This window comes from Acomys russatus, chromosome 1, assembly GCF_903995435.1.
Source record: "Acomys russatus chromosome 1, mAcoRus1.1, whole genome shotgun sequence".
Lineage (NCBI taxonomy): Eukaryota > Metazoa > Chordata > Mammalia > Rodentia > Muridae > Acomys > Acomys russatus.
Window position 1 is genome coordinate 96592609 of NC_067137.1, and position 70930 is coordinate 96663538.

General features: G+C 49.6%; 1 protein-coding gene across 1 annotated transcript; it reads left to right on the forward strand.

Moving 5' to 3' along the window:
- The first annotated feature begins 2949 nt into the window (after positions 1 to 2949).
- Lrrc74a (leucine rich repeat containing 74A) lies at positions 2950 to 34488 on the forward strand. The gene is made up of 14 exons (XM_051148654.1): positions 2950 to 2992; positions 4888 to 5016; positions 8850 to 9022; positions 12679 to 12786; positions 13651 to 13747; positions 16229 to 16278; positions 16919 to 17000; positions 19695 to 19780; positions 20411 to 20605; positions 23780 to 23875; positions 26654 to 26800; positions 29765 to 29872; positions 30630 to 30712; positions 34407 to 34488. Exons 1-14 carry the CDS (start codon positions 2950 to 2952, stop codon positions 34486 to 34488), a joined length of 1479 nt encoding a protein of 492 aa, XP_051004611.1.
- The last annotated feature ends 36442 nt before the right edge of the window (positions 34489 to 70930 follow it).

Below are 70930 nucleotides of genomic sequence, written 5' to 3' on the forward strand. Positions count from 1 at the left end.
TGCTCCCCTTACTAAAGGACCCACATGAAGCCTGAGCTGCCCATGGGCTACATCTGTGTAGAGGGCCTAGGTCCAGTCTATGCATGGTCCTTGGTTGGTGCTTCAGTCCCCGCGAGCCCTTGTGGGCCCTGATTAGTTGGCTTTTTGGCCTTTTTGTGGAGTTCCTGTCACCTCTGGGCTACTCTTGGTTGTCAACTTGACTACATCGGAATTAATTACAAATCTATCACAGGTATACGCATTGCCTTGTGTTTTTAGTACCTATCATGGATGGCTATTCCAGATGTGGTCAGAGTTCTAATCCCTAACACCTATATGAAAACCAGGCAAGGTCTCCAAACCTGTGACCCCAGGGTTGGGAGCCTGCTGGCCAGCCAAACAAACCCCAAAGAAAACAAACCATCAAGCCTTAGACTCAGGGGGCAGAAAACCCACATCAAATAAAGGGGAGGGCTGAGGTGGGGCTGGTGCTCAGTAGTTAAGAGCACTGGGCTCTTTTTCAGAAGACTCAGGTTCTATTCTCAGCATCCATAAGGTAGCGACTTGTAACTCGAGTTGCGGAAGACACACAAGTGGTGCACAGATATACATGCAGGCAAAACACCCATAACACACAAAATTAAATAAAACTGAGAGCAGTGAAGAAGAGTCCTGGAGTCCCCACTCTGTTCCCTGCATGCATATGTAAGGGTGTACACACCCCACCACAAAAAGAGAAAGCTGTCCTCTTTTCTTCTTCTTAAAGATACAGTTATGTATAAGAATGTTCTGCCTGCATGTATGTATGTATGTGCTGCATGTGTGTGCCTGGTGCCTACAGTAGTCAGAAGAGGGTATCAGATCCTTGTGAGCTGCCATATGGGTGCTGGGAATAAACCCTGGGTCCTCTGGAAGAGCAGTCAGTGCACTTGGCCACTGAACCATCTCTCCAACACCCCCCCATTTCTTCTTTTTAAAACTTTTGTTATTTCTTGTGGTGAGGATAGTGCCACAGCACACATGTGGGAATCAGAAGACAGATTTTAATGTTCCATTCTCTTTTCTACCATGTGGGTTCCAAGGATCCAATTTTTGGGTCCAGTGAGGCTTGGTGGCTAGAGGCTTTAACCACTGAGTCACCTCGATGGCCCAATTATCATTCTTGTAGTATCTGACTTCCAAACTGTGCCCCAGAACACAATTCTCTTTGATTTATCCCAAGCCAAAATCATAGCACCCTGCTCTTTGAATTACTTGCAGCATCAGTTCATCTCCCAAGTGCCCTCAGCCTCCCCCACCCCACCCCACCCCCAGCATTGCAGAGGTATATCTCTCAAACTAGTCATTTTAAAAGTACAATGCTTTTATTACATGTTACAGGTTTGGTTTTGTTTGAAACTTCCTAGTCTGAGCTGGTCTTGAACTTGTGACCCTCCCAGCTCTGCCTCCTGAATGTTGGGATTACAGGCAAGTGCCACCAGGCCTGGCTGGTTATGACACGGAACAGAAAGGGCACAATCTCAACAATGAGTGAAAATGACAAAAAGGCTTAAATGGAGAGAGAAGAGTCCTTTCGATGACTGTGCTGAAATAATTGAACGTGCACATGCGCAAATGACTCTCCAGCTCATGTACCTTTAAGCCAGATGACCTGAGTTCAATCCCCAGAACCTATGTAAAAAAAAAAAATGCAAGTGTGGTGCTGTGCATCTGTCACCTCAGCACTCCTGTGGTGGTGAGCTGAGAGGTAGAGACAGGTGAACTGGCCTGCCTCGTGAACCAGTCATCCTGGAGTACAGCATAGGACACAACACAACACAGAAGCAAAAGACTTTGCTTCACAAACAAGAAGGAGAACACTGACTCCCAAAAGGTGTCCTCTTGACTACACACACACATAACTGTATTTTCCCAAGCCAGATTTCTAGATCTTCTTCTTCTTGTGAATGACAAAAGGGGGATTTTCCCCTTTGCCACCCCCCAAATCTTCCAGTCACTGACCTGACAGTTGACGCCCTGAAGCCTCAATTAGGGAGCAATGGACAAGCCTCTCTGGTTCTCTTGACACCACAAGTGCAAGTGAGCTTCAACTCCACATGGGAGCACGGCTGAGCCTGCGGATGCTGGCCTCCAGTCAAACAGCCTAGGAGTCTGGTTTAAGCAGTGCTGCGGCAGCAATGAATCATGGTGATAAAACATATGCTTGTGGTCCTTTGCTTTCTGATCTCCTGCTCCAAGGCTGAGGATGCTCCCCGCAAGGGTTCGAGAAAAAAGGAAGAACTGGGTGGAAGAAACCTGACTTCACCCATCACTGAAATACTTAGTACCTGAAGCGCAGCCACCTTGAGAGAAAAACATGGTGGCGGCGCTTCACGGTCACCTGACTAAGAGCCTTGGGTTTGATGCTAACTCAGAAGGAAATGGGCTGTCACTAAGAGGCCCCTCTACAGCACCCAAGCACTCACAGCCAAGTCTGGGCTCAGACCCAGTGAACATATGAGAAAAGTTCACCACCAGAGCCACCAAAAGGGTGGGAGGCCTGCTGTTGCCAGGTCCACCCTCATGGATCACAATGACTGCATGAGATCACGGAATATTGAGGAAAAAAGGAAAGCGCCTCTTATGTCACAAAGTCATAAGTGGGTGGGCATCCTTTTTGACCCAGGTCCAGGGAATAGAGCTCTACCATTATCCCCGATGAGCCCCAGGCCTAGCTACCTCTCCCAGACAGAATTTGTGCCAAACCCATGCATGCCGGATTCCCACCAAAGCCGGCTCTCCTTCGAGCTTTCAGGGACTGAAAAAATAGCTATATATAGGTTCTCTTGGGATTTGCCCTTGAGAGAGAAAGAGAGAGAGAGAGCAGTGCAAATAGTTTGAAACAGAGCTGAATGGACAAGTGTGCATCTTAGGGAAGCAGCCACCAGGGGACAAGAGCCTGTCACCAGCCCCCAAGAGAGTCCTGGCAGCATGGAAGATGACGATGATGAGCCTCTTGAGTCCGAGGCCAAAGGTGAAAGGGTCTCCCATCTCTCATCTCCCCAGGGTAGTGTCCAGTGATCAGGAAGACCCCAAGCACCCTCCTTTCTCTATCTGAGTCTCTGCGATGGATCTGGTGTGTGTTGCATTAGGGACAGGGTTTAGAAACCCTGTGAGTTGTGAGGCTAGATTTGGCTCTTATAAGCTCTGGCCAATCTTAATTTTCATTTGTAGGCTGGTTTCTATCACATTGATAGTTAGAAATCAGCCATGTTTACACCACATGAATCGGCTTCCAGTTAATTTGCTAGTCTGCCTCTGGTTGAGTGGAATTCTAAAACTGTTTGAGGGGCTGGAGAGAGGGGCCAGTGCTTGGATCTTTTTGCTCTTCCTGAGGACCATAGTTCAGTTCCCAGCTACTCACAATAACCTGTAACAACAATTCCACAGGACTTGGCACCCTCTTCTGGCCTCTACATGCACTGCACATGCGCGCGCGCGCGTGCGCGCGCGCGCGCGCGCGCACACACACACACACACACACACACACTGAGCCCATTTTGTTCCTTCTTTCTCCCTTTCTCTTTCTTTTTTCTTTCTCTCTCTCTCTCTCTCTCTCTCTCTCTTTTTTTTTTTTTTTTTTTTTTTTTTTTTTAGGGTTTCTCTATATAGCCCTGGCTGTCCTGAACTCATTTTGTAGACCAGGCTGGCCTCGAACTCACAGAGATCCACCTGCCACTGCCTCCCAAGTGCTGGAATTAAAGACATGCACCACAACACGTGACCTCTTGTTAAAAAAAAAAAAGTGAGTCTCAGAAACTCACCTCTTTTCTCAGAGCACAGAGCAGCAGGCTGAGCAGCTCAGCAGCTGCGCTCTTCCTGACCAATGAACCAGTACTACTTACATGTCGCAAGGAAGCTGTCACAGAGGCTTGGGAGTAAATATCGGGGCCTGACTCTGTGAGCAAAAGCTAAGACATACATCTACTTGGGATCATTAGGAGGACCACAGTCCTAGAATCTGAATTGTGAGGGGGTGTGTGTGTATTGTCAGCCAGTATACGTGTATGAAATTGTCAAAGAATAAAAGTAAATAAAGCCAACAGGCAAAAAAGAAAAAGAAAAAGGAAGAGAGAAAGAGAGTAGGCTGGGCCTGTCTGCTAGGCCTTTGGGAAGCACAAATATGGTTTCCTGGACCACCTGGGCCTGCTGATGGTGGAGGATTCAACTCAGAATCTTGTGTGTGGCTTTCAGGAGCCGATCACTCAGTGGCCCACTGAACAGACCACATTCAGGAAGGGCAGGGACCAGTGTGGAGGAGATACCGCTGCTCTCAGCAGAGCCTCGCCCAGTAAAGACAAGGTGCTCAATCATAGCACTGAACTTGAGCTCAGGAGACATCTTTAAGCCTCTCCCTATAGCCCGGAAACAGTGCTGGGCTCTGGGAAGAGGCTCCCTAGAGATCCAATTGTCCCCGTTGCTCTCTGGAACAGATCCCCGTCTGCTGTCCTTTGCATCCAATCCCAGTCCCCACCTGTGCTGCCCTTCGCCAACCTCCCAGTGGCATAGTGTGTGACCATGAAGAAGTCCACGCTTTGGGACACATCCTTGCACCTGAAAGAGCAACAGAGTCAACAGCAGACTCCCAAATCCTTCCATGCAGATGATGAGGGAGGAGTGTGAGCAAGGACCCAGGGACTGGAGCAGCAAGTTGGCAAAGGACATAGAACTCCACCACTTCAGCCACAGGGGTCTTATAGAAGGGAGTTTTCCTGGCAGGGCTACACTGGGAGGCTATGGGACAAAGGTCGCAGGCAGCACCTGGGAGGCAAAGGACAAGGGGAGGCAGCGGTGGGGCGTGAGGTGGGGGAGGGGCCACCCAATGGGCTGTAGGTTTAATTCCCAGAGTGGGACGGGGTTTTCTTCCAGATGACCCTGAAGCCTCACTGGCGCTTCAGAACAGCGACGACACCCTCTACTGCGAAGCCGAAGCCCCTCCGAGTGTTGAGAAGGAGAAACCCACCAGAGAGGATTCAGAAACTGACCTGGAAATTGAAGGTGAGGTGGCATCTGAGGAGAGGGTGGGTGGCCAAGTGGCTTCCTCAGGAACTAGAGAGGTTGCGCTCCACCTGAACAGTCCTCTCTGTCCCATGGGAAGATGAGAGCAGGAAGGCTGTGCTCAATTCTAGACCACTTTGTCCTCTTGAATGGGACAACAGGACCTTCTTTCTGAGCGGGCCCCACATCAGGGTGTTCTTAAGTTTTAAACTGACACACGAAAGTTTGTGGTCTTTAAATCTCTATGTGATTTTCTTTTAAAGTAAGTGTGTGTGTTTGTGTCTGTGCATGCTTGTGTGTGTATGTGTCTGTGTGTGTCTGTGGCTGTGTGTGTGTGTGTGTGTCTGTGTGTGTTTGTCTGTGTGTTGTGTGTGTTTATATGTTGTGTGTCTGTGTCCTGTGTGTGTGTGCGCGCGCGCGCACTCACGCATGAATCCAGGTGCTTTCAGAGGCCAGAGGCCTCAGATTCCCTCCTGGAGCTGGAGTTACATGCAGTTACAAGCCTCTTGACATGGTTTCTGACATTTAAATCCAGGTCTTCTGGAAGAACAGCATGTGCTTTTAACCTCTGAGCTATCTCTACAGCCCACCCCACCCTGCCTCTCTGACATGATTTCTCCAGAAGGCAGACTTTATTACATTTTTTCTAGAAAGGAACAGAGCCTTAAAGATGGTGAGAGTCACCCAAAGCGCCCAAGAGCTAGCCAGGTCTACATTAGCGGATACCACATTCAACCTGTCTTCGGCACTCAATACTCAATGCAGAGTGTCTCTGCAGCCCTGACTGACTCTGTGGTCCCCTGAGAGTTCTTGTTTCTCCTGCATCAGAGTCACAGGTTTTGCCTAGTCGCCCCAGCTTACGGAGCTCAAGCAGACACTCTGTTCTTACAAACATCACCTTCAGCTTCCCTTTCTCCCTGTGTTATCCCTAAGGGGAGAGATGCCAAAGAGATCCTTGTGAGCATCTGTGAAGCGAGGAGAGAGTGAAGCTGGTCCCGCTGGATGGGAGCAGCCTCCAGCTTGGCAAGCTTAGGCTAGCCCAAGTCACCCTCCTTCTCTTGTTGGTTCGGTTTTATTGAGAAAGGGTTTCATGTACTCCAGAGCAGCCTTGAACTCACCTCATTTCCAAAGATGACCTTGAATTCTTGATTCCGCCCCCCCCCATCTCCAAGTGCTGAGATACCTTCTATGCATCATTTTCCCCACCCTCTCATGTGTTCTTGAGCAGGGGTGGCATGCCATGATTCCCAGGCCACAGATGGGGGTGGGAGTGAGGCAAAGTGAACCTTACCCACAATATCAGCTTATAAGGCCTTCCCCCACCCCAGTCAACATGCAAATTCCCTCTTCTACTCAGACATCCTCCCCACTTGTGGTGGTTTGAATAAAAAACGGCCCCCATAGGCCCATAAGGAGGGGCACTATTAGGAGGTGTGGCCTTGTTGGAGTAGGCGTGGCCTTGTTGGAGGAAATGGTCACTGAAGGCAGGCTTTGAGTTTTCAGACACTCAAGCCAGGCTCAGTGTGTCTCAGTCTCTTCCTTCTGCCTGCTGATCCAGGTGTAGAACACTCAGCTCCTTCTCCAGCACCATGTCTGTCTGCACACCGCCATGCTTCCCGCCATGATGATTATGGACTAAACCTCTGAACTGTAAACCAGCCCCAGTTAAATGTTCTCCTTTATAAGAGTTGCCTTGGCCAAAGTGTCTCTTCACAGCAATGAAACCCTAACACGCCACTGTACTCCCCAGACATCCCATCTCTCTCTCTCTCTCTCTCTTTCTCTCTCTCCCTCTCTTCTTCTTCTTCTTCTTCTTCTTCTTCTTCTTCTTCTTCTTCTTCTGCACTTCTGAAGGCTGTTGTTAATTTTGCTTTCAACACTTCATTTTACCTAGTTGGAGGATGTGACGAGAGTAGCCCTGGCTGTTTTGCCTGAGGTTCCTAGTTCTCTTACTCCCCCACATCCAGAAAGGCTTGATGCCCATTGACCATGGGCCAGGTTGGTCTGAGCGCTAAGGAGCAAGGAGCCCAAGGGCTTGCAATAGAGAGATGGTTTCTCGTTCTGTTAGTACTGATCAGCTGTGTGACATCTGTGTCTACATTTGTCATTGGGGAAATACAGGATAGGGAAGCCCACTAAGGTGCAAGCTTGCTTGTTCTCGACTGATTTCCATTTTCTTCCTTGGCCTAATTTGTTGTCTTGGGACTGTTCCCGGAGTGTTTTAGGCTCAGGACCCTGGTTGTGGATTGACCAAACCTGACAACCTTAACAACTGTGCTTAGCCGCCCATCCGAAGTAGGTCAATTAAAGACACAATCAGTAATGAAAAGCAGAAAAAGGAGATTTACTCAGTGTGGCCACATTATGAAGAGGAATAAATAAGGAAATCCAAAGGCCCATACCTGCCAAGGCCGTTTTCAGCATCCTGGCATCCGGATTGGGTTGAAATAGAGGGCAAGAGGTAAGCGTAGCTTAGGCAACCCAAGGCCAGGCATGGTCCAGCTCTCCATTAGGGTCTCTGCTCCTCTCTCCTTTAAGGTGGTCTGACTACTTGTCAGAACTGTGTGAACTCTCTTTGCAGAAGATAAGCTCCTACTCCAGCTGGCCCAGGCTTCACCCCTTTCCTGCTCCCTGCATGAGACTCCGGGAGCATTCTAATTTCTTGGGGCTCATTGTTTGAATGATCTTGTGGCCAAAGGAAAGCATACAAGTGTCTCTTTCTTTAAAAAAAAAAAAAAAAAAAAAAAAAGTAGCTTTCTGTTTAAGCAGATCTTTGGCCAAGCTTTTTATTATTTATTTATGGCTCATGCTTTTTTGTAGTGCTGGGCAATCAAGGACTCACTTAGCCGTGACCTCACTCTACTGCAGAACTGCACCACCAGCCACGGCTTAAGCTCTAACAGTCCTAGCTGCGGCTGGAGAGATGGCTCAGCGGTTGAGAATACTGATTGCTTTTCTAGGGGACCCAGGTTCAGTTCCCAGCACCCACATGGTGGCTCACAACTATATGTAACACTAATACAATAGGAGCCAACACCCTCTTCTGGCCTCTATGAGCACCAGCACACACACAGTGCATAGACATACATGCAGGCAAAACACCTATACACATAAATTAAATAATAATAGTAATGTAAAAAAAAAAAAACAGTGCTATCTGAGTTTGGTGGTGCATACCTGTAATTCCAGCACTCAGGAGGCAGAGGCCAGCAGATCTCTGTGAGTTCAAGGCCAGTCTGGTCTATAAAGCAAGTCCAGGGCAGCCAAAACTACACAGAGAAACCCTGTCTCAAAATAAACAAACAAACAAACAAAAACAATGCTAAGCAAGGCTGTGGTGGTATACACCTTTAATCCCAGCACTTGGGAGACAGAAGCAAATGGATCTCTGTGAGTTCAAGGCCACCCTGGAATACAGATCAAGGTCCAGGACAGCCAGGGTTACACAGAGAAACTCTATTTAAACAAACAAACAAACCAAAGAACAGAACTAGTGAAACTAACATTGAAATAGAGATTCCTTCAACAATCAAAAGCCAACAACTCTGGGCCTATGACTCTGCCCTTCCGTGTTGTCTCAAGTGGATTCATCACATGCATGGTTGTAAATTAGTTAGTGATCAGTTTCTTGTGACCTCCAACATGTGGTCACACTCTCCTGTAGACACATTGTCACCCACAATTAGAAAAGCTGGGTTCTAGAACACACATCCACAAGGGCACGCCCCAGGCAGAGGAAAGTCCATTAGGCAGAAAAGCATGTACCCTGGAACTAGGGGTGAGCTAAGGCAGACCAGGAAAGAAACCTTATTTCATTCTGACTTTCTATACAGACATAGAGAAATTCTTCACCATCGGACAGAAGGACCTGTACCTGGAAGCCTGCAAACTGATGGGCGTAGTGCCTGCCTCCTACTTCATTCGCAACATGGAGGAGTCCTGCGTGAACCTAAACCACCATGGCCTGGGCCCCAAGGGTACCAAGGCCATTGCTATAACTCTAGTGGTGAGCACAACGGCCACCGTAACACAGCGCACCTGATAGACGACGATTGACAGAGTGGCTGGTTTGAGATTCAGAGGGCACCCTCCTTGGTGTCTAAAGAGCAATCTACCCTGAGCCTTTCTCAGTCATTGGCCATTGTTTTCCTTGTTAGGTCATGGAAGAAGCCGTGCTTTGAAGGTTGTGGCCTTTCCTAGTTGAGAATCTAGGCATCAGCCTGCTTCCTAGGAAATGTATGGGCTAGAAACCAGGCCCAAAAGTTACCGTAATTACCAAACGTAGGCCTGTGTCTCCATTCCAAAGCCAATGTCGGCCATGCACGCACGGAGCCACGATGCTCAGTGTGAGCCTTTCACATTGTCCTTTTTTAGAGATCCCAATGCAGAGGAAGTCACATTCTTCCTCATGAATAACATTCTCTCTTGGCTTGTCATGACCAAACAAGGACCTGACCTGATTTCCTCATATTTATATCACTGGTTACATAGAAAACTAGCTACGTCATGGAGACTTTGACAACTGTAAGTTCTTCTGTGACTGTTCACTTAGGAGGGTGAAAAGGAAAGTTGACTTCAAAGAAGCTCAGCAAAGTAAATAGGCAAATGTTCTTAGGAGGGAGCAATGAAAAACCAGTAATAGGCAGATGGCTCAGTTGGTAGAGTGCCGCCACACAAGCCCGGGGAATGCAGCTCAGGTCCCTGGTACTCATGTAAAAGCCAGGCTTGCTGATGTACACCTGTAACCCTGACCCAGGTCAGGCAGAGACCTACAGATCCCTGGGTCTCACTGTACGGCCCCCCAAGTCTAGCCAGTCAGTGAGCTCTGTGAGAGACTATGTCGGGAATAAGGTGGTGGCTTTACATGGTAACAAACGCCTTTAAGCCCAGCACTTGGAAAGCAGAGGTAGACAGAGCTCCTTGAGTTTAAGGCCAGCCTGGTATACACGGTAAGTGCCAAGCCAGCCAGGGATATACAGTGAGACTGTGTCTCAACAAAACAAAACAAAACAAAACAAAACAAAAGCAAAAAAAAAAAAAGGTGAAGAGCAACAGAGGAAAACAGAGGAAGACTCCCTGATGACAACTTCTAGCTTCCTCATGCTGTGCACACACAGGAACACCTTCACAACATGTGTGTTAGCACACATACACATACACACACAAACACACATACACACCAGGCAGTGGTGGCACACACCTTTAATCCCAGCACTCAGGAGGCAGAGGCAGAGGCAGGTGGATCTCTGTGAGTTCGAGGCCAGCCTGGTCTACAGAGTGGGTTCCAGGACAGCCAGGTTGCACAGAGAAACCCTACCCCGAGACACCCCCACCCCCGTGCCCCAACACACACACAAATCACACATGAACACTTTTTACATTAGTTATAACACGGGATATGATGGCACATCCTGATAATCTGAGCCCTTGGGAGGCTGAAACAGAGGCCTCAGGACTAAAAGGTCAATTTGGCCTAATAGTTCAGGGCAAGCCTGAGCCTATATGAGACCCTGCCATAAAATAAAAATCAGTACTATTTCAGTTGTCCATAGAAAGAACAAAAACAAAAAAGCAAAAGGGATTGAGAAGGAATCCTTAAAACATCCCGTTTATAAAGATCTGAAAAGAGAAATAAATCAAGTCCACAAGCAGAAAACTGTGGGGCAGTGGGAAGAAGGTGGAGCTGAGCTGGTTCAGTGACGCAGTCTAAGAGGATGATGGGTAAGGAAGGTGACTCTGGGCTTCCTCAATGTCTATCACGCTACAAAACACATGGCAAGGTTCAAAGCTTTGCAATGCACCATCCTTGTTCACTAGGGAAACAGCCGCGCTGTCAAAAGCTACTGGAGAGAACACTGCTATAGCAAAGTATGAAGGGGTGGCGCATGCTCTGTACGGCTCTCCTCGCCCTCTGCACCCCTTCAGATCCCTAGTCTGCGTCCCCATGCCCTTTATATTAGTCCTTACCCATGACTATAAGACCTGAGGCTTGATACTTTGGAAAGAAAGGAGGTTTAGGCCGAGGCATGGTGGCACACTTGCAAGGCAGAGGCAGGTGGTCTCTGCAAGTTCGAGACCAGTTTGGCCTATAGAGCAAGTTCCAGGAAAGGCAGGACTTCACAGAGAAACCCTGTCTAAAAAAAAAAAAAAAAAAAAAAGAGGGGCTAGAGGTTAAGAACACTGACTGCTCTTCCAAAGGTCCTGAGTTCAATTCCCAGCAAGCACATGATGGCTCACAGCCATCTATAATGAGATCTGATGCCCTCTCCTGGCCTACAGGTGTACATGCAGGCAGAGTACTATATACATAATAGATAAATCTTTTAAAAAAAAAAAAAAAAGAAAGAAAAGAGGTTTATTTAGCTAACTGAGTTTGAGGGCTGGTGTCAGCTCTGTTCTGCTGATGACCTCGTGGCTTCACAGTGTAGGAAATGAACTTGAGAGAGATGAGAGGATGAGACAGGAAGAGGCACGAACAGGAAGAGAAGGTCGCCGCCTTCACCTGGGCTCCACTTCCTTCCTGGAGATTTATTTTCATTTTTGATGGTGGGTACATGGAGGGGCAAGGAGCACGTGAGTGCACATGCCTGCGGAGGGCAGAGGAGTCAGACCCTCTTGAAGCTGCAGCCACAGACAACTGTGAGCCCAGCCAGTATGCACTCCTAACATAAGCCATCTCTCGGTGCCCTGAGCCCCACTTCTTACAGTTCTTACTAAGTGATGTGGTGTGATGTGTGTGTGTGTGTGAGTGTGTGTGTCTGTGAATGTGTGTGAGTGAGTGTGTGTGTGGTGTGTGATGTGTGTGAGTGTGTGTGTGAGTGTGTGTGTGAGTGTGTGTGTGGTGTGTGATGTGTGTGAGTGTGTGTGTGAGTGTGTGTGTGTGTGTGAGTGTGTGTGTGAGTGTGTGTGTGTGTGTGAGTGTGTGTGTGGTGTGTGATGTGTGTGAGTGTGTATGTGGTGTGTGTGTGTATGGTGTGTGAGTGTGTGTGTGTTATGTATGAGACTGGGTGTGTGAGTGTGTGTGTGTGTGTGTGTGTGTGTGTGTGTGTGTGTGTGTGTGTGCGTGCATTCAGAGGTTGATGTCAGACGTCTTCCTGTATTGCCTTCTATCTTATGCAGGATCACTCACCAAACATAAAACTCACTGACTCAACTAAGCTCACTGGCCTCAGGGACCCTCCAGTCTCAACCTTCTCCATGCTAGGATCATAGGCAGGCACCAGCACGTGATGTTGGTGTGGAGGGTCTGAACTCAGGTTTGCCTGGCAAGCACGTTATCAACAGAGCCACCTCTTACAGACAGCACGGTCTCGCCAACTCTTAAACATTGCCATGCTGAGCTGGGTGTGGTGGTGCACACCTTTGATCCCAGCACGGGGTAGGCAGAGGCAGGCGGATCATTGTGAGTTCAAGGCCAGCCTGGTCTACAAAGTGAGTCTAGGACAGCCAAGGCTACACAGAGAAACCCTGTCTCAGAAAAAAACATTAAAAAAAAAAAAAAAATTGCCACACTGGGGAGCAGCCCTCCAACCAGCACCCTCCTCACGTGGCTAGGATATTCTAGAGAGAAGCCACACTCTGGACCAGAGTGGGCGGAGAACCAGCTTAGTCACTAACAACCACTTCCTTGTCTTTCTTCCTCTCTCATTATGACGGCCAAAGTCCAACACGACCATCCTCAGACTGGAGCTGGAGGACAACAGCATCATGGAGGAGGGCGTCAGGAGTCTGACGGAGATGCTGCATGAAAACTACTACCTACAGGAGCTGGTAGGGCCCTCCTCCAGCTCCTCCTGGCCCCCCTGGGCACCCGGAACCACTCAAGCCAAGCCAGAGCCCCGCCCCCCCCCGCCTACTGCCCCGCCCCCATCCCACCCTCGCTCCCAGGCCCAGGAAAGCTTTGGGCTATCTCTATCCAGGGCCGTGCATCAGAGGCTGGCTCGGGCACTGTACTCTGCTACTGTTGGAAAGCCTGAGGAGCCATTTCTGGCTGTACCTTAAAGTCCTCATGCTAACAGAAGTGAGCTTTCTTCTTTGGAAAGCAGGGACCTGGTGGGGTAGCTCATTTTCTTTCTTTCTTTCTTTCTTTTTCTTTTCTTTTTTTTCCTGAGACAGGGTTTCTCTGTGTAGCCTTGGCTGTCCTGGACTCACTTGGTAGACCAGGCTGACCTCAAACTCACAGCGACCCACCTGCCTCTGCCTCCCAAGTGCTGGGATTATTGGCCTGCACTACCACCACCCAGCTCGTTTTCAAATCCTCCAAATGAGAGTTTCAAAACAAACAAGCAATATGTTTATCTGAAGTGCCAGGGCTAGACTGAGGGAAGAGGGGTGCCATTAAAGACAGTACTGGAAAAAAAAAAAAAAAAAAACAGAACAAACAACAAAAAAAACCCAAGATCTTGTGACAGACATTAGAGAGCCAGTTTGGGACCAAGCTTTCTTGTCTTTCTTCTCTCTGTCCTTTGCATTACCCTAATCCTAAGCCTTCCACCCCAGTCCTACTCTCTCACCATCCCCTGACCACTACCACCCCGACTTGTTTTCGAGGACTTTCTTTGTGATTCCTTCGTGTGTGTGTGTGTGTGTGTGTGTGTGTGTGTGTGTGTGTGTGTGTGTGTTCTTACCTCTCAGAATATTTCTGACAATGACCTTGGTCTGGAGGGAGCCAGGATCATCTCAGACTTCCTCCAGGAAAACAACTCTTCGCTTTGGAAACTGAAACTCTCAGGTGAGCCCAAGGAAGGGGGCGAGAGGGTGCTGGGGAAAAAGGAGGATACCTGGGCCCAGCTCCTTTTGGTCTCAGGACAGATCTCACTGTATCTTCTCTTTGCTGGACCAGGCAGCCTTCCCCTTCTAGGGCCACACCTGCTTCCTGCCTTCCTTAACAAGCCTCTCTCTGCAGCATTCTTCCCTTTCCTGGGGTCTGCCTGGCATGGATGCCTTACTCTTTTACTTTATTCATGTCTTCATAGTCATGTCTTTTGTTTGTCTTGTTGTATTTTGGTTTTTGTTGGGTTTTTTTGTTTGTTTGTTTGTTTTGTTTTTTAAACAGGGTCTCTCTCTGTGTAGCCCTGGCTGTCCCAGAACTAGAGATATGACTGCCTCTACCTCCCGAGTGCTGGGACTAATGGTGTGCTGTGTGCCACCACCGCCCAGCTCACGTCATCTTTTAAAGGGACTTCTCTGATGTCTATCACAACGGCAACGTTCTATCACCATTATTGTGTCCTGTTTCTCCAGTTGTCTTAATGTTTATTAAACAACTGATTATTGAGTGTCTACATTGAAATGAGTGATAACCTACCTGTTATTGAGGGAACAGGGCCACTTGGAAATTCTAGTACTCAGACACACCCTCGCTTGGGTTTGCATGTTTATGGTATCTTCAGGGCTCTGGAACGTCCGTCTATGGCAAGAAATGAGTATCAAGTGTGATCCTATGCTGAACAGTGGGGCCTCTTTGGAGGACCAGCCTTTACCCAGTTGGTTTGGGATTCCAAGAGATAAGTCCCAGTCCTTCAAAACTTCAAAACTGACAAGGAAAAACTTTATAAATGGACGCTTGAGTCAGGCAGTGGTGGTGCACACCTTTAATCCCAGCACTCGGGAGGCAGAGGCAGGCGATCGCTGTGAGTTCAAGGCCAGCCTGGTCTACAAAGTGAGTCCAGGACAGCCAGGCTACACAGAGAAACCCTGTCTTGAAAAAACAAAAACAAAAACAAAAAATCCATAACTTAAAATTATCCAGAAAAAAAAAAGGATGCTTACTTTTAATACAAATTCTACCATTTATCCAGTATTCGTTTGCAGTTTCAACGTGTTTCCCTCTAAATGCGTTTTTTCCTGTGACAGAGCAAGTAGACTTAGCTCAGTCTCTGAATAGGACACCATGTTATAGATAGAGCATGTGTTATTAGCGTCTCTGTACTGAAAGGGACAGTGTTAGGTCCCATCCAGGTTTTCAAGCTCTCCATTAATGTTTCAAGGATTTTCGTGCATACACATCTTTTGGGCATATGTTCTGGCATACAGATGGAAACCTTTGGGTTTAATGAGTGGCTATGTCCACCTTTGTGAAGTTCACTCTCTGCATTTCCTGAAGAAGCCTACCAATGGAGTGTCTCCCTAGTCAGAAGAGGATTAACTGAGATATTTGTGAACCAAATGGTTAAATGTATAGGTGTTGAAGTCATGGGGCATGGGTTCAAATCGTAGCTTTGACACCTGCCTACCCTTTTGTTCAGTGACCCTCACTCTCCTCATGCATAAACCACGAGTGGCTACATAATTCAGCTTAGAGGTGATTCTGAAGACTACGTGAATTACGGCCTGAAACACCAGCGGGCATGTTCGGATGTGCTAATCACTAGTAGTTCACATTGATGGTGTGGTAGAACATCTTTCCAGATGTCTGTTGCTGCTTTTATTTCCTCTTCTATGAAATGCCAGATGTTAGATGGGGGTTTCTGTATGGTTGTTAGGCCTTTGGTTTGTTGTTGTTGTTGCTGCTGCTGTTGTTTTGTTTTAATTTTTAAACTTTTCTGTGGGGGTATTTTGCCTGCATGTATATCTATCTGTGCACCACTTGTGTGCCTAGTGCCCATGGAAGCCAGAAGAGGGCAGTGGAACACATGGAACTAAAATTACATGGCTGTGAGCTACCATGTTCAAAAATGAACCTGGCTCCTCAGGAGAACAGTTGGTGCTCTTAACTGCTGAGCCATCTCTCCAGTCTGAATGTTAGGTGTTCTTTGTTGTTGTTTTTTGTTTGTTTGTTTAAGATTTATTTATTTATTATTTTTATACTGTGCTCTGCCTGCAAGTATACCTGCAGGCCAGAAGAGGGCATCAGGTCATGTTATAGATGGCTGTGAGCCACCATGTGGTTGCTGGGAATTGAACTCAGGACCTCTGGAAGAGCAGTCAGCATTCTTAACCTCTGAGCCATCTCTCCAGCCCAATGTTAGGCATTCCTAATACAGCAAAGGTATTCGTATTTGATGTCAGATAGGAAGAAGAAGATGGCCAACACTCTCCCCCTATTCCTTGTGTCTACCTATTCACTTTAAGTACTTCATTGTGTGCATATGTGTGTCCATGTGTGTACATGCCACTGTGTCCCATCAAAGGGCCAGGGCTGGCAGATATGGGAGGGCAAGGGAGCATGGCCTGGAGTGCATTGCTAAAAAAGCACTTTCACTCACTATAGGAAACAACTTAAAGGATGAATCTGCTGCCCTTTTATGCCAAGCCCTGTCGGTAAGAAGCATGGGGAATGTCCCTTGGCAAGTCTGGGTGACCTGGGAGGCACACTGGGCAAAGCCACTTACATAGTTTGGGGGACAAATGTATGTCTTCCTCCTGTAAAAGCTCTAGCAAGTCATAGAGCTATCTGGGTCACAATATTTCTCCCAGAAACCTTTAACAGTTAAATATTTTGTTTTGTTTTGTTTTTTGGAGACAGGGTTTCTCTGTGTAGCCTTGGCTATCCTAGACTCGCTTTGTAGATCAGGCTGGTCTCGAACTCACGTAGATCCACCTGTCCCTGCCTCTGGAGTGCTGGGATTATAGGGGTGAAACACTGCACCCAGCATCAGTTAATTTTTTTGTTGTTGTTAATGTGTAGAAAATCATTTGCTAAGAATCCTAACCCACCCAGTTTCAGGTACCTAGGAGCCCTCTATCATTCTGCCCCAGGGTTAACGGAAAGACTTATCATCAAAGACAAAAATGACCTTTTGCTTGGGCATGGTGGGTCCATGTTTGTAATCCCAGAACTAAGGAAGCTGAGGCAGAAGGATGGAGAGTTCAAAGCCAGCCTGTACTACGTAGTGACATCCTCTCTCAAGTTAAATACGTGGGTGAAAATAACCTCACTTTCTACAATTTGTTCCTCTAGTCCAATTACCGGATTAGGTCACTGAACCTCAGCAACAACCAGTTATCTGACACTGGAGGGGAGTACCTAGGACAGATGCTGGGTATGTCCTCGTGAAGGGGCAGGGGACTAGTGGGCGAGGCACTAGTGGGCGGGGCACGCTGGGGGGAGGAGTTGGGGAGGGGAACACTTAGAGATGGCTCTCCCCTTTTTAAATTTTTATTTATTTACTAATGATTTTTATATGTAGGGGTGTTTTTGCTTGCATGTATGTATGTGGCACAAGTGTGTCTAATGCCTATGAAAGGCAGAAGGAAAGTTAGGTTCCCAGGAGCTGGAGTTGCAGACAGTTGTGAACCACACTGTATATTAACACTAGGAATTAGACCCAAGTCCTCTGCAAGACCATTCTGTGCTCTTAACCACTGAGCCATCTCCCTAGCCCTTTCCCCTTTATGTTTAGCTTAGCCTTTGAATGCTTCCTTTGTGGGGTTTGTTTTGATGGCTTTTCTTTTGATTTGGTTTTAGTTGTTGTTGCTGATGGTGTGTCTCTGCTTTTCTGTTTGTTGGTTTGATTTTTTTTAAGAATTTATTTATTTATTATGTGTACAATGTTCTGCATGCATGCACACCTACAGGCCAGAAGTGGACACCAGATCTCATTATAGATGGTTATGAGCTACCATGTAGTTGCTGGGAATTGAACTCAGGACCCCTGGAAGAACAGACAGTGCTCTTAACCTCTGAGTCATCTCTCCAGCCCTGATTTTTTTTAAAAACGGTGTCTTACTATTACTGTACCCCAGGCTGGCCTGAACTTGAGGTCCTTCTGCTTCTGCCTTCCAAGTGTTTGGATCGTGTGTGTGTATGTTTTGTGTGTGTGTGTGTGTGTGTGTGTGTGTGTGTGTGTGTGTCCAAAGTGCTCCCATTATAAAAGTGGTGCAAATAGGGCAAAGCAAGCATCTGGATGGGAGAAGCAAATGTCTCCAGGGATTATCAGATCACACAGAGAAGCAGTTTGCCTGAGGGCTGGAGAGATGGCTCAGCAGTTAAGAGTGCCTGCTGCTCTTATAAAGGACCAGTGTTCCCTTCCCAGCACCCCCAATCAGGCAGCTCACAAGCCCCTGTGACTCCAACTCCAGAGGATCAACACCCTCTTCTTGCCTCCTTGGGAAGCAACACACACATGGCATACAGTCACACAGATACACACACATACACATAAATAAAAACATCTCAGGGCTGGAGAGATAGCTCCGGAGTTAAGAGCAGAGGACCCAAGTTTGGTTCCCAGCATCTACAGCGTGGTTAACAACCGTCTCTAACTCTACTTCTGTACATCTGATGCCCTATTTTGTCCTCCATGAGCACCACGTGTACATGTGGTACACGTACATACGTGCAGGCAAAACATTCACACATAAGAGAAAAATTAGTAAGTCTAATAATTTTAAAAATTGCATTCATAAAATAAATAAATAAAAAGAATCCTTAAAAAAAAAAAGAAGCAACCAGCTGGCATTGAGTAGACCTAAAACAATTCACATATTTTATAGAAATATATTAGACACATATACATAGGCTGGAAAGATGGCTCAGTGGTTAAGAGCACTGTCTTCTCTTCTAGAGGTCCTGAGTTCAATTCCCAGCAAGCACATGGTGGCTCACAAGCATCTATATGTGATCTGATGCCCTCTTCTGGGTATAGGTGTACATGCAGCCAGAGCATTATATGCATAGTAAATAAATAAATAAATCTTAAAAAGAAAGAAACATATACTTGATAAAAGATGACAAAGATGATCTTTTAGGACATTTTTTAAATTATAGAAATGTGTTTGCTGATTTAGATAATTGTGTCCCAACTCCTTTAGATAATTGTGTCCACAAGTTGCGCTCTCTCTCTCTCTCTCTCTCTCTCTCTCTCTCTCTCTCTCTCTCTGAATGAGTCTTACATAATCCAAGCTAGAGGTTGCTATGTATCTGCAGATGACCCTGACTTCCTGGTTCTCCTAACTCTATCTTCTAAGTGCTAAGATGCAGGCATACGCCACCACACCTAGTCAAACCCAAGGCCTCATACCTGTTAGGCAAACGCTCTACTAATTGAGTCATGGCCCTCAGGGTCCCAGATGGACACTAAAGATATATGTCACTGTACTTGTGACACCAGGATAAACATCGATAAGAACGGAGCCTTCCGCATTCTGTGCTGCTGTCTTAGGTTGTGTCTCAGAGTATACACCTCTTCATGGGAGAACATCTGTGACCACATAGTCTTTACCAGGTAGATTGTGCCACTTGCCCTCAGTTGTAGAAGCGTGGGACTGTTTCATTGCATCTTTCCCGCAATTGGGGTCATCTTTCAATCTTTTGTTTGTTTGTTTTGTTTTGTTTCGTTTTGTTTTTTGAGACACGGTTTCTCTTTGCAGCCTTGGCTGTCCTGGACTCACTTTGTAGACCAGGCTGACTTCAAACTCACAGCAATCCACCTGCCTCTGCCTCCCAAGTGCTCGGAGTAGAGGTGTGTGCTACCACCCCATGCTCAATCTTATATCTAAGTAATAGAATTATCATCTTGTCAGGCATGTGGCACACAACTTTAATCCTAGTCTTGGAAGGCACAGATGGATCTCTGTGTGTTTCAGACCATCCAGAGCCACATAGTGAGACCCCGTCTCTAAAAGAAGTTTTTCTTAAAGTGTTCTAGCTTGCATTCCCATCTCCAGCGCTGCGGGTCTGAGGCTGGTTCTTGGGGATGTCGGGGGATACTGAGCTGACTCTGTGTCCCTCCTAGCCCTTAATGTAGGGCTGCAGTCGCTGAACCTGAGCTGGAATCACTTCCACATTCGGGGAGCTGTTGCCCTGTGCAATGGTCTCCGGGTAAGTCACACTCTGGGAGGGAGGTATGTTGAACTCTTTCCTCCAGGTCTCCGTGGATTCGAGTGTACAGAGCTCGGGGTACCTTTGGCGTGGTTGAGCTTCCTTCCGTGACTCCTGGGTGTGCACCGCTTTTCAAAAATCCTCCCTCCCGAGGCCTGCATACTATCTTTAGGGATTCTTTCGGAGGATAGTTCAGCTAAAGGACAGTGAGACGAGATTCCAAAAGGAATAAATCTCAAGAGGAGTTGAACATGAGCCCCGCCTGGAGGGGAAAGGGATGATTGCGTAGATCTATCTCTACAAAGAAAGGCCAGGACAGCCAAGGGTACACAGAGAGACCCTGTCTCTAAAAACCAAAAAAGAAAAGAAAATCTCTAAGCTGTGGGTTGGAGGGTAGCGAGGGGTGAAGGTGAGAATCAGGGTTAGGTTGGGATGGGATGGGTTAAAGTAAGAGTTGTGGGGGGTGATGATAATGGTGGGGGTTGGGTGGGAGTGACATTAAGGGTTAGGGTTTAGGTAGGTTAGGATGGGGGTGTGGGGTTGGGGATGGGATGGGGGTGGGGCAGTCTGGGCATTTTCCTGGGTAAGTCTCACTCCATTTTGATGCTAGTGCTGTTCCCCTCCCTGGAGACTAATGTGACCCTGAAGAAGCTGGACATCTCCATGAATGGCTTTGGGAATGAGGGTGCTCTGGCCCTGGGGGATGTCCTCAAACTCAACAGCTGTCTGATCTACGTAGACGTCAGCAGGAACGGCATCACCAATGAGGGGGCCTCCAGAATCAGCAAGGGACTGGAATTGAATGAGACCCTCCAAGTGCTGAAGGTAGATTCACAGAACTGAACTGCTGCCTTGGTATGTGTGTCTATGTGCCATGTGTGTCTGCCTATGTGTCTGTGAGCATGTGTCCATGAAGTGTGTGTGTGTGTGTGTGTGTGTGTGTGTGTGTGTGTGTGTGTAATCCAGGGAAGCAGAGCGATAGAATTAGACTGGATACTGCTGGGGAGAATCATCCACAGTACTTGTATTTCCGTGTGCAATGCACATGTTTGTGCCCATGTGATAGACCCAAGGCTGCCTCAGCTCTCTGGTGACACATGTGCTTCTAAACAGGTCTTCCCTCATGCCACCTGGGTCTCTCTTGGGATTTTCTTCACACTAAAGCCATACTATGCTCTGGGGGTACTAATCCTAGATCCCCTAAATGGTTTCTTGAGTTCCAGTCCAGTCCTCTGCAACCTCAGCTCGCCCCTGCTCTCCCTCCATGGTGCTCCCTGGCCTCTGGTCTCCTCTCCTTCTTAGCTCATGCCTGCTCTGCTGATGAGCATGGCACACAAAAGTCTGCGACAACCTGCGACCTCCTGAACTAGAGAGCTGCTTCCAGAACTCTCTCCTCCACTCCTTGCAGAACCTGCAGGGGTTCCTAACCCTGCACCCATGTGAGTGCAAAATCTTCCTAAGGATAAGGATGTTCGGTGGTCACTAGCCACAATCATATCCCTCATGTCTAGCATGGTGCTGGATGCACAGTGAATCTGTAATAAGTAGATGGATGGATGGATGGATGGATGGATGGATGCATGGATGGATGGATGGATGGATGGATGAATATTTCATTGTAAACTACCTACTTGGAGAAACTACTTCTGACACAGGCTGTTGAATAGTTTGAAAACAGATGGTGAGACTTCTGTTCTCCTGTTCTGTTCTCCTCTCCCTGGGCTCTTTCAAAACACACCCTACATCACATGATGCAATAATTCATCAATCCTTACCCAATGTGGCCAGTTATCTCTGCCAGCTCCACTTTCCAGATGGGAAGGCAGAGGCTAAGTAACTATGAAGAGAGTGGCCACTCATATCTGGCTTTCTAAGACCTTTCTAACACACACACACACAGGTGATGGGAGGATGGAGGCACGACAGGTGTTGAGATCTTATTGATGGAGGAGTAGGCATGAGAAAACTGAAGATGAGCCTTCTGTCTGAGGTGCTCTTATAAGGGGACAAGAAGAAGCCAGACTCTTGCAGAGGGAGTATGGTAATGGCCAAAATAACCAGACCGACCATGTAGGATCGGGAAAAACTAGGAGTCCCAGCTGGAGGGGAATGGGACCACACGACTCAGCCAGTGGGCCAGGCTGTGAGTAACAGCCTCCAGGTCCAGTGGAACCAAGGGCTGTTGGAAGAACCTAAACCTTTTTAAAGTTTCTTTTGGCTAAGAAGTTAGGCTGCCAGGACGGCGCAGGAGGTAAAGGCATGCCCTGCCCGGCCTCACAACCTGAGTTCAATCCCCAGAACCACATGTTTGGGGGGGCGGGAAATTGACTCCTAAAATTGTTCTCTGACCTCCCACATGCACACCATGGCATACATGTGTATATACACACAGACAGACATACATACACATGCATGCTCGCGTGCGCGCGCACGCACACACACACACACAAACCATTTTTAATGTCTTCAATGGAAGAAAAAACAGAAAAGGAAAGCTCCACAAGAAGTACCTATTTTCTCCACACTCATTCTCCTCTGTCCCCAGATTTGGGAAGCTAAGAAATTTCCCTGAGAAATGAGTCCCACAAAGGCCAGGTGCCAAGTTGCATACGCTCGGAAATTTTCTCACCAGAGGTCATCAGAGCCTGAGAAACTGGCATACAGTAAACGCTCAGTAAAACCTGTGGCCTCCCTCCTAATACAGCCGCCTAAAAGGGCCTTCAATAGCCACAGCCACCACTCATTCTCTGCTTGCTAGTGCACTGGGAACTTTCTCAAGTGCTTTGGCTGAATTATTAGGTTGGACCCTTGGGACATCCTCTGTGGTGACAGATACAAAGAAGCCAGAAAGTCACATCCAAGCCTGCTGACCACATGCTCCCTCCTCCTAACTCCTATCCATGCTTCACTGGCTCTTATCACCCTTGTAATAATAACCTAAGCCCACAAGGTCCTCCATGTTACAACCTTTTCTGGTTCTAGGGCCTCCTCCTCTCTGCGCCTGCTTATGGGCCCTGTGCTATCACCCCACCCCCATGCTCTTCCCTCCAGCACACCTTCACCCTTGCCTGCTCTTTTCTTCTTCGGTTAATCTTTCCCCCTCCCCATCTCTGCTCCTACTCCCCCTTCAGATATGATTAGTCTTCCCTCATCCCAGCAAGGCTTCCCTCAAGGATCACCTACCTGTGCTGGACCCTCTTTTTTTGCTTCTACAATATGTCCCTCTGTCACTTCTGTCATCAAACATGGAAGAATGGGTGGGTGGATGGGTGAGTGGATGGGTGGATGGATGGGTGGTTGGACAGATGGGTGAGTAGATGGATGGTTGAGTGGATGGGTGGATGGATGACTAGTTGGATAGGTGGATGAATGGTGGTTGGATGGGTGAGTGGATGGTTGGATGGGTAGATGGATGGGTGGTTGGACAAGTGGATGAATGAATGGATGGGTAGTTGGACAAGTGGATGAATGGATGGATGGGTGAGTGGACGAGTGGATGGGTGGGTGAGTGGATGTTTGGATGGGTGGATGGCTGATGGATGGTTATATGGGTGGATGGACGGACAGATGGGTGAGTGGATGGTTGGATGGGTGTATGGACTGATGAATGAGTGGTTGGATGGGTGGATGAATGGATGGATGGCTGATGGGAGAGACTGATGAGTGGGTAAGTGGATGAATAAATGGATGGTGAGAAAGACTCATTAGTGGATGCATGAATAGATGAATGGAAGGTAAGCTGGAATAATGAGTAGGTGAATGGATGGGCAATAGATGGAGAAAAGGACGGACTTGTGGGTTATGGGTGCGTAGATAAATGAGTGCTGAGTGGTGAATGGGGAGACGGAAGCATGTATGGTCAGACAGATGGACAGGAATAGATACAGGAGTCTAGGAGGGAGGTAGAGGTTGTGATTTGATGGTGAAGGCCAAGTTGCACTCTAACACAGCCTCCCTGCCCCCATCTCAGCCTCCTCCCACTGTGCCCTTCTCCCACAGCTTTTCCTGAATCCTATGAGTATGGAAGGGGCAGTGTTTCTTATCATGTCCATCAAGAGGAACCCCAAATCCAGGATGGAAGAGCTTGACATTTCTGTAAGTGATCACCAGTGTCACCAGCTGTGTCCCTCACAGGCTCTCACATGCAAGAGGCAAGGGGCTAAGTGATGGGAATAGCATCACAATGTGAAATAATTTACTTGATCCTGGGAACCCCAGATATGAGCCCCTAAGGGTATCAGAGGAAAACAAAACAAAAAAAGAGAGGTGGAGAACTCCAGAACAGAATTTGTAGACTACCAAATTCAGTAATAAGCGGACTGGGTCTCAGAATGTTCTAGAATCCCCTCCCCCAAAATTTTCAGCTCTTGCTGGCCTGACCTGAAACTTACTAAATAGAGCAAGCTGGCATCAATTTCAAAGAGATCAGCCTGCCTCTGTCTCCCAGTGTGCCACATACCTGGCCAGAATCCCAGGATCTTTAGGACCCTCCTCATAAACGAGTTTTTGTTTCACAACCTGTGGCCCGTTGTGCTCAGAGTTGCCTCTGTAGGTGATCCCTTCAGAGCCTCTTCCCCAGTGAGTCTCAGGCTGGGGTGAATTGACATTTAAACCTAACCATCATGAGGGTGGGGCCTCACACTCCGTCCCTTTGTAGCACAGACTTTCCCTCATTTCCCACTTTGCCTACCAGGAATCTGAAACACAGCCATTAGGTCATTTGCCCAGGACCCCATCCATAGCAAATGGGAAACACCCAGGAGTAAGCCAGCGCCCTGCCTCCTCCTCTCACTCTGTGAAGGTAGCGAGAATCCATTTCGTTCGCTTCACAATGGTGTTTTGTAAGATTACCCTATGACCCGCAGTGATCGGAGTCACGGGATTTTGAACATCTGAAATTAAATGCCTCTCTCCTTGAAGACACTGCTGTTCTTCACTCCCGTTCCTTCACCTGCCCCTCCCTGCTCCTCTTGCTCCTGAATCTTTCTCCTCAGAGGCCCCATCTCTCCACACTCACACTATAGCCGTGACTGCACCAGGATACAAAGCCCCTCGGCCCCCACCCACACTGCCCCAGAGTCTCAGCCATGTTCAGGTTTCATAGCCATTTGCATACCTGACCCCGGCAGGTGAGAGGCACGGATGCAGGCTTGGTACCCTTGAGGGAACCTTTAGCCATCACTGCGTCGGGCTTAGATGGCACAGAAGTCCCTGAGCCATGACCTAACCACCTGCCAGAGCCAATAGACTGAGTTAGCCAGTTGGTCTCTTTTCTGATACTGAGTATGTTATAAAGAAAGGATTGCTATTTAGTTCACATTTCCAGAGGCCGAATGACCCTGAAGCACGGCACCAGCTCTAGTGAGAGCTCTCTTGATCACCTTACCCTTCAGCAGATGGAGTCATGGTAGTCTCACACAGGGGAAGGAAAGGACACTGCATGGAGAGACAGGAAGCCAGAGATTGAGTCTTAGGCACTGACAACTCCTCCCCTTCCTCCTCTTCCTCCTCCTCCTCTTTTGGTTGTTTTTTGGGACAGGGTCTTTCTGTGTAGAACTGGCTGTCTTCAAACTTGCTCCGTAGACCAGGCTGACCTCAAACTCCGAGGTCTGCCCGCCTCTGCCTTCAGAGTGCTGAGTTTAAAGGGGTGCACCACCACCGCCTGGACTGACAACTCCTTGAATATGACACCTGTTCCTGTGAGGGCAGTGACCCCATGACCCAATCTCCTCTCACCAGGCTCCACCCCTGAAAGATTGCCCCTCCCCGTTCCCCAGCCCCCGCTATTCCCCCACTGCCCCCAACTCCTCAAACTGCCACCCTGAGCACCAAAGGGTACTCAGCACCACACCAAAGAAAGCGAGGCTTGCCTAGCCGATAGAGAGCAGGCTGGACCACTCTTCCAAAGGACGCACATTCTCCGTGGCCTGGAAGCCAGCTCTGACTTCTTCCGAAAGAAAAGTTTCTATTTCACTGTGAGCAGTAGCAGGACAGTCCACATCGGGGAGCCTGGGAACCAGCTCTGAAGAACATCGTCCACACAGATGTGGACCTGTCGGGGTATCTGCTTACGCAGAGAGCCTCTGATCACTGTCATTGTGCCCTGTCCATCAAATGTGGGCACTTACAGTTGCCGTCTCAGGCAGAGCTGAGTGAGTTGATAGCTTGTGACAAACAAGCCAGTCGAACATAATGGAAACATTAAATCAAAATCTCTTAGGAGGCCTGGGTATGTTGACACATGCCTATAATCCCAGGGCTCAGGAGGCTAAAGCAGATGGGTAACCACGCATTCCTATGCTCATCCTCAATAGTAAGCTCAAGGCCAGTCCAGGCTGCAGAGTAAGACTATATATACATATATACATATATATATATATGCATGTTTATATATAATAAATGTAACAAATATAATTTTTTAATTTGGGAAGCTTAACAGATCAAGTCACAAGCTACATAACAGCAGGATGGCATTGAGAATGTAGCTAAATTTCGTAGACTGCTTGTCCAGCCCGCACAAAGTTTGGATTCTGTGCCCAGCACCCCATAAAACTGGCCATAACGAAACATGCCTATAATCTCAGCACTTGGGAGGTGGAGACAGGAGGATCACCATGAGTCCAAGACCAGTCTGGGTGCCATCCAAGACTGTACTAGATTATAGAATGGGACGCTTTCTCAAAAATTAACCCATGACATTTACAAGTCAGCCGCAAGCTGGGAAACACCATCCACACCAGCTCAGAAACAGAACAAACCAGAAAGAGCTGAAGTGCCTGAACTTGGGTTGGCAGAGAGGGACGGGTACTCTGGTCAGCAGGCAAATGGCACGATGATAGCACACCCACTGTGGTCCCCCTCTCTCTGCTGCAGAACATTATGGTATCAGAGCAATTTGTGAAAATCCTGGATGGGGTTTGTGCCGTTCACCCCCAGCTGGATGTAATATACAAGGGACTGCAGGGTCTTTCCGGCTATAAAAACAACTTCCTGTGGGCAAACCCCATAAAGCTGATCCAGGTGAGTCCTTCCCCCACCCAACCTTAGAGCCCCAGAGAGCTCTGGAGGAAGCTGCCACATGCCCCGAAATCACCCATCCAGCACTGGCTCTCTCTGATTGTCTGTGATCTCTTCTCCTCCTCCTCTTCCTCCTCCCACCCCTCCTCCTCCTCATTTGGGGGGGGGACTTCAAGACAGGGTTTCTTTGTGTAGCCTTGACTATCCTGGACTCGCTTTGTAGACCAGGCTGGCCTCGAACTCACAGCGATCTGCCTGCCTCCACCTCCCAAGTGCTGGGATTAAAGGAGTGCGCCACCACTGCCCGGCTCTTCTGATTTTTGAAATAATATTTCTCTGTGTAGCCTAGCTGTCCTGGAATTCACTATGTAGACCAGCTTGGCCTCAAACTCACAGCTACCTGCCTGCCTCTGCCTCCCAAGTGCTGGCATTAAAGGAGTGTGCCACCACTGCCTGACTCCATGTGAACCTTCCTAATAACGTTCCTTGCATGGAGACCTGAAAGATTGCCCTCGCATATTGGGTCCCTGAATACTGCCTCATCCCAAAGGAGGGAAGAGCTGAGATCTGGTGGAAGTAGGGGGTGAAGGCACAGGATAGAGTCCACTACCAACAAAGGCAATCGCTGAGGCCTTCTGTGCCTCAGTACTTTCACCTGTAAAATGGGAACAGACTAGAAAGGTGGCTGTAAAGACCAACTTACTTAATAGGTATGAGGTGCTCAGAGCAGTGCCTGGACGTAAGTGCCCAGTGCTTTCTGAGGCTGGATGTTGAGGCACCCAATGTTTGGCAGAGTCCCTTATTTCTCAGAACACACCTGACTTGAGTCCTCTCTTAGTTTGTCTCCAGAAAATCACAACAGGTAGGTATGATTGTGACATTTTAGAATCAAGTGACTACTGAAGCCTGAAGGAATGTTGCATCCTGGGTAAGGTGTTTCTCAGGTACGTCTGTTGCATCCTGGGTAAGGTGTTTCTCAGGTACATCTGTTGCAGCCTGGGTAAGGTGTTTCTCAGGTACATCTGTTGCAGCCTGGGTAAGGTGTTTCTCAGGTATGTCTGTTGCAGCCTGGGTAAGGTGTTTCTCAGGTATGTCTGCTCCTCTGCTGCCTGCCAGCTGGGGGTGCCATGCAAATGCAGCTTCTGTGTGTATATACTTCTTCAGCCTGCTTCGTGCCTCTGATTGGTCCTCTCTGTGCCCCAGTTTCCAAAACTAAATTTAAAAGGGTCTTACATGAAAATTATTACATGTGGGGCTGGAGAGATGGCTCAGTGGTTAAGGCCACTGACTGCTTTTCAGAGGACTCTGGTTCAAATCCCAGCACCCACATGGCAGCTCACAACTGTCTGTAACTCCAAGATCTGACACTCTCACATAGACATGCATGCAGGCAAAAACACCAATCCACATAAAATAAATGTAAATAAAAATTATTTTTAAAAAGAAAATTATGTGCAAGATTCAGAAAGGCAACGGTATCAAGTTTATTTAGAAAGAAAATGACTGCATAGGAACCAGAGGAAATGGGTTTTACACAGGAAGACATATGCAGAGCGACAGTCCCACCTCTTGTTTTAAAAGAATATAGAAATGGAGGGTGACATGAGCAGGAGGAACTGAAGCCTCGGGGATAGACTGACAGATGCCACAGGATCTCAGGAGCAGCAAAAACAAAACAAATTTAAACTTGAGTATAAACCTCAAGTGCCTGGGCAATGGAGGCCAGCCTGAACAACTTACTGAGACCCTGCCTCAGAATACTAAGTAAAAAGAGGGCTAGCTCATGGTAACACATTTGACACGTGTTCAATCCCCCAACACTACAAAGAAAAAAGGGAGCATATAGAAGAAAGAATCTTCAGGTAGAGACCAAATAAGACATCTGTGTAAACTATAGTTGGGGAGAGGGAACCAACTGACTGAAAAGATGGGGCAGACTTAACTTAGTAATGGCCAATAGAAAATGTCACAGGAGAAAAGTGATGAAAGTGACAGTGGCCACAAACTTCATCAGAACCCAAGTCATAGACACCCCAGGATGAGGAAAGAGAAAAAGGACTTCCTGGCAGAGGTGGGGCTGGGGAAGGAAGGTCCCAGGAGCATAAGATTAGCGTGAGCAGAGCATTGAGCATGATGGTTCTAGCAAGATGGTGCCTGCCATGGGAGCAGGGAGAGTTGGCACGCAGACGGAGTGCAAGCAGCCTTCGGGAGACTCCAGGTGGGGTTTCTCCATCTGAGGAAACCTGGGACTCCAGACTCATAAAAAAGCTTAAAAGACAAAGCTGGCCAGAAAGGCTGGGCCAGATATGGTATCCTCAACTTTCAGACCATGAGTTGGGGTTTGAGTTCATCTGGCAAAAGGGAGTCACAAGCTCTGTTGAGCTGTGGAAGTAATGAGGATCCACCAGGACCGAGGGGTGACCTGACTAGAGGAGTGACATCAAAGGATATAAATAGAAATAGACTACATTTAAGGTTTCCTGGCAAAACACTTCTCCATGTATACATTTGTGGGGTACTGTGAGGACCCTAGGGGTGCCTAGGGCCTGTCCAACCAATCATACTGCAAGACTGTGATTTAGTTGTGTGGTCTCTCAGCTGAGAGAATCCCCATCCTCCACCCTCAGAGCACCAATGGCACAAGTATTAACAGAGGCCATTTCTCTGGTCACTGTCCAACCGTACTCCTGTGGTACTGAGGCAGCCTAGCAGCTTTAGTGTCCCTGTGTGCAGTCAGGGAATGGATGGACTGAGTGGAGCCTCTGTTGGCTTGGGCTGAAGTTGCTCGGAACTGAACAGACACAGGACCCATCCCTCCCTGCCTGCACCTGATACTTGCTCTAAAAAGCACAGATACCTCAAGCGGGCATTTCTGGGCCCAGGAGTTTGGGCCTCTTTTGGGGGGACAAGATGTGATAGCCGTAATTAAGCCAACTGCTTGTTGCTCGCATCTCCTGCTTCTCTCAGAACTATATAGACCAACAGAAGATGTCATTTGGGGAGTTCTTCAAGAGCTTGAATCCCTCAGGATCAATGACGATGTCTGTGGGGGATTTCCGGAAAGCCATGATACAGGTATGCTGATTCCCAAAGACTCTGGGTGGTGTAGGGTAGGGGGTGGACAGGCAGGCATAAGCTTGCACCTAGACCCAGAGGGAAACTTAACACCTCCCTGAATTCCCTTCTCAAATCTCCGTCATGTGGCCTGATGCCATTCCTTGCCCCAGATGAACAAGTTCATCTCCGAGCCCTTTCCCCCACTGCATGTGGCTCCTAGGAAGAAGAGAGTGGGAGAAAAGATTGTTTCCTCATAGCTCCCACATTCTCCCTTTAGCCGTACCAGCCTACCTGAACCCCACACGCCCTCTTACCAATATAGTAACTAGGTACTGGAGGTCCCCTGAAATGTATGCATGAAGGGATTAATTGTGACAGCATCCTAAGGCCTTAGGCCCAGGTCTAGGGAGCCTGGGCAAGGTTGAATGTTTAGTTCCAGAACCCATAAGGCAAGGGAGCTGACCAAGGACCAGGGTGCTTGGAGCAAGAACGTCCCTCCATGGTAAAGAGTGCAGCTCAGTCCACTGCAACAGGCCACCCATTGCCTCTGAATCCTTAGCCCTTGTCTCTCCTCCGAAGCAAAGGTCTTCCGAAGGCAGGATGATGCTGTGGAAAGCAGCTGCCCCCGCCCCAGTACCTCCCTGTGGTAGGTGTAGTCACCTCTGAGGCCTCAGCTGCCACCAGTGGTCCCCAGAGGAGTTCCCAGAGACAGGATGGGGGTCACTGGGTGTAAAGGGGCAAAGGGCTGCATAACTCATTACATCCACCTTCTCAGCAAAACAAGGTCCCCATCAACCGGTACCAGGTCAGGGAGCTGATAAAGAAGCTGGGTGAGAAGAAAGGGATGGTGAACTTCAGGTAAGCGCGGCCCTCGCTCAGCCCCTCCCTCCCACCTGCCGAAGGGCCCCAGTGGGATGCCTGTCATCCCTGGGACCACCCCACCTCTGTCTGTGAGACGGAGTACACTACCTACGGTACCCCAGATGCCTCATCCCAGAGCCCAAAGTTCACCGTCTTTCTCATCCATCTCAGTTCACTGATGTAGCAAGACACTGGGACCCATGTCTGAAGAACTCCAGCCTACATGACACAGGGACAATGTTCAGGCCTCCAAGGTGAGAACAGGAGGAACTAGGGGTGGGGGTACGCAGGGGCCTGAGGGAGGCATCGGTTGAGCAGTGCTTCAGCTAGGCCTGGCGAGACGAAGACACACATGCCATGTTTCCACTTAGAGGAACTTATGGGAGTAAGTTCACCACTCCCATGACATGGCTTCTGGGGATCAAACTCAGGGTGTTTGGCTTCTGGAAAGGGCCATTAGCTGCTGAACCATCTTGCTGGGGTTTTGAGGGGGTCTGTGTGTGTGTCTACGTCTGTGTGTGTGTGTCTACGTCTGTGTCTGTATGTGTCTGTGTGTCTGTATGTGTGTGTGTCTGTGTGTGTGTCTGTATGTGTGTGTGTCTATATGTGTGTGTCTGTGTGTGTGTCTGTATGTGTGTGTCTGTGTGTGTGTCTATATGTGTGTGTCTGTGTGTGTGTCTATATGTGTGTGTCTTTGTGTGTCTGTATGTGTGTGTCTGTGTGTGTATCTATATGTGTGTGTATGTGTGTGTGTCTGTATGTGTGTGTCTGTATGTCTGTGTGTGTGTCTGTGTGTGTGTCTATATGTGTGTGTCTGTGTGTGTATCTGTGTGCATGTCTATATGTGTGTGTCTGTGTGTGTGTCTGTATGTGTGTGTCTGTGTGTGTGTCTGTGTGTGTCTGTGTGTGTCTGTGTGTGTGTCTGTATGTGTGTGTCTTTGTGTGTCTGTGTGTATGTCTGTATGTGTGTGTCTCTGTGTGTGTGTCTGTATGTGTGTGTCTGTGTATGTGTGTCTGTATGTGTGTGTCTGTGTCTGTGTGTATGTGTGTGTGTCTGCGTGTGTGTGTCTGTGTCTGTGTGTCTGTATGTGTATGTCTGTGTGTGTATCTGTGTGCATGTCTATATGTGTGTGTCTGTGTGTGTGTCTGTATGTGTGTGTCTGTGTGTGTCTGTGTGTGTCTGTGTGTGTGTGTGTGTATTTGTGTGTCTGTGTGTATGTCTGTATGTGTGTGTCTCTGTGTGTGTGTCTGTATGTGTGTGTCTGTGTATGTGTGTCTGTATGTGTGTGTCTGTGTATGTGTGTCTGTATGTGTGTGTCTGTGTCTGTGTGTCTGTGTGTGTCTGTGTCTGTGTGTATGTGTGTGTGTCTGTATGTGTGTGTCTGTGTGTGTGTCTATATATGTGTGTGTCTGTGTGTGTGTGTCTGTCTATATGTGTGTGTCTGTGTGTATGTCTGTATGTGTGTGTCTGTGTGTGTCTGTGTGTGTGTCTGTATGTGTGTGTCTGTGTGCGTGTGTCTGTGTATGTGTGTGTGTATGTGTGTCTGTGTGTGTGTGTCTGTGTATGTGTGTGTCTGTATGTGTGTGTCTGTGTCTGTGTGTCTGTGTGTGTGTCTGTATGTGTGTGTCTGTGTCTGTGTGTATGTGTGTGTGTCTGTATGTGTGTGTCTGTGTATGTGTGTCTGTGTGTGTATCTATATATGTGTGTGTCTGTGTGTGTGTGTCTGTCTATATGTGTGTGTCTGTGTGTATGTCTGTATGTGTGTGTGTGTGTCTGTGTGTGTCTATGTGTGTGTCTGTGTGCGTGTGTCTGTGTATGTGTGTGTATGTGTGTCTGTATGTATGTGACTGTGTGTGTCTGTATGTGTGTGTGTCTGTGTGTGTGTGTCTGTATGTGTGTGTCTGTGTGTGTGTCTGTGTGTGTGTCTGTGTGTGTCTGTGTGTGTGTCTGTGTGTGTGTGTGTCTGTGTGTGTATCTGTGTATGTGTGTCTGTATGTGTGTGTCTGTGTGTGTGTCTGTGTGTGTGTATGTGTGTGTGTGTCTGTGTGTGTCTGTATGTGTGTGTCTGTGTGTGTGTGTGTCTGTATGTGTGTGTGTGTGTGTGTGATCTGAACTCAGGTCCTCATGCTTGCGTGGCAGGCACCTCACCTCCCATCCTAGCAATCATCCTTATTCCCTTTCCTTTTAATCCAGTTTCCTAAACGCCTGGAAGTCATAACAGCCAGTCAGGTCTGGAGAGAAGCTCCAACAAGAGATGTCCCGGCAACTTGTGGTGGCTGAGAGGAGATTAAACTGATGGTCAGATGGACAGATGCCATGACCAGAGCTAAGTGTGAGCAAATAAAGTCTGGCTTGATTGCAGTCACCTCTGCACTGCCAATGTCATTCCCTTCAGTGGGGGGAACACTCAAGGTATGGCAACTCTCAGAGGATACAGTCTAGGTGGTCACACACACACACACACACACACACACACACACACACACACACACACACATGCTATAAAAATGTTTAGGTCTTGAGACAGACAAAGCTAGGTGTGGTGGCTCATACCAGCAATCCCAGCTCTCTGGAGGCCAAGACAGAAAAGTTTATTGCCATAAGTTTGAGGTTAGCTTAGCTTATATAGTAAGTCCCAGGCCAGTCTCAAACAAACAAACAAACAAACAAAACCATAAGGGACCAGAGAGATGCCTCAGAATTTAAGAGTATCATGTCACGCACATACTTGCACTCACATACATGAACACAAACCGAAAAAGAGGGAAGGAAGAGAGGAGGAAAGAGGAGAAAAGAGAAGTTTAGCAAAAAGAAAAAAAGGAAGAGCCGTGAGCCCACTCAGAGCTCGGGTGGATTGGCCAGGCTGTGGCACGCTGAGGGATGCTGAGTGTGACGTCACCAGTTACCACTGTGGCACAATCAGGGCAAACAGCGCATCATGCGTTCTGGGCAGGATCCTCAGACAGGGAGATGACTGACAGGTCAACCCGGCAGACGACTGCTTGCCTGTGGTCAGTGCCACAGCCTGAACCGAGCGAGTGTCCATTAGTTGGGTGGTAACTTAAGAGCTCAGGGATGAGCAAATGAGCACCATGTTAGGATGGTAGAGAAAAAGCGAAGCATCGGATATATTGGGGTGTTCTGTGGCTCTCAGAACTGTCTCCTCAAAGAAACGTAAGGTTGGTTTTTTTGCTTTGTTTTGTTTTTTTAAGTCACAGGTCCTTTAAATCTTTCATAACCTACAAAGTTAAAATTATTATGAAGCATCCATAACTGGCACGGTCCAGGGAAACCCAAGGATTGTATGGCTGGAAGGGACATCCAAATGTGTTACAACAAAAAACTGAAAATCAGAATGGCTATGCATCAATAAAAACTTTCTGTCATTATTGCAAATTTGATTTTCCTTCACGCTGATTTCTGGGATTGATGGGTAGTCTAGAGAGCAAAAAACCTACCCCTACCACCACCTCCAGTCTTCTCAGCACCCTTTGACAGTGACATTCCACCCTAAGTAAGAGAGAGACACATGGCCACACCCAACATGCCAAAAGGGACTGCTTTTATCAACTCCCAAAGGTGGCGTCATTTCCATTCGTAGCCACTAGGTGTCAGGTCAGCTCCAAAAGTCCTCTCGAGAACCTTCAATGAGCTCTTTAGAGATGGGCCCTAAACTTGGAATCTTCCTAGCACTTCCTCCAATATCCAGAACATCCGCCCTCGGAACCCAGCCGGATCAGCCCCCGAGAGGCAGCAGCCCACACCTGCGTAGACCCTCCCCCCTCCAAGGCTTTGTGTTCTCGCTGTCCATCGGAGTTACTAAGAACTGCCGTGCACTTCTGTAGTAAGGGCGAAAAGCTGGCGGAGTTACACAGCTAGTGCCCTATCTTAGCGGGCTGGACTGCAGGAGCACCAGCAAGCACAGCCCAGCAAGCAAGGCTGCTGGAGCCTGGGGATGGGAGGAGCAGCGGCAACCCTACCTCTACTTGAAAGCGGGAAAGCCCTGGAGTAGCAGAGTCTGTCAAGGTGAGAGACAGCTTAGAGGCCCTCAGCTGTTGCACTCTTTTAGAAAACAGGTTTTCTAGAAGGTTTACCCTTCCTTCCGTACTCCAGCTGGGTTTTGAGAACCAGCTCTACAACCTCGCAAATGAGCACCGTTAAATTCATCTCCCAGTTAGGAGGTGTTCAGCGTCCTGTCCTGTACGAGGTAGCAAAAACAATGCTGAGATTTGGGGGTTGGGGGAGAGGGGGCGGGCAGCAATGAGTCTTAACCGTTATCCTTCCCCGTCCCTCTGAAGCTGCCTTGCACCTTTCTACCACCAGAGGGCAATGTAAACGCTCTGCGGACTTCAAAATACATTGTTAAGGCTGGAATGGCTTGTGAGAAGGAGACAAAGGCAGCTGTGCCAAATACTCAGGGCTCAACACTCCATGCTCTGTTGCGGCCAAATTCTTACCGAGAAAGTTGATGAGCCCTGCCGACCCCCCACCCCAGGCCTCCAGCCCCAGGGCCTCAGCTATCCCACTGGGGAAACTAAAATGGCAGGATGCTGGAGGGATACTTCTGTGTGTTAGGACCTATCGTAATCCACACATGTAAAATCTGGCATTTTGTAATTCTCAGTTATCATCTCTGAGACCTTGAGCAGTGGGTTTGTAAAATATGAAAAATAAGATGCCAGGCAACAGATATGGCATGGAGAAGTTTATTATAGAAGTGTGAGGAGAGCAGTGCCCCAGAGAGAAAGAGAGAGGCAGAGCCAGGGAGATCAGACAGAAACAGCAAGAGAGAGGAAGAGGAAGAGAGAGCAAGAGAACAAGACGTCCTGGGCAGGAACACACCTAATGGTGGGCAGGTGATGACGTCATAGGTGATGTCATAGGCGGCTAGGCAGCCTTTACTCTTGTGAAGCTACTTAGATGCTAACAGGGTCGGGTTCCATCCTTCCGGCCTCTGTTTCCTTATCCGTAAACAGGCATGGCAATGCTACCATCCCTGTAGAGCCCTGTGAAGAGTTCATGAAATAGCGCACATGAAACCCTTTCTTGTTTTCAGGCCTTGTTAGAGTAGTTTATAATTTACTAAGTGCCCTCACCGTCCTTAGTGCCTATAGAGAGCTAACTCCACCCCATTACAGTGGTGGTGTTCCACTCCTGAGAGAGGGTACCGGCAGCTATAGGACCCAAGGACACAGGCAGGGCCATCTCAGCACACCCAAGTACAGTCTTAAAACTGCTGTGGTGGAGTTTCACCCTCGGGCCCCTGGCTTAAGGCTGGCATGCAAACAGCCCACTGTCTAAAGAATGACAGGGAGCCCAGGGTGGTGGCGCTGGCCTTTAATCCCAGCACTCAGGAGGCAGAGGCAGACTGGCTGATCTGTATGAGGCCAGCCTGGTCTATAAGGCGAGTTCCAGCCAGCCAGGACTGTTACACAGAGAAACTGTGTGGTGAAAACAAACAAACAAAAGACAGGGAAACAGGAAGTGGGAACTGCAGTGCTAGTTCATGTGGTGTTGGCAGTGGGGGAGGGGAGAGGGGGGTGCTGGCACATAGACAGCAGAGGAGGACATCAACGCATCTGGACCCAGGGAAACCTCACCATAAATCCTAGGGAAGGCACAGACCCCATCCCGGAGCCTCCATCGCAGCAAGCAAGCACCGTGGCCCAGTTGTTTCTCAGAGCTGGTCAGGAATGGGCGAGGGGGGTCGTACAGGCCATGGCCTCTAAAATGGCAACTACAGTGTCCTCAGGAGACCGAGCCTGCCCTGCCAAGTGGGGGCTTGGGATGTGTTTTGTTTTAAACAAAAGAAAACAATGGCTGGCAAAGCTAGCCTGTGTCCTAAGACCCTGGCTTCTGCCCAGCAGCCTTGAACCAAAATGAAGGAAAGGTTCTCAGGAAGGCGGCGTTACATTCCAGGGAGAGAGGAAGGCAGGGCAGCTGTGGGAGCTGGCTCCCAGCCCAGCATGCACCACGAGAGGACAGCAGTGTGATGTTCTCTCTCTCTCTCTCTCTCTCTCCCCCCCCCCCCCCCACCATTCCTGACAGGGGGAGTTTTGGCTTTGTCTTGGCACAGCTTTTGAACTGGCTAGCTGCTGTGAGTTTCAAGATGCCTGGGACACAACATTCCTACATAAGCAAATGTGTGTAAATAAAGGGGTTTGTTTGTTTGTTTGTTTGTTTTTTAATGGCATTTTAGGGCCAGGCCAGGAGACAAGAGAAACCCCTCATTCTCTAGCTTTGAAATAAGAAGTTGGTCTTTTTCCCCAGTCCTTGAGCAAGAGTGTCAAAACCCTTGGAAATTCCGGAGAAGAAATGCCTTTGTTGTGCTAATGGATGATTCACACAAGCCTCAGATGGCTTTGAGATGGGAGCTGATCTCCAGAAAGACCAAAGCGACTAGAACTGGGCTTTCCAGTCCAGGGCCACAGGGCTCCCTCCCAGTGGGGTGTCTTGGAGGTGGAGTTTAATCCTCTGGCTTCCTTTAGTCAACCATGCCCATCTCAGGAAACTCTCTTCAACCTTGGCATTTGAGGTGGCTGGTGGTGCACAAGCCATTGCGGAGGAGAGGGTGGTGTCCACACTCCCGAGAGGAGCCAAGCCTCACTCAGCCTTGCCTGTCCTGGAGTGCTGTCTGTATGTGCCTGTCACAACGGGCATGTCGAGGTCAGGTGTGTGTCCTCAACTCCACCAAGTTTGGTATAGAATCCTTCCTGTTTGCTCCTTGGCTGGGTTCTTCTGGATAGTTGGTAGACAAGCTTCCTATTTCCTCCCTCACCACGGGAGGGGTATGATGACAGACTTTGGGGGGGGGGTTGAGACGGGGTTTCTCTGTGTAGCCTTGACTGCCCTGGACTCGCTTTGTAGACCAGGTTGGCCTCGAACTCACAGAGATCCTCCTACTTCTGCCTCCCAAGTGCTGGGATGACAGACTTTTACATGGGCTTCCAAATTCAGGTATCCAGGCTTAGGTAGCAAGCACATTTTCCTAACAAGCCACCCTCCCGCCCCAAAGCCTGCAGCCTTTATGAAGAAATGGTAATCGTCGGTGTAGCACATCCAGTGAGGAGAAACAGGTCCTCGGATCCTTACCTGGCCAGTCAGAAATGCAGCCATCCTAGGGATCCCACTTGCAGCTGCATCTTAAGTAGCAGTCCCTGAGAGGACTGGGCCCTTAAACCAAAGGAGTCTGCGTTCAGGGAGAGCCGGGGTGAGTAGAACTGTCAGAGTTGGCGCAAGTAAAGCACGAATGCAAAACAAAAGCATGCTCCCGTCTGAATTTGTGGTGTGTTCCATACTCAAACAGGAACCGTCAGAGCCTGAAGCCCAGGGGAACCCGCCTTCTGGTGGCATCCCTGAAGAGTCCTGCTGAGATGCCGACTCTCCGTTTTATACTTTGCCCAACAGGCGGCGCTCCGACCTTAAGAGTCCTCCGTCTGGGCTAAGTTTTTCCCAGTTCTGAGACCTGTAATGGGAGGCAGGAAAAAGAAAACATAACCCTCGTTGACTCAGGAAAATTACATTCCGATTAGTGATTTAAAAAAAAAGCAAAGCAAAGCGGGAGGGAGGGAGGGAGGAAGAAAAAGGAAGGAAGGAAAGGGACGGAAGGAGGGAGGGAGGGATGGAGGGAGGGAGGGGAACAGAAAGTAGCCATGTCATTGCCATCAACAGCAGCACAGAGTGTTCTGACAGCCCAGGTCAGATCCTCAGCAGCTTCTCCACCTGTGTACTTCAGGTTCTGTGGGAGCTGAGCTTGGGCAACTCAGGGACAGCTTCATTTTAAAACGGCAGACAGCGTCAGGGGACAGACTAGGTGTTTACTTAGAATTGGGGTGGGGGGGGGGGTGGAGGTTGTAACCAGTGAGAAATTGCAAAAGCTAGCACTGAAGAACATCAAATCCTGGGCCTTGGAAGAGGCTTCTCTGGGAGCCTCACACTTGCCCCTGCTATAGTGAGAGTGCCCAATTCCAGCAAAGCCTCTTTGTTTCAGTGTGCCCGGCTGCAGGAAAGGGAGTCTGAGGCAGTGGTCCCTCCTTCCTTAGGAAAAGCCAGTCTGCCTCCTGAGCCTGCAGTGCCAAGACAGGGAGGGGCTGAAAGACCTTGGGCTCCAAGTGTTTGTCCTTGGAGAGAGAATGTCTTGCCAGCATCCATCTCCTCCATTGTCTGTGCAGCAGCCAGTTGTAAGCACACCACAGACAAGTGTGAGATGCTGCCTCTTCCTCCCGACACACAAGGGGAGGTTGCCATACCAACCATCTTTCAAATGGGTCTAAGAGTTTCTCCATCACTGCTTCCTGCCCCACAGTTGGTCCACCACTTACCTGTCATTTCAGGCTTAGGATAATAGCCTCAAAATGCCTTTCCCAAATATGCTGGGAGACAGCAGTAACTCCTTTTTTAAATTATTGGGGGGAAACTTCAGAATATAAATCCTTCCAATAAGGAAGTGGGGGCAGAAGAGGAGATGGCTCAGCAGTTAAGAGCACTCACTGGCTGCTCTTGAAAAGGACCCAGCTTTGGCTTCCAGTAGCCACACGGTGCCTCACAACTGTCTATAACTCCAGTTCCGTGTGTGTGTGTGTGTGTGTGTGTGTGTGTGTGTGTGTGTGTGTGTGTGTAAGCAAAACTTCCATACACATAAAAAAATTGTGAAAAAACAAGGAAGGAGGCTGCGGGTGTGGCTCAGTTGGTAGAGTGCCTGCCTTGCATGGAGCCCTGGATTTGATCCCCAGCACCACATAAAGTGTGCGTGGTAGTACATAGTAGCCACCCCAGCACTTGGAGGTGGCAATAGGAAGACTGGGAGATAAAGGTCATCATGTCAGAGGTCAGGAACACAGTTTCCAACATGGGGCAGCATACAATTGCCTGTAATTCTAGCTCTGTGGAGTCCAACAACCTCTTCTGGCCTCTGCTGGCACTCACAAATATATGTGCATACACACACATAAAGATAAATATTTTTATTTGTTTGTTTGAGACACGGTCTCATTGTGTAGCTCTGGCTGTCCTGAAACTTTCTCTGCAGATTAGGCAGGCCTCAAACTCACAGATATCCGATTACCTCTGCCTCCTGTGTGCTGGATTAAAATTGTGCACCATCGCCGGACGGACAAGGGTGGTGCATGCCTTTAGTCCCAGCACTCGGTAGGCAGAAGCAGGTTGATCTCTGAGTTGGAGGCCATTAAAAAAAAAAAGAAAGAAAGAAAAAGAAACTCAAAAATTATACAACCCATCATATCTGGGGGAGAAGTTTTGTTTTCTTTTGTTTTGTTTAAAAATGTGATCTCATGGGTTGGAGAGATGGCTCAGAGGTTAAGAGCACTGTCTGCTTTTCCAGAGGTCCTGAGTTCAATTCCCAGCAACCACGTGGTGGCTCCTAGCCATCTATAATGAGATCTGGTGCCCTCTTCTGGCCTGCATGTGTATGTGCAGACAGAACACTGTACCCATAACGAGATATGATCTCATGTAGCCCAGGCTGACATGATTCTCCGTCATCCAAGTGCTGAGATTGCAGAGTGCAGGAACTAGTGTACTGCCACATCTGCTTTAAGTGGCGATAGAGAGCTAGCCCAGGGCTCCTGTGCATCCCAGGCACTCTACCAACTGAGCCAAATCCCCAGCTCTGACGGGAGAGCTTTAAACAAACCTGCGTGGAGAAAAGCAGTAGAGGGTATGGTGACAGCTTTACCACTGTCATTAGCATGCCCCTCCCCCAGCCTTTCTGGGAATGGTGGGGAATGTGGCCAGCTCTCTCCTGGACTTGAGGGATGGAATGCATGTCTCTAAAGAGGTGGAGTCCAGGGCTGACTTCAACGGGTGGCAGGTACAGTCAGGAAGAAAGCAGAGAAGCAGCAGCTTGTCCTGGGATCCTGGGTGGCCTCCTCTGTCTACTGTGTGGGTGGAATGAGTGTACAGCTGACAGTCCCCGTGAGCTGGCAGTGCCTCTGGAGGAGCCTGCAGAGCAGAGAGTCTGGTGAGGACACATCGGGGAGAAGGGAGGAAGTAATGATGAGGCCTGGAGCCAGGAGGGAGGCTCTTTAGAGTCCCAGCCAGTAGGGCCAGCCCAGGCGTGCTCTGCCCTCTGGTCTCCAGCCAGTGGGTAATTCAGAAACTCCTCCAGATTGCTGCTGGGGCCTGCTTGCCTTGCTCCTCCTAGCTCAAGCCAGCTGCCAAGGCAGGCAGCCACCTCGGATCCACCTTCCAGATGTGTCCCCAGTATTTGCAGCTGGTCCAGGGTCAGTCGGGACCAGAAACTGAGCTGGTGGGAGTGGAACAGGCCTGGGGAGAAAATCCAGGCTCCACAAAAGAGAAGGAGGGGGACCCTCTCCTGTGTGTGCTGGGGTCAAGGGCAGTGGAGACGCCCTCCAGACCTGTCTCCAGTCCAGCCTGGATCCTGGCGGGGGACTTCTGAAGCCAAACAACAGAAAGCCCGCCCTCCCTGGCAAGGGCTAGCCAGACAGCAGCCAGGGCCTCAGACAGCACCACCCAAGCCCAACACCCACCCTCTTTCTCTGTCCAGAAGGCTGGGAACCGGCCTTAGAGTCCTCCCTTGGCATCTTCTAAAATGGCCTGTTAATCCCTTCCTTGTTCAAACGCAAGTTTTCCCAGAGCCCAGAAGAAATGGATACACTTGGGGCTCTCAGTCTTCACACTTGGGAAGAGATCTGGGGCCTGCCTAAGTTGGAGGCGGGGGGGGGAGGGGGGCACAGCACTGCAGGCCTAGATTTGGGGGAAACAGGCCCAGAAAAGTTACACAGGGTCAACAGCTAAACAGGCGACTACCCCACCCCCACCCCCCAGGCAACACTTCCCCAGCCATCTATCCTGAGTCCTCCAGGAAAAGGAGATTGCAAGCTTTGGTACTTAGCAGACAACAGGACCTTGGACAAGCTGCAGCGTTCTCACTGTAAAGGGGAAGGGTTCTAACCAGGGTCACCGTGCCGGGGTCACCAGACCCTACCTCCTGCCATCACGGCTACTCTGCCCACTCCGTAGCCCCCCCCCCCCCCCGCCTTGCTCCCACATGCCTGTAGCCCAGTGACACCCCAAGCCTGTTTCTCTCCCTGGACTTGTTTGCAGGCCCAAAGGGAGCTGGAAGCCTTGTCCTTGGATGAGTTCCCAAGATTTCAGTTTCCGTTCTGGCCTTGGCCTTTTCCAGTGTACTGGGTCCCATCTCCACAGGCACAGGGCCTGGTCTGGGAGCTCTAAAGGGCCTGTTTCTGTTGCCCGCCATTATCGAAAGAACTGAACCTGACTCGTGTCTAGAAGTCCAAAGCTTCATTCATCCTCGTTATTAAGAATAAGAGGGTGGAGCCGGGCGTGGTGGCTCATGCCTTTAATCCCAGCACTCGGGAGGCAGAGGCAGGCGGATCGCTGTGAGTTCGAGGCCAGCTTGGTCTACAAAGTGAGTCCAGGATGGCCAAGGCTACACAGAGAAACCCTGTCTCAAAAAACCAAAAAAAAAAAAAAAAAAAAAAAAAAAAGAATAAGAGGGTGGGAGGGACCGTGACATGATAGGGTGCACGCCTTTAACCTCAGCATTCAGGAGACAGAGGCAGGTGGATCTATTTGAGTGTGAGACTAGATTTGTCTACGTAGTGATTTCCAGGCCAGTCCGGATATACAGTGATACCTTGTCTTTAAAAGAAGGAGAAGCAGGGCTGGAGAGACGGCTCAGAGGTTAAGGGCACTGACTGTTCCTCCATAGGTCCTGAGTTCAATTCCCAGCAACCACATGGTGGCTCACAAGCATCTATAATATGATCTGATGCCCTCTTCCGGCCTGTAGGTGTATGTGCAGGCAGAGCACAGTATACATAATAAACAGTTTTTTTTTTAATGGGAGGGGCAGGAAGAGGAGGAACAAGAGGGGCGGGGTCAAGATCTCATGCCGATGTTTCTACCAGGTCTTTTCGTGTCTGAGAGGAAAGCTTGCCCTCTCCACTTGCTTTAGAGGGCAGCTCTGCCACTGTTCCCTGCTAACCAGAGGCTGACTAACATGGCCCCCAACCCTGGCATCTGCTTCCCTGGCTGCTGAAGCTCCAGGTCTCTCCGCTGACTCAGTTTCCCCTTGAGTGGTGCTCCCCTCTTAATTCCTCTCCTCTCTGTTTTTTTTCTTTTGACACAGGCTCTCACAGTCCGAGTCTGGCCTTGAACTCAATATACAGCCAAAGATGAACTCGATGGTGACAAAGCTTCAACCTAGTGTCTCTAACTCCCTGCAACCAGGGTTAGTGGACTGGGGGCAAGTTCAGTGGGTAAAGGCACTTACTGCCAAACTTGACAACCTGCATCTGACCTCCATCCACATAATAGAAGGAGAGACCCTTCCCAACTGGCCTCCACATGAGTGCCATGCACACACACATACACACACACACACACATCTAAAAATTTTTCTTTAAATTAAGAGGTCTATGGCTGTAGCTCAGTGGTAAAATACTTATTCATTTGTTTGTTCTGGTTTTTTGAGGAAGGGTTTCTCTGTGTAGCCTTGGCTGTCCTGGACTCACTTTGTAGACCAGGCTGGCCTTGAACTCACAAAGATCCGACTGCCTCTGCCTCCTGAATGCTGGGATTAAAGGAGTGCGCCACCATGCCCAGTTTAAAATGCTTATTTAGCATGTGCAAAGGCTTACATTTAATCCTCAGAACCACAAAAATGAAATGTAAAGTAATAAATAACACTATGTCTTGATATTGGAAAGAAACAGAAAACGCACAGCCAGAAAAAAACAAAAGGACACCAGTGCTGACTCAGGGTCTGGTGGCCTCTGAGGTGCCTCTTTGGGTGCCGGATTCAGGAATAGTCCTGGGGAGAGCAGGCTGGGGTACTCCAGGGGTGATGGGGGTGGGGGAGGGTGATTGGGGCAGCTGCGTGCCAGAAGAAATATGTCTTTCAATGTGTTTGTGTGCTCTATAGGTTGCATGGCACCCTCCTGCAGACAGTAGTCCCTAGCTGAGGAGCCAAGGGAACAGGCCCCTCTTTTCCCCCTTAGGCCAATAGTCCAGGTGGTGGTGGGGGCGGGGATATGACTGGCCCTTCCTCCTCCTGCTCACCTGTAAGCACACCTGGGTTCAAGGTGGTAGGAGCGAGTGGAAGAAGAGAGTGAAAGCCAAAGGACAAGGCTCTGGATTCCAAACTCTGTGTCACCAAATCACGAGTGAGTGTCCAAGCCTGTCCTTTACTGTGGCCTGCAGTGGCTTTGTTATTTAAGTTTAGAGGTGAGGCTGCAGGAACCCTACCAGAGGAGTCTTCAGACTAGCTGCTTTCCAGGGCCAGGGCTGGGGAAGAGGCACAGGCACCTCCACTTGCTCATCCAAAGAGACCAGAGCCATCTAGCTCCCCGCTGAGAAGATGCAGCCCAGCCTGAGGTGGGGCAGTGAGAGATAGGTCACACCCAAGTTTCTAGTTCTTTCCATGCTGAAGTTAGGCCAGGCTGCTGTCTTCCTTCCGCTGGCCCGAAGAGCCATCTTTCTCTGTCAGAACTGGTGACATAGAAGCAAGAGGAAGGGAATTAATCTCACCCAAACACATCTCCCACATCAGTGCAAATTTAACCCTTCTTTTAAAAAGCGTGAACGTTTGCCAGATGGTAGCGGTGAACGCCTTTAATCCCAACATTTGGGAGGCAAAAGTTGGATCTCTATGAGTTCGAGGCCACTCTGGTCTACAGAGTAAGTTCCAGGACATCCAGGGCTACACAGAGAAACCTTGTCTCAACAAACAAAAAATCAAAACAAACAAACAAACAAAACCAAAAAAGTGAGCATTCTAGGAGCTGAAGAGATGGCTCAGCAGTTAAAAGTGGGTACTGCTCTTGCAGAGGACCTGAGTTAGGTACCCAGCATGTACACAGAGCAGCTCACAGCTGCCTGTAACTCGTGCTCCGGAGTATCTAACACCCTTTTCTGGACTCCCAGGCACCAACACTCATGTGCACATACTGACATGACACACACACACACATATTCATGTCATTTAATCCCAGCACTCGGGAGGCAGAGGCAAGTGGATCGATGTGAGTTCAAGGCCAGCCTGGTCTACAAAGCAAGTCCAGGACAGCCAAGGCTAACTCAGAGAGACCCTGTCTCGAAAAACCAAAAATAAATAAATAAAATAGAAATGAGCTGGGTGTGGTGGTGCCCACCTTTAGTTTCAGCCTAAGGCGAATAAAGGCAGGGCTTGTGGGAATGCTTCAACAAATTGAGGCAGAACCAGATTGTTGGGTGTACTGGAGAAACTGAGGCAGTTCCCAGACTCCTCCTCTACCCTAAGCCCCCATACAAGGCTCAGCACCTCCTCCAAAGCAGTGTTGGCCAAGCACATGTATGGGTCCCCTCTCTTTTGGGGGGCTGTTGGCCATCAGCCAACCAATGCAGGAGGAGCAGAAGATGAAGCGCAGGGCCTGGGAGGCCGTAGACACAACAGAGATCAAACACTCCAGGAACCACTTCAGGAGCGAGTTCAACTTTACTCAGGGAGAACAAAGGCTGTATAGTCCTTGGGGAGTGGATGGGGGGTTTCCAGGCTAGGTGTTCATAACTGGTGAAACCAGGAGCTTTTAGGATGCTTGTTTTGCGTTTAGCAGCACGCTCCTATCATATGAACGGGAACACAGCACCTAACTACCCTGTAGGTGCAGGGAGAGGAGAGCTGGCAGGCAGCTGTGTCAAGGGCCATATATGAGATGTGGTTAGGGGCATCCATGTCTAAAGACACTCTCCAGATAGAGCGAGGCAGAGAGCCGGAGGCCCTGCTGGGGAGAGGGAGTCCTGCACTTTACAATAAGTTCAGAATGGCTGTCCAGACAGCGCGTGAGGGGGTGGGGGAGGGAGAGGGTGAGAACAGGACTGAAACCTCAGACAGCAGGGTCCTTCCAACACACTAGTGTGCCCTGTGTAACACCACTGTGAGGCATCTGAACTATGGGACTTGGAGCATCCCTATCCCGGCCAGGCCCATGGGCCACTCAGAAGCCCCCCCAGCTGAGGTAAACTCACCCTTCCACGTGGAGTTACAAGACCCAGGGTGGAGAGGGCACACAAGAAGAGACAGGGAACTCCAGCCTCAGTTTCTGAAACTCTTCTGAATGTTTTAGCCACTTGTCCTAGGCTGGCTTCTACTGCAGGTGACTCAAAGTGTGGTTCCCAGCCCCTCTGCAAACTGCACAGAGCAGAGAATAAGAGGCATCCCACGGGTGCAGGACAGCCTTCCTGCCCTCCCCCACTGCCGTCCTGGGCAAGAGCAGGCCTAAGGTGAGGTAAGACCAGACATGCCCCCAGAAACCTTTAAAAACTTCTTCAGCTGTGAGGCAGAGTGGTTTATGGCGGTTTAACAGTTTAAATACAATAATAGGCCGGGTGTGGCAGCATACACCTTTAATCCCAGCACTCTGGAGGCAGAAGCGGCAAGCAGGCCTCTGTGAGTTCAAGGCCAGGCTGGTCTACAGAGCGAGGACCAGGACAGCCAGAGCTACACAGAGAAATTCTGTCTCAAGCCCCCGCCCCCAAAAAAAAGAAAGAAAAGAAAAAGAGGAGGGAGGAGGAGGAGAAGGAGGAGGAGAGGAAGGGGGGAAAAAGGAAGAGGGTGGGAGAGGAGGAAGGGAGGAGAAGGAGGAGGAGGAGGATGGGGAACTGTTTCTTTGCCTCTTAGAGTGAGCGCTTTCCGTTGTGGTGGGTAAGGGATGACGTCAGAAGCTCAAAGCAGCTGGTCACACAGCATTCACAATTAAGAAGCAGAGTGGTGAACATTGGTGCTCAGTTCACTTTTTCCACATTAAAAAAATATATATATATATTATTATGTATACAATGCTCTGCCAGGATGTACACCCGCAGGCCAGAAGAGGGCATCAGATCACATCATAGATGGTTGTGAGCCACCATGTGGTTGCCGAGAATTGAACTCACGACCTCTGAAAGAGCAGTCAGTGCTCTCAACCACTGAGCCATTTCTCCAGCCCCCACATTTTCTTTGTATTCAGAACAGTTCCTCAGACCAAGGAATGACGCTGTTATAGTCATGGTGGGTCTTGGCCATCGGCTACTCCTCAGGAAGAATGCCCTCACAGACACGCCCAGAGGTGTGTCTCCAGGGTGACACTAAACCCTGTGAAATGACCTTGGGGAATGAGGGTCACACTGACCTGCTGGTCTCAAGGTTCAGGACATGGTGCTGCAGTCCCTACAACAGAGCACTCGGTGACCTTGAGGACCATCAGAGCTAAGAAGCCCTGCTGAGGCACATCAGTTCTAGATGTTGCTAAAGACACTCTTCTAGCCAGGCATGGTAGCACACACCTTTAATCCCAGAACTTTGGATCCATGTGAGTTCCAGGACAGCCTGGTCTACAAAGTGATTCTAAGGGGGTGGGGGGGGGTGGATAAAGATTTTTCTAGAACCATCTGTCTGCATCCACCTCTTCCATTGTAGGCTTTGAGGCTGCTCAGTTGGACTTGCTAAGGCCATGATGCAGATTGTATAAGAAATGTCCCCTATAGGCTCAGAGTTATGAACAATTAGTCCCCCGTTGGCAGCTTTGTTTGGGGAGGCTTCTGGAGGAAGTACCTCAGAGTGGGCAGGATTTGGACCTTTATGGTCTTTCCCAACTTCCAGTTTGCTCTCTCTGCTTCCTGCTTGCGTCTGAAGACGTGAGCTCTCAGTCACCATTCCTGCCACTTACGGCCAAGCTTCCCACGCCATGACGGGTTTATATTCCTCCTGTGGAACCATAAACCCAAATAAGCTCTTTTTTTTTTTTGTGGTGTTTTTAACACAGCAATAGAAAAATAACTAAAACAGACTGGCTCTAAACAACAGTAAAGAGTTTAGAATTGAGCCCTAGAGGTTACCGCTCACAATGTCAAATCCATAGACTTTGCGATCCCAACTTAGGTCTAATGAGAGACCAGTGTCCCTGACAGGGCCCCGGAGGTATCAGTGACAGTGATGCCGCGCCTGTAGAAGGGTGTCCACACAGCACGGACCCTTCTCTGGGGCAGTAATAAATGTCATGGTTAGAATGAGTGCCAGCGTTAAAGCAGTGAGATGCACTGAGAAAAAGAGGTAAACAGACTCATGGCTGAGTATGAGCTAGCCAGCGGACCACAGGTGAGGAGCGCCAGGGCTCTGGGAAACACCGATAAGGAGGTTTGGCAGGCTCTGGCCAGCTCCCTTAAAGGCCACTTTCCTCTTCTGAGGAATGCTGGGCAAGTAGTCACACCTGTGTACATACACTTTTTACATTTAAGCAATGGATTTATTTAATCTCTCTGTGTGTGTGAGTGAGTGAGTGAGCGCACATATGTGTATATGGAGTCAGAGAGCAACTTTAAGGATTGGGAGTCTCACTTTGCACTATATGAATCCCAGATATCTAAAACACCTTTATGAGGTAATCCACCTCACCAGCCCTTTTATACACATTGCTGTATCTATGCATCTAATTGTAACAGACTGAATTATGGGTTAGGACAGCTTTTAAAAGAATCTCCACCAGTTCCAGAAAGAAGACCAGTGTAAGACGCCACCACCCGCCCCCCCATCCCCCACCCTCCCCCACCCCGCCTCCTGTGCCCTGCACCCCCATCCCCCACCCTCAGTAAACCAAGACTTCCTAAGCGCAGATGCCTCGGAGGCAGAGGTTTCCCCATGCCGGAGGGTGCCCTCTGCTTTTACTTTCTTACCTGATTAGCAACAAGCCCTGACACCTTGTTTATACTACTGTTGTGACTTCCTCTCCCTCAGGAGCATAAGAAAAGAAAGGACTGCTGTGATTGGGATCAGAGGCAGTTCTGGAGGCGGTGGCTCCCTGGCCAGCGCTTTGGTGGAGCAGAGCACCTGGCCTCTCTGGCCTCTGCTTCGCTGTGTTGTGGTTCCTGGCCATACCCCATACTTCATTTCCGCGTTTGTCTTTGATATCTCAACTTGTCTCTACACCTCCTGTTCCCCTCCCTCAGAGAGGCACAAAATAATAGGCCCCCTTTCCCCTTCTGGGGTTTCCATGGTGCTCTGTCTGGACAAGCAGGTCATGTGGCTGGAGACCTCTGGGCAATGGAAGCGTTACCATATTTGGCCCTGGAATGCACCTTACACTATATACTATGTGCCAGCACTTTGTTCTTGGCTCCAACTTGCTCATTCCAAATTCCTCAGGACTTCTTTGGCGGTGAATGATAGAAATCAACTCCAGCACGACACAGGATATCTGTTGCAAAGAGCCCAGAATTTTCACAGCTCAGCTGTTGGGCCTTAGCGATGGGCCAGTCAAGGGCCCTTTCCTTTCTCTTTGCTGCTTTCTCCTCTCCCTCCCCCTCTGCCTGGCTCCCCAGGGTATGCATGGATTGGGGTACAAAGCATAGAACAGGAACAACAGCAGTAGAGTGTGTACCCACACTTTCCACTCACAGGAGCGACTCCCAAGGCTAGATGGTCATGTGCAGTGGCACAGCCCTGTGTTCCCTGAGAGGTGAAAGCAGGAAGGTCAGGAGGTGGAGGCCACCAGCAGCATCAGCTCCATGGCTAGTTTGAGGACAGCCTGGAATACGTGAGACCCTGTCTCCAAAAGGACAACGGCAAAGGCCAGTTAGTAAAGGACAGAGCAGCAGGTCCCAACAAATATGAGTGGCCCTGAAGAGAGAGTCAAATGTGGCAGAAAGAGGTACCCCAGGGGACGCAGCACCACAAACCATTAGCAATGAGAGATGGAGGGGTGGGGCACACACAGAGCCTTGACTCCTTCTCCCCCCCCCCAACCCTCCCCAAGACAGAGTTTCTCTGTGTAGCCTTGACTGTCCTGGACTCGCTTTGTAGACCAGGCTGGCCTCGAACTCACAGCAATCCACCTGCCTCTAGCTCCCGAGTGCTGGAATTAAAGGCGTGCACTATGCTCAGCTTCCTTCTTTGTTTCTTCATAATAAATAAGGAAACGTGACTGGCATGACTCAGTGTTCAGTGAGTCAGTCAAGGTCACCCAGCCAGTCTATGGCTGAGCCAGATGTGACACCAGGTCCTCCATCCTAGCCAGCTCTCCTGTCCTCTCTCTCGGTGAAACATAGCCACCAGACAGCTGTAGTGCTGACAAGCCTACCTTTGGGGTAAAAGAAAAATTGAGGGAGCCTCTAGTCCTAGCATGCGAAAAGGAAGACAGAAAGATTAGGAGTCTATGGCCAACCTAGGATATTTGGACACTAGCCTAAACTATATGAGCTCCATCACCAAAAAAAAAGGGGGGGGGGGGCAGACGAGAAAGAAAAGAAACGAGAGAGGAGCTAGCTCACAGTACAGGAAAAAGAAAAGGGTTCCTGGGGGAAACTGCAGCTGTAACAGTGGGAATGGATGTTAGAGTGAAAGGGAATGGTAGGGTTAAAACCGTGATGCCAGGAGCACTGAGAATGTGAGACAAAGGCCCTTACATATGCCTGTGGGACAGCCAATTGGACTGGGTACGTATGGGCTCTGAGAAGCAAGAGCTAGTGTTGCCACGGCTAGTTTCCATGAATGTCCCTGGGAACTGCATACCAAGCACTATAGCTTTCTAGGGATTTGTGTGGTTTGGTCTGGTTTTTGGTTTGGTTTGGTTTGGTTTGGTTTGGTTTTTCGAGACAGGGTTTCTCTGTGTACCTTGACTGTCCTGAACTCACTTTGTAGACCAGGCTGGCCTCAAACTCACAGAGATCTGCCTGCCTCTGCCTCCCAAGTGCTGGAATTAAAGGCTTGCACCACCGCTGTCCCACTTGGTTTGGTTTTTTGAGACAGGGTCTCACTATGTATCCCTGGCTGTCCTGGAACTCCCTGTATAGACCAAGTTGGCCTGGAACTCTGGCTGGCCTCAAACATAGAGATCTAATTGCCTCTGCCTCTGGAGTGCTGGGATTAAAGGTGTGTATCACCACATCCAGCTTGCCTTACGCACATTTGTTTCTAATATGGTTAATTTTAACAGACTAAGATAGAAAGGAAGGAAGGAAGGAAGGAAGGAAGGAAGGAAGGAAGGAAGGAAGGGAAGTTTGAAGGAAATAAACACCTAAGGGAGCACAGCAGTTCCCTGGAAAGGACAGGAAAACAGAAGACTATTTAACTTTACAGTGCCTGGCACATACTCCTAAATAATTTCATTACGTTAGATTTATTTAATCTAACAAAAATATAAACAAACTGAATCATCCAAATTTAGTGATTTAATTTTTAATTCTGTGTAGTTATGTGCACAAGTACAGGTGGTCAAGGAGGCCAGAGGCATCAGAGTCTCTGGAGCTGGAATGTTTTGAGGGTTATGAGCCACCTGACATGGGTGCTAGGAACCCAAACTCAGGTCCTCTAGAAGAGCAAACAGCAAGTGCCTTTAACTACTACGCCATCTTTCCAGCTCCTCAATTAAATCTTAAATGTGTCTAGGCAAAGTCTTCACTGGGTTTGGATTTGAAGGGCATTTTAGCACATTCTTCATTGCTATAACAAAATACCTGAAACTATGCTGTTTATAAAGCACCAAAATTACTTCTTATAGCTCTGGAGGCCAAGAAGTCCAAGATGGTGGGACTGATTATAGGGAGGGTGTCTTGCTGTGACAAAGCATGGGAAAGGACATGAGCGGGGGGGGGGGGGGCTTGTTTTTATAACTAACCCATTCCGGGTGTCACAACCTTATCCTCATTGTCACCATCACCTCTTCTTAGGCCCCCACTTCTCAACACTGCCACTTTGCAGTTTAAATTACCAACACATATTAGGTGTAGTAGCACACACCTGAAAGCTCAGTACTCCAGAGGCTGAGGCAGAACGATCTCAAGTTCAAGGCCAGCCTGGACTATATGGATTTGTATATAGTGAGATACAGGCTAGCCTGAACTACAGACTTGGGAGTTTATCTGTCTTAGTTAGGGGTTTTATTGCTGTGAAGAGACACCATGACCAAGGCAATTCTTTTGTTTGTTTGTTTTGTTTTTCGAGACAGTTTCTCTGTGTAGCCTTGGCTGTCCTAGACTAGCTTCGTAGACCAGGCTGGCCTCGAACTCACAGTGATCCGCCTGTCTCTGCCTCCCATGTGTGTGCACCACCACGCCCAGCTGACCAAGGCAATTCTTACAAAGGAAAACATTTTATTGGGGCTGGCTTAAGTTTAGAGGTTCATTCCATTATCATCACGGCGGGAAGCATGGCCGTGTGAAGGCAGACACTGTGCTGGAGCGTGGAAGGTGTGGGACAAAGCTTTCTCCTTGTTTCCATGCCTGCCTCAGGAGCAGGTGACACAAGCCCCAGGTGGCTACAGGTGGTCAGTCACAGGGGCTTGTCACCTGTTATCTTCCCTTGTGCAAATAGAGCATTACCAGTGTCCTCAGTCCCAGCCAATGAGATGCGTTCATCCTCGAAACCCCTCCCCCACTGCCCAAGTTTTGTAACTCCCTGTTCCACATGAACTAAAATGGTGAGCACTGGGGCTGGAGAGATGGCTCAGAGGTTAAGAGCACTGACTGCTCTTCCAAAGGTCCTGAGTTCAATTCCCAGCAACCACATGGTGGCTCATAATCATCTATAATGGTATTTGGCGCCCTCTTCTGGTGTGCAGACATACATGCGACATACATGCAAGAAAAACACTGTATATATAATAAATAGATCTTTTTTAAAAAAAATGCTGAGCACCATCTACCTCACTGAAGGACTCTTGAGACTTCACTGACTTCTGAGTTGTGGCATTGGGTAAAAAAGGACCTCCCCCTCTCTATGAAGAATTCATCGCTGGGCCCACACCAGATCCCTTGGATAAGAAGTGATAATTTCTTTCCATCCCTCTGAGAACCCTCTGCATGGAGCGATCAAATATATGAGGTGTCACAGGCTGGTGGCTTGTGTAACTTTCTCCTCTCAAGAGCAGGGGAGTCTCCTAGGGGAGTGAGAAGTCCCACAGTCGGAAGTCTGAGGCTCTCAGACCACATTCCCTCTTCTTCTAAGAGCATCATAACCGGAAATCCGAGTTCAGTGACATGTGATGCTGTTTGGCACAGCCCGGAATGTACGGGAATGTGTGAGTGAGGGTGGGGCTGCTTGAGAGTACGTGATCGTGGGACGATGTATAAGAGCACGTACTGGTGCCTTTCGGTCCCCTGCATGTGTTTCCTGCTTAGAGTCAATCAGGGCCTGCAGCCCAGCTGTTGGAAGCTGATGCTCAGCTGAGAGAGCAGCCTTTAATCATCCAGGGCATAGGCCTGGGAATAGTGATAGTGAAGGCTGTGTGGCCACACCAACAGCTGCACAGAGAGGAGGCCTGGCTGTGACAAAAGGGCCCTTTCGCCGGTCTCAGTAGCCAGGGTCCGACCTCCGCACAGGCTTACCTCTGGGAAGTTGCATGGCCATACAAAAGGCCCCTAGATCAGGTGTCTGCTATCCTGAAAAGCCACATCTTTGACTCTCCAGGGGGAGTCCATGGTTCGGCATGTGCCAGGGACCCGAGTAGGAGGGCTTGTTCGAGGTGGGTAGCGTGGCACTCCTGCCGGCCACACAACAGGGGAGCTCTGCGGCATGGATCTGCCCTCAGAGCTGAGCCCGATTCCCAAACTCAGCCACATATAGTTGTTTCTGCAAACACAGGGACCAGAGTTCAAATCCTCAGCACCCACATGAAACACCAAGCCTAGTTGTGCCTACCTGTAACCCCAGTATTTGTGGGCAAAGACTGGCAGATCCTGAGGGCTCTTCTGGCCAATCTAGCCCAAGTGAAAGAACAAGATATCCAATGTCCTGCTCTGGCCTCCACATGTGTGTAGAGAGGCATGCAAGCCTGTAAGTTCATATGCCATTCACACACAATACAACACAAATGGGTGGCCGTTTAAATGAAATTGGTCCCTATAGGCTCATGATGCGGCCCTGTTAGGAGGTGTGGTCATGTTGGGGTAGGGGTGGCCTTGTTGGAGAAAGTGATATAACACTGTAGAGGCAGGCTTTGAGGTCTCAGAAGCTAACGCAGGCTTAGAGTGACTTTCTCTTTCTGCTGCCTTCTAATCCAGATGTTGAACTAAGCTCCTCCTCCAGCACCATGTCTGCCTGCACACTGCCATGCTTCCTGCCATGAGACCCAAATTAAATGTTTGTCTTTGTAAGAGTAGCCCTGGATGGTGTCTCTTCACAGCAGTAAAAACCCAAACTAAGACACCCTGTCTTGAAAAGCCAGTAGTACTAATAATAGTAATACTAATAAGTAATAATAAACTTTTAGCTAGTCATGGTGACCCACACCTTTAGTCTCAGCACTCAGGAGGCAGAGGCAGGAGGATCTCTGTGCGCTGGGGACTAGCCTGATCTACATTGTGAGTTCCAGGACAGCCCGGGTTATGTAGAGAGACCCCGTCTCAAAATAAATAGACAGGGCCAGGTGTGGTGGTGCATGCCTTTGATACCACCACTTGGGAGGCAGAGGCAGGAGGATCTCTGTGAGTTTGAGGCCAGCCTGGTCTACAAAGTGAGTCTAGGACAGCCAAGGCTACACAGAGAAACCCTGTCTCAGAAAAACAAACAAACAAACAAACAAAAAACAAACAAACAAACAAAAGATGTGGGTTTCCTGTGTCAGACAATAGACAAACTTTTAAAGCAGCTAAATAAAGATAAAGCTTTTTAAGTACTAAAAATGAATATATATATATAAAACAGGCCTGACTCCCAAATGCAAATGAAGGTCTCAGCAAGCAGGGTGTTCTGTGATGAAAGGAGTAAGCAGAATTTTTCCCCCTCTGTGTTTTTGCCTCAAGGACAAACCTGGTATTGGAGGTAGCAGAGGAAGCCCTGAGTGAAATCCTGAATCAATGTGTGCTGTTGACATGGGTGTGGCCAAGTCAAGAACGCTATGGTCTCAGACCATGGAAAAACGACAAAATCACCTGGAAAAAACCTTCTTCCTGGGGGAACTGAGTCCTAGTATTAACAGTGTGTGCAGAAAATGTCCACTGTAGCTCTCGCCCCTGAGCTATTTACAGCCTGAAGATTGCTCCCCTCAGAGACCGCCCCTACCTAGGTTAGCTAAGGAGTCTCACGGTTCAGCAGTATACTATAAGCCCCGCCCCCTGTTCATTGTAATAACCCCGTCTTCCTGTTCATCTCTTTGCATAACCCCACCTCCTTATTCAACTCTATGTAAGAAATATGCCGCGTTCCTAGGATGCTGCAGTTTTCCCACTAGAGATCCCAATCCGAGATGGGGAATGATCAGGCCGGCAGGGTGCAACACCCTCCCTAGGAAGGCCTGCCAGTCAGGGTCCGTGCGTCCATGTGCACCAAATTCATCAGACTCTCAAAGCCCGCTGCAAGCCCCGGGGAGTGAGCAGGCCTTTCAGACCCTTGTAGGCATCCCAGAGACCTCACCTGCTTGGTGATCTCCCAGGCCCAGAGCCTGCCAGCTATTTTGGAGGCTCCTTGGCCTCAGTGGCCAGAGGAGGACTGGGTAGGGGTGGCTCTGAACACAGAGAAGGGGGAATCAAGACTTCTGCCTTGCCTTGGTCTGTAAGGAGCCTGCTGCCGTCCCCTCCCCACCTCCCGGCTGGCTGCCTAGATGCTCTGGGAAAGAGAGCTCTCAGCCAGCCCTTTGACTACTGCACTTGCCTCTTGATTAGAATAATTAGAGATGGAGCCAGGAATGATGTCACTGCCTCTGTGGGAGGATGCAGGGTGATTTTGAGTGTGGCCTTGGCCTCAGTCTTCTTGTTTGTCCATCCAGTGGGACAGACTGCACTCACTCCTGCGTGAAGTTCTGGCTTCAAGACAGGATCTTCCGAGGCAAGCTTCTTTGAGAAGAGTGTGGCAGACCTGGCTGTGCACACACACCCGGCTCCCCTGCCTGTCCTCTTTTCTCCTGTTGCCCTTCCTGTGCTGCTCAGTCACAGCACACCACCCGCTTCCAAATGTGTAGGATGGGCAAGTGGCCCAGGCTGCCCAGTCAGAGGACCTGCTTGTGTTGACTGATTCCTTAAGGGACATAGTTCTGAATAGAGGCCATTAACAGTTAGGTCTCTCCTGACTTGTTTAGTCAGCTTCCCGTTGTGGTAACAAAAGACTTCAGGAAATCAGCTTACAGAAGATTCAGTCAGGGCTGGAGAGATGGCTCAGCGGTTAGGAACACTTAACTCTTGCAGAGAACCAGGGTTCAGGGTCCAGGACCAATGTAGGGGCTCACAACCATGTGTAACGCCCGTTGCTGGGGCTCCCATCTGGATTCTTTGAGCACTGCGCAAGACATGAAAAAGAGGGAGAGGAAGGATCCTGGATCCCAACATCCTTTGCAAAGTCTCCAGTGATGGAGGCCGGGTTTGGTGGTGCATACCTTTAATCCCAGCACTCGGGAGGCAGAGGCAGGCAGATCGCTGTGAGTTCGAGGACAGCCTGGTCTACAAAGCAACTACAGGACAGCCAAGGCTACACAGAGAAACCCTGTCTTGAAAAACAAAACAAACAAACAACAACAACAAAAAAACAAAGTCTCCAGTGACAGGAAGGACCAAGACTTTAGAATGCCTTTGGAAGACATCTAAAAACCACCATACCAGGGCTATGAAAGACTTGAGTTATGTTTATTAGCCCAAAGGTGGACTGTGCAAAGCAGATTATGGCAAGCCCCCACAGCTTGGAGGGGAGGGAACGGAGGAGGTGGGCCTCCGGTGCACACCAGCCTGGGCTCTCTACTCTACCTTATCAGGGGAAATCTGCATCCAGGGACAGTGGCCTGCAGTGAGTGGGATTGCTCCTATCAGGCCCTGTGGATGCCCGTCTAGTTGGCATCATCTTCCCACTGCCTCCAGCCACAAGGCCAAGAAGGACCTAGGCCTTTATGCCATGGTTAAACCCCAAAGTAATTTACTTACTGTGGGGTGACCAAAGATCATGTTTGGAGGTATTGTTTATGGTTTTGATTGGGTTCTTTTGTTTTGGGTTTGGTTTTTTTTTTTTTTTTTTTTTTTTGGTTTTTTGAGACAGGGTCTCTCTGCGTAGCCTTGGCTGTCCTGGACTCACTTTGTAGACCAGGCTGGCCTCGAACTCACAGCAATCTACCTGCCTCTGCCTCCCGAGTGCTGGGATTACAGGTGTGCACCACCATGCCTGGTTTACGTGGTGATAGATTTGTGATGGGGAACATTAAACCCAAAGCCTCTTGCATGCTGGGAAAACACCCTACTATCCGACCAATTGTACCCTAAACCAACCCGCAATGTGACTGCACGTGAAGGCCAGGCCTCTAGGAGGGAATTAAGGTTGGATGAAGTCGTAAGACGAGGGACCTCCCTGACAGAAGACTATCAATGGCGTCCAAAAGAGGAAGAAATTGCATCAGCCCCTCCCCAACCCATGCACTTGCACACAGGAGGAGAAGCCATACAGGCACACGGTAGAAGATCGCCTGTGAATCAGGAAGCTGACCTGGATCTCAGACCCCTAGCCTCCAAAAAGTAAGTGCCTCCTTTCAACAATCCAGTTTAAGGTATTTTGTTATGGTAGCCCAAGTTGACACACACAAACACACCGATAAAGGACACCCCTCCACATCCTCCCCTCTGTGGGGGTAGGGAAGCAATTCTCAGCCAACAGTTATAATGGTGACCATGGAAAGGTATTGTTCTAGCACTTCCCTGGTCTCAGAGTATTGAATCATTACACAACCCTTTGACATAACCTTTCTATGGATGGGAAACTGAGGCGTAGACAGGCTAAGGAACTAAAGTCACACTGGAGTGACACACTCCCTGCAGGAGTAAGGATCCAGCATTCCTTGATACTGAGAAAACAAACAGACAGCATAGACACACTGCCGACCCTCACCTGAACACCAGAAGCTTCCCAGCTTAAACACACTGCTCTCCGATTAGCCCAGGCGTCACCATGTCACTATGTCCTCTCTGGAGAGATGACGCTTATCTTTGGTAACCGGGGGGGGGGGGGGGGGGGGGGGGGGGGGGGGGGGGGGGGGGGGGGGGGGGGGGGGGGGGGGGGGGGGGGGGGGGGGGGGGGGGGGGGGGGGGGGGGGGGGGCAGGGGGACACTTGTCTCAGTCATGTCATGAGAAACAGAAGGTAGGTGACAGGCCTTCTCAAGTGCCTCCCAATGGCTTTGTGCTCTGAAAGCATGCTGGCACAGCTCTCCATACCGCTGCAGAGAGACAGGGCTGCAAGAAGTCAACTGACTTGCCCAGGGGAAGGGTGTGAATCAAGGCTCAAGGCTGCAGGGATTCTCGTGGGACCCTGAGGAGGGCAGCAGAAACTGCTTTGTTTGAGTGCTGAAAGTGAGGCTCACTATCAAGCCCAGGCCCTTCCAGACATTCTAGAGACTTCATCTAACCCCAGTAGCCAAGGACTGTTGCCTTCAGGCCCTGAACAGCCTTCCCCTATCACCCTCACTGAAGCCCTTGACTGACAAAGCCTGGAATCTTTGCTCTACTATTCACAGGGATGGAGACTCTTGGCTCAAAGGAAAATGATAGATTTCAGGCCCCAGGGCTCCTGGAGAGTCTCAGCCAATGGCTTACCTAGATACTGGCTTCTGAGGCCTTCTTGTCATAGCATTTATTGTCCACTGGGTGGCACTGTGGGATGGCAAGATGAAGGTGGCAAGATGGGATTTGTGTGTGTGTGTGTGTGTGTGTGTGTGTGTGTGTGTGTGTGTGTGTGTGTGTGTGTGCATTTTCCCTCAGCATCCACTCTAAGGACAGGGGCCGTGAGGTAGAGCAGTGATCCTCTCTCCCAGCTTCAAGAGCAGCAAATGCACACTGAGAAAAGGCACGCTATGGTCGATGGGGGCCTGCAGACAATGGAAGCCTTCATCTAATACACAGGCGAGACAAAGGTGACCAAAATATAATTTGAGCACAGCTTCTCAGCTCAGAAAGCACCCTGTGGGACTGGAGACTCCCTCCTGTACTCTCTGGTAGCTCAGAAAAGGTCCTGGGGCCCTGTCTAGGGGAAACTCCCCCAACCTACCCCACAAGTCTGTGAGAGGGCTGTACATCCTGTACTGCCACTCATCAGCCACAGCCAGCATAGCCTGAGCCTAACTCCCAGGCAAAGCAAGCTTAAAGGCAAGCAGGGCTGAGGCTCAGACAAATACCATTGCTAGCCTGAGAGCATGCCACCCAGAGGACAGTAGGCCCCAGGTCTCTCTCTCGTCCCTCCTGTGTAGTGAGGCAGAGACAGGAGAAAATGCATGCCACGCGTGTTCCTCACACTTGCAGGGAGAGACTGCTTACAAGTAGGCTAGAAGGACGTGGAAAGCCATGGTCATGGGTCCAGATTGAAGGTATCCTCAGAATGATAGGTGCATCTTACCAAAAAGCCCTACTGAAATAAGTTGTTCAGCTCTGATACAAACTGACCATCTATTAAAAACCACTGGGGGTGGGGGTGGGGTGGGGGGGAGAATGACTGCACCGTGCCAGGTGTGGCAAAGCACACCTTTAATTCCAGCACTTGAGAAGCAGAGGCAGGAAAATCTCTGAGAGTTCAAGGCCAGCCTGGTCTACATAGTTTGTTCCAGGACATGTACTAAGGGGTACATAGAGAAACACTGTCTGGTTGTTGGGGGGAGGGGAGTGAGAACAAGAAAACATACAAACAAGCCGGGCGTGGTGGCACACGCCTTTAATCCCAGCACTTGGGAGGCAGAGGCAGGTGGGTTGCTGTGAGTTCGAGGCCAGCTTGGTCTACAAAGCAAGTCTAGGATAGCCAAGGCTACACAGAGAAACCCTGTCTCAAAAAACCAAAAAAAAGAAAGAAAGAAAAAAAAAACCATACAAACATATGTGAGCATGAGGATTTCAAAATACAGACGTATAAGTGCATTTTGATGTCAGAACCAGCCCTCGAGACTCTCAACCGTTAAAAATGGCAACAGAAGTACGAGAGTCAGGCTGGGGAATCAGCTGAGTTGGAGAACTGCCAGAGGACTCGAGCTTGGTTTCTAGAACCCTTGAGGAACAAAAGGCCTTGTGTGGCAGCTGGCACTTGTAATGCAGAGCTGAGGAGACAGAGGGAGACCTGCGGATCCCTTGGCTTGCTTGTCAGCCAATTGAACCTACTTGGAGAACAACGCTACCACAGTGAAAGGCTCTGTCTCAGAAAGGCAATATGGACAGCTATTGACAATGATACCCAAGGTTTTCCTCTGGCCCACACATAGGACACACACACAAACACACCTGCACACAATTAAAAATTAAGACTTCCAAAAGTCCTGCCCAAGTCACAGGTATATCTGTGTGACTCTTCAAGATATTTTGGAAGGAAGCGGTATTTCTGAATTGCTGCATGTCACAACGGCCAAGGACCCGAGGGCTTGTGAGGCCTGTTCTGCAGACTGGGAGGAGATAAGGTTCAAGGGCTTGACCCTGTTAAGTGTCTGGTCACTCTGTGAGCAAACAACCTAATGAAATTGGTCATGAGGCTTGCCTCAGCTGGTACACGAGGCCTCCAAAGGTCAGGGTAGAACACTGAAGGCACTGGAACATGAGCCAGTCACAGTGACTCACACCTGCAATCGCAGCTCTTGGCAGGTAGAGTAGAGAGGACTTGGAGTTCAAGGCCAACCCAGTCTACATGCATCCTGTCCAGATAGACAGGCAGATATACATATAGATAGATAAAAATAAAAGTAACCTGCAGAAGGAGAGAAAGGAAAAGGTGGCTGTGGGTAAGGGGTGACCCCTAGTGTGGGTGACCAGCAGAGATCATGAGAGATATGCTTGAGGTCCAGGAGCTGTCTCCTACCTTTTCCAGTTGTGTTTTTTGTGTGTGTTTGTTTGTTTGTTTTTTGAGAGAGTGTTGCTCTGTTCTCTGTATAAGCCTGGCTGTGCTGGAACTGAACTCACAGAGATCCACCCACCCCTGCCTCTTGAGTGTAGGGATTAAAGGTATCCGCTACTACCCCTGGCTTAAGGATCTTGTCAAAGCTCTCTTTACTATGTATTCATTTTGTTTTTTGTTTCTTTGGTTGGTTTTGGTTTTTCAAGATAAGTTTTCTCTCTGTAACAGCTCTGGCTTTCCTAGACTCACTTGGTAGACCAGGCTGGCCTCAAACTCAGAGATTCTCCTGCCTTTGCCTCTGAGCACTAGGATTAACAGTGTGCACCACCACGCCCGGCTTCCATATGTATTGTTTTGATCCTTCTGTTTTCATCCTCACCAGTAGACCCCATTATACCCATTTAATCTGGAGACCACTGCTAGAGCCCATACTTGCCCCCCCTGAAGCCTTCCAGCTCTAGGCTATGACTTTGACAGATGGATTTTGATTCTCAAGCCCAACAGAATGTTAACATGCAGCTCTCGCCACCTGCAGGCAGAAGCAAGAACTGCAGTCAGCTTGCTCCATGCCCCTGCTTTGTCGTAGGGCTATGGCAAGAGGCTGAGTGAGCATTTTGGGCAGCAGGCTGATGATGACCCTGACTGGGGACAGCAGTGTCCTCAGGACACAGGGCTGTATATTCCTTTGCCACTTGCCTAACTGGTAGTACCATGGTAAAACTGCATCCAGTAGACAGCTCCGGCCATTAGGGGCTTACTGCTGACAAGCATAAACAGCTCTCTGTGACGATGCTGTTTTTCTCATCTGCTTCACTCCGACTTTCCAAAGTCCCCACCCCCAGCCCAGCTGGCCATGTCATTGCGTGTGCAAACAAGCAGAAACCGTGGAGCCAGTCTTGTTTTCCTTTTAGGATACAAACCCTCCTCACAGACTCTCTCTTGTGGCTGAGGGCTTGAAAGTGCCTGCTGATTCCAGGCTGGCCACAGCTCATCCCTTGAGGGCAGGTATGTACGGAGCCTTCCCTAGCAACATTTGTGGTACCGTGGTAGAGCGGGCTCCAGGGATCTGGCCCTGGAGTGAATCCATTTAAAGAAGCCACACAAGCCTGGAAGATCTGGAGAGAGGACGGGGAGGGAGGGAGGGAGAAAGAATAAGTGTGGGCTGTGCTCTTACTAAAGTGACACCTTCAAGGACCTGTGACAGGACCCACAAGATAGGTCAGCAGATAAAATGTGCTTGATGCCAAGCCTGCGGACCTGAGTTCAAGCCCCAGGACTCACACAAATGTCCTCTGACTTCCACGTGTGTGCAGTGACACGTTACTTAGAAAGTACACATTTTTATTTTATGTGTATTATTGTTTTTGTCTGCATGTAATGTCTGTGCACCACATGTGTGCCTTGTGCCCCAGAGGCCACAAGAGGGCATCTGATTCCCTAGAACTGGAATTAGAAATGCAGTGGGGTGCTGAAAGCCAAACCCCATCTTTCCACAAGAGCATCAGCAAGTGCTCTTACTTGCTGAGCCCTCTCTCCTGATTTAAAAAAAAAAAAGTATAAAGAATTCAAGCCAGGCATGGTATCACACACCTTCTTTTCTTTGGTTTGGTTTGGGTATTCAAGATAAGGTTTCTTTGTGTAGATTTGGCTGACTTAGAACTCACTCTGTAGACTAGGCTGGCTTCATACTCACAGAGATCTGCCTGCCTCTGCCTCCCTAGCTAGGGGATTAAAGGCTTTCATCACTATCACCCCAGCAGGTACCACACACCTTTACTCCCAGCACTGGAGAAAGAAAGAGACAGGCAGATCTCTGTGAATTCTAGTCCACCCTGGTCCATATAGTGAGTGCCAGGACAACGAGAGCTACATAGTGAGACTCTGTCTCCTAAAACAATAAATGAATAAACAAATAAGAGCTTAAAAAAACACACATACACACAAAACAAAACAAAAACACCTGTGTGTCCCCAGGCATGGTGGTGCACACCTTTAATCCCAGCACTCGGGAGGCAAAGGCAGGTGGATTTCTGTGAGTTCAAGGCCAGCCTGGTCTACAAAGCAAGTCTGGGACAGCTAGGGCTGTTACACAGAGAAACCTTATGGGGGGGAGGGCAAAAAAACCAAACAAACCAAAAACCCTGTGTGTCTGGTGCCCAAACACACACCAAGTCCAGTTCAAACCTTGCAAGATTCAAGGAGTTCAACGTGTGAGGAAATCACGGCACCAGAGGCCATGGTGACTAAGATCCCCCCCCACACACACACACAATTGGGGTGCGGTGACTGACAATACATTGCTAAAGATGAACTTCAGAGAGAGATCCAGAACCAGGGCCCCATCCCAACACAGAGGAGGATCAAATATTTTCTAACTTGTGTCAGCAAGAGCCCAGCATTTCCACAGGAGTCCTGGAAGCAGTGTGACCTCTCTTCTGGGGAGACAGAGACCCTGGGGGCTCCCCCAGACCCCCCCCCTGGCAAATTAGGTCCAGACGAGGCGAACTCCCCAACAATTCAACTCCCAGGGAGGCCTTGAAACACCAGACCAGACGCTTTAAAAAAAAAAAAAAAAAAAAAAAAAAAAAACTGGCAGGATTCAAGAGAAAGGATTAGATCATTTGCAGGAGGATGAAGGAAGTGAGGAACCCAGGGAGGGGAGGAGGGACAGAGGCCAAGAATGTCTCAAGACAACCCCAACCGCCTTCAGATTAAAGCAGGCTCTCACACCGGCAGCTGAGGCCATTGCCAGGAAGGCCTGGCCTCATTCAGCCCTTTTGGGGCGGAGTAAAGACAATCTAGTCCACACATCACCAGCACACTCACAGATCAGCAAACAAATCCTGGGAGGGCAGTGAGAACGGTAAATATGTTTGGGCACTCCGTGTACAGACAAAATTCAAGCGCGCAGATCCACGGGTGCAGAAGTCCGGGCCTGGCGTGCAAGCCCACGGGAGTGCATGTGTGTGTTTGCGTGCAGTCTACAAACATGTTTTCACAAAGCTCGAGGGAGAAGCGATCATTCATCTCCCAGGAATCTTAGCAACAGCCATCCCCAGAAAAGGCTCTGCCAGCTGGAGCAGAGATGAGTCAGCAGAGGGCCGCTGGGGGAGGAGCCGCTCGGCCCGGGGTCTGGCCTTCTCCCTTCTCCCTGGGAAGGTCTCCAGGCCTAGGCTGGCCTGGCTGCCGAGCCTGGGTCACTGCTTTGGCACTGGTGGCCGAGAACACATTCCTGGAACTGGCCAGCACAGGCGGCTAAAGGGCTTTCCCTCCTCCTCCTTCGTTTTCCCCCTCTCCAGGCCCGCCCCACACCCGCCCTTTTATTTTTCCTTCTCGCTGCAGAATCAAAACACTGTGTTCACGAGCTCAGGAGCTGGAGCCAAATGGCAAGCATTGAGAGGTTGGACACAGGAGCTGCCAGACCCAAGCAGGCCAGGGAATGAGGACACCTCCTGCCAGCAGTCCAGGGCCCAGGGAGGGTGTGTTGTATTCCTCCATCTATCAGGGCAAAGGGTCATTGTCCAGGGCTACTGGGAACCAGAGTTCAAGGTGATGATGGCTGCAGGGAAGTAGACTGTGTCTCTCAACCCGGAAAGCTGAGCCTGAGGTTGCTAAAAGGGGAGGGGAGGGTGACCAGAGGAACAAAATAGAAGATTCATCATGACATCATTGCCTGAGAGCATCAAGTTCACCTTCACAGCATGCTCGGGAGGAGCGGCAAAACCATCTTTTACAGATGGGAAGATAGAGATGCTGACAGGGGAGGCACGGGGCCCAAGGTCATCATCACGCAGCTAAGAGCCCAGGTGCTAGAGGAAATTAAACCAGGATACGGCAGACCTGGATTAGGGCCCGCGGGATTAGGGACCGGCTACCCTTGGTGTGGCGGGTCATAGCCCCCACAGAAACAAACAACAACAAAAAAAAAAAAAAAAAAAAAAAAAAAAAAACAAGACAAAGGCCTAGTGATTCCCTTTATCCCTGTCCTCAAACCGATCTCGGGGAAGAGCCATAGACGGCTTTGCAGCCGTGGTGAAAGCTGCCGTCAGCAGGGACAGGGGCAGTAACAGCCCGGCCCGGCCCAAATCCCTAGCCTCTTTACTGGAGGCAGGAAATGAATAAAAGCTGAATGAGTTTGGAAATGCCAGGAGGTAGTGTTTATCCCCCCTTCCCCCACCCCCTCCCCTTGGCAAGGACCGTGTAAAGTTACAGTTTAATCTTGGAAATGCCAGACAGCTGTTCCCCGTTGCTAAGAGACTGGCCCACATTATGCAGATGTCAGAGACCTCAAATGTCTGCCGGAAATTACTGATCATGTTGGAGGAGGGGGAGGGAGGATTGAGGGGGGCGAAGGCGCAGCAGGAGACCCCCTGGGGACAGCAGAAATAAGGAGCCCACCCCGCCCAGCCTCTTCCTCAGATTCTCTGGCCTAGGCGGCTTCTGAGCTGGTCCTGATTCCTGGGTCTCTTCTCTCATTTCCCTGCCTCTTTTTCCAGGACCATGTGGACTGACCCCACCTCCACCCCCACCTCCAGTTAGCTTCCTTTTGGGCAGCCACCACTGGAGGAGGGTCCTCTTCTTCCGCACCATGAGCCTTCCTCACCTAGAACTGGAAGTGGACGTAGACCTGTGTGTGCATACTGCACATTTCCCCCAGCCTTCCGCATCAAGAGGAAACCCAAAGGGAGGGCTATCACCATGACTACCAAGCTGCTGCATCACTGGTCCCCAGGGAAGGGGAACTGCCATCTGGGCAGTGGAGAGGGGCAGGGGAAACCCCTTTTCCCATACTCTAAGCAGAACCTCGATGGAAGAAGGGCCAGGGGGCCGGATGGGGGTGGGAGTGGGGGGAATGGAAGAAGGGCCAGGGGGCCGGATGGGGGTGGGGGTGGGGGGAATGGGAGAAGGGCACAGACTGGTTCCCAGGCAGGGCCAGAGCAAGCCGTGGCACCTACAGGGTCTTCAGAAACACCTCTAGGTATTGCTGGGTCAGGGAGGGGCCTGGGAGCCTGAGTGCGGTGGTGCCAAGTGACTGCTATTCTCCTAGGAGCCCACAAGGTGCCTTGAAGGCAGAAGTGACATCTCTTTGCCTGTGCATCCAGGTGGTACCCGCCCTCCCCTACTGCTAGCTGTGTGACCTTGGACTTCCACCAGCCGGAAAGCACCAGATCTATAAAATGAAGACAGGCATACTTGGTGTGCTGTAGAAGATGGTTCTAGAAATAAACGTGTGTGTGTGTGTGTGTGTGTGTGTGTGTGTGTGTGTGTGTGTGTGTGCATTTTGAAAGGATTTGGAATTGGAATCGGGCCTCAAAAGCAGCCCCATTGTTCCCGTTCACCTGATCTTCTCAGACAGTGGTGGAGTGCTGGGAGGAAAACCAATGGCACTCTTCCTTTGTAAGGGAACCCCCTTCTACTCTGGCCTTACTAAGCTGTGCCTGGGGGTCCTTGGTCCACTTCTCCTCATCCTGCACTTTCCTATAGCCATTGTGATGTTGGATGGGCAACAGAGACACAGGAGATCATTAGCCAACCCCACATTCTCCCACTCATACCAGCTCTGGGTTCAAACCCCAGGACGGCCATGCCCTTTCTCCCTGGAAAAGATTCAGGAGCCCTTGGGTTTCTCCTCCTGGCTGGGGGAGCTTGGCCTAATAACCAAACCTCCGTAGTGCCCCTTTCTCCTCTGCACAATGGAACCCCACAGACATCTTAGAGCAAGGATTAAGAGAAATGTCCCTTCCCTGCTAAACTCTCAGTAATACATCCATTGGAGTTCTTTTTGCTGGGCAGGGAGACATCGGTTTTTTGAGACAGTGTTTCTATGTATAGCCCTAGCTGTCCTGGACTCTATTGTAGACTAGGCTGGCTTTGGACTCACAGGGATCCACCTGCCTCTACCTCTCTGAGTGCTGGGATTAAAGGCCTGCATCACCACACTCGACTGGCTCGGAGTTCTTTTAGGTGGGGTAGCTGGTTCCCAAAGGTGCCAGACCTCAGAAATAGGAAAAGGGAGCTCACTGGGGCTGCAGCACCCCCACACCCACTCCGCTCCTCTCCAGTGACTGGCTGCTCCCTGTTCGGAAGGTTTTTTTTTTTTTTAAAAGGCTCCCCCACTGAGGCCAGGGAGAACTCTCAGGGCAAGTACCAGCCAAGAAAAACCGAGAGGCGGGGCAGGGCAGATAATCATCCAGAGTGGGTGCGGGAGGGCTTCAGGAAGGTGGTGCACCCACACACACCCGTCGGGATGGATGGAAACTGTTCAAGCAGAAGGGGCTTGTCTGCAAGTGGGCCAGATCACCAGGCCTGAACCTCTCTCCTTTTGAGGTACAGCTTGCTCTTTCTAGTCTTTGTTTCTCTCGTCTCCCCAAAAGGCCTTTCTCCATCTTTTTCCATCCTGGTCTCCAGCTCTCTGGCTCTGTCCTCCACACTCCCTCTCTTTCTCTCACCCTTCTCTTTCTCACTCTCCAGGCTAACTCGCCCCGCCCCATCGTTCCCTGGAAACAGATTTCTTGCTTTCTCATTCTTTCTTCTTCACAATCACACTTGGCTGCCTTCCCCCTCTCTCCTTCCCTCCCTTCCCCTGTGTCCTCCTCCACCCCCACCTCTCCTTCTAGCTCCCTTCTCCACTTCCCCCCTCCTCCTTCCCTTCCTTCCCCAACCTTTGTACTCTCTCCTTTCATCTTTCTTCTCTCCCCTCACCTAGAGAAGACACCTGAGGTCCCCAGACAAACAAAACCAGGTCAAGAACAAGCCCCAAGCTCTCGCCAGCACTGGTCTGTGCTGTCTAGAGACCAAGGTCAATGCTGAGTGCAAAGTCAGCAGACCCTGACAGCCACCTGGAACCCCACCTCCTCACCTCCAGAGATTCCCCGTGCCAGGTCACCTGCCTCCCACAGACACCTGCGTGGCTCCCGGAACCTGCCCGGTTGAGCCAGGTCACAGTTCCCTGCCACTAGGCAAGGAACTAGATGCAACCCCCTCTCTCAGTGCAGGAAACTGAGGCAAGAAGAGGACAAAAAAGAAACCCTTCATCTCAACAACCTTGAACTGAAGGGAACAGGCCAGGAAAGGGGTTGTCACCATGGGTGAAAGCAGAAACAGAACTCAGCCAGCTGAGCTTGAGTCTCCATCCTGAATGTTCTTAATAAATAACCAATACTCCTTTCCCTCAGCATCCACATCTGTAAAATGGGGACATAAAAAGGCCAGACTTTACAGGGTTGTGGGTGATCCTGAGCAGCGGTATGGGACATTCTTGACATCCAGTGGGAGTCAGCTCCTAGCCCCGCCCTGGGAAAAAATCTGGAGGCTTCCCGGAGGACTGGGGGGTTGGGGGGCCTTGTTAGGAGTTCGAAGGCTTGGAAATAGCTGTGATCACACGTTTTTTGGTTGACACCAGGTGGTAGGCTTATCACTCTGAATACACTGTCTTTGAATTCTCCAGACACTCTAGGGGGCAGCAGTTGAGTTTCAGAAAGGTGAGGCAATTAGCCCCAAGTCACACAGCAAAACGAAGAAAGAAAAAAAATTTTTTTTTTTTAACTTATTTATTCTTATGTATACAGTGCATGTACACCTGCACGCCAGAAGAGAGCATCAGATCGCATTCTAGATGGCTGTGAGCTACCATGTGGTTGCTGGGAACTGAACTCAGGACCTTTGGAAGAGCAGGCAGTGCTCTTAACCTCTGAGCCACCTCTCCAGCCCAGAAAGAAAATTCTTAATGCCTCTGCTGTCACCTGTGGTGGCTATGGCAAAGGCAGAGACTGGAAAACCAAGGGCAGGTCTTGCACCCAGCTCTAGCTGTTTCTTTGTCCTTTGGGCTCCACTTGGTGGCTTATGAGGAAGCCCCAGGTGGTGAGGGTGAAGGGCAGGAAAGGCTACATGGACCACCAGTGATTTCATTCTGCCCTGTGGCATGACCAAAATCAGGTCATAAACTGACACGTAGAGACAGGGTCACCCAGGGGCCTGGGGGTTGGGAGGGCGGCTCTAGCTGAAAGCCAATTGCAGGCTTTTCTCTCAGTGTAAATCCGGCCCAGTTCTCTAGTCTCCTGTGGTCCTCGGTTCCTGGCCACTGGACGGAATGTTTGCTGGAGTGATAGGATGAAGAGGAAAGAAGGTGCCTTTCAAGTTCCCATCTCTGGGGCTCTGGGTCCCTGGTGTGATGTCCTTTCTGCACAAATAATTCTGAGATCCCCCACCCACCACACCTCGTACATTCTGCTTTTCTGCTACCCGAGTGATGCAATGGAGGTAACTGTTCCTTCTCTAAAGGGCCAGGATCCACCTGTTAGGTCATCACCTGTCATTACAAAAGGCCCTGTGGCAGGCCCATAGGGGACAGTATCCTAAAGGACTCAAGGGCAGAGAGCCCAGACAGTTCCTGTAGGAACGAGGTTAGCAGGGAGAGGAGGACTTAACAGGTGTGGCTACGCCCCCAGCCCCAGCCCCACCCCTCCAGCCAGCCACACACACACACACACACACACACACACACACACACACACACACACACAGAGCCATCTCAGATTACACCGAACAGTGCTTTCAAATGGAACTCCACTGTTTCCATGGCAACTCAGGCACGTGGTTGCACCTTTAGAAGCTTGAAGTAGAGGCGCTGAGGAGGTGAAGGGGCAGTGACGGGAGGTACAATGCTCCTGCAAGATGAGGCAGAGGGAAGCCTCCGTTCTACCAACCACTAACGTCCCTCACCTCTGGGGCTCCTGTAGAAGCCACGGAAAACCCCAAGTGCAGACAGAAGCACTCCTGGACAAAGAGGCAGCCAGAGCTGCACCCCCAAGCGTGTCCTCGATCTTCTGTTATCTCTGGCACTGTCACAGCCCTGGAAGACTCCCCATTCCCACGCTGGTACCTTCAGGCTCTTCCACAGAGCCTACGGGCATCGGGAGCAACTTCCAGGCCCCTAATCCTCCATCTTTGCAGAGGGGATGGGGCACATCTGCCATGATATTCGGGCAAGTGTTTTGTGAACAAAGACAAACACATGAAGATGACAGACAGTGATGCCCAGAGTGACCCTTGGGGTGCTCCGCTCACCTGTCTGGTGGGGCCCTGCCATGGTGGTGACCAGAACCCTGTCATTCGGCAACTCTGGTCTTGATGGATCTTCCTAGACATGACCCCCAAGCAGAAGAAACAAAATGGCCCCTCTCTCCTTCCAGGGATATCAGTTTCCCTGCCCTGGGGCCTGATATCAGCCACTACCTCCCTTTTAGCCTCCCCCCCACACCCAGCCTCCCTCCCCCATCCATCAACAGGGGTGATCTCAAAGCTCCCCCCACCACCCAGCTCTGAAATACTGACTCAACAAATCTCCCTCTACAGCAGCAAATGTTCTTACCCACACCTCCCCCTCAAGCAGCCTCCCCCACCCCTCTCCTTTTTCACCCCTCGCAGCGGTGCCAGCAAGGCCTGAAGAGGGTAGCTTTCATTATTATTATTATTTTTTTTTTTTATCAAAGGGTTGAATTTCTGTTGTTGTTAGGTTTTTTGTTGTTGTTGTTGGGTTTTTTTTTTCCCTTTTCAAAAATTGTGTCTCCCCTGAGACAGTGCTGGCTCTGAGCAGGCTCCCCTTGTTTCCATGGTGACAGCAGCTGGCTCACATGTGTGGTTGCTATAGAAACTAGGACGGCTCTCTCTTCTCACGTTCTTGTCCTTCCTCAGCCGCCTCACCACCCCCTCCTTCTTCACAGCACTTGGGGTGCAAAGAAAGGACCCTGAGAAGCTCTAAGCACCATGGGAGCCAGCCAGTCCCTGCCTCCTCACTGTTTCTCTGTAGCCAGGGGGTGCTTCTCCATAAGCTTTCTAGTCTCTGTAAGGAGAGACATGGGGAAACAAACAGCCGGGAGTGCCCCAGACAAAAAGAGCTGAATATTAAATATTCTTCCTCTGCTAGGCGTGTGTTCTAGTTCCAGAATAAAGCGAACCCAGGTGTGGGTCCTGGAACCTCTCCAGTGGTGCTCTGTGCTGTCCTTGCCAATACAGGGGCATAGGCAAGACAAGGCAGCACTCCTTCTTGGGAGGAAATGGGTGGTGACAGAGCTGGACAGAGGGGCAGGCACACTCAGAGAGCACTGGCGGCAGCCACTGTGTGGTATGAATATTTGCCATGGCCCCCTCTCGCTGTCAGCAGGAAGAGAGAACCCTGCTTCTCATCAGTGAACCCCACTGTCGTTAGGAGAGCCAATAGAGAAAGAGAAGAAAGGGGGCCAATGATGAAACACTCAGAGTTGTTGATTTGGTTTGTTGTTGTCATTATTGTTTCAGCTTGGTTTTGCTCTTTACAGTGACAGGGTCTCACTATATCACTGGCTGGCCTGAAATGGGCTCCTATGTGGTATATATGAAGAGAGGCGGCAGGGTCAGGGGCCGTAGTTCAGTTGGGGACGCTTGCCTGTCAAG

Excerpts from the sequence above, each read along its gene's own strand:
- Lrrc74a (XM_051148654.1), top strand. The coding sequence starts at position 2,950 with ATGGAAGATGACGATGATGAGCCTCTTGAGTCCGAGGCCAAAG. Across the intron at positions 5,017-8,849 it reads AACTGACCTGGAAATTGAAG|ACATAGAGAAATTCTTCACC; the intron begins GTGAGGTGGCAT and ends CTTTCTATACAG. Across the intron at positions 30,713-34,406 it reads AAAGGGATGGTGAACTTCAG|CACTTCCTCCAATATCCAGA; the intron begins GTAAGCGCGGCC and ends GAATCTTCCTAG.